The sequence below is a fragment of the Atractosteus spatula genome, chromosome 3, assembly GCF_055471065.1.
Source record: "Atractosteus spatula isolate fAtrSpa1 chromosome 3, fAtrSpa1.hap1, whole genome shotgun sequence".
NCBI classification, from domain to species: domain Eukaryota; kingdom Metazoa; phylum Chordata; class Actinopteri; order Semionotiformes; family Lepisosteidae; genus Atractosteus; species Atractosteus spatula.
In genome coordinates, this window is record NC_142708.1 from 74,490,769 (window position 1) to 74,562,857 (window position 72,089).

Consider the following 72,089-nt stretch of genomic DNA (forward strand, 5'->3'; position numbering starts at 1 on the left):
AATACGCCCTGGCCACCCTGGCCCACTTAACAGTGCTGTGGCACTTTGGAGTGTCCAGCATGCTCAGACGATGGTCTGATATTTCCCTGCTGAAATTCCACATTAAAAAACAATTGAGTTAAAGACATGGGGGGGGCAGCAAGGGTACATGGGTTAGTATTGCAGCTGGGGTGCTGCCTGTGTGGAGTCTGTGTGTTCTCCCCGTGTTTGCATGGGTAGGAAGCGGCGTGGGATGTATGTTTTCTGGTCGAGCACACAGCTAGCGAATGGTGCAGTGGTGCTGTCCCCAACTGGTATTCTGGTGTCTGGGCTTGGCAGGAAGCTGACGGTCCTGTGTGCAGGGATTCGGAGGCAGAGGCAGCATCCTGGTCTCCGAGCTCCTCAGAACCTGTTGGCATGGTAACCGCAGAGCAGAGCAGGTTCTGGGTCTTGAACACAGAAAACAGGAAATTTCACCACTGAAGCAGAATCGCACAGTAAATCTGTATCATTATGAATTTTATGCAGTGTTGTTTTTCCTTTTACATATATACAGTAATTACATTTTTCTCCCACACCTAAAGCTGTTTTTCTGTTGCAGTCTATCATATATTTTTATTACTAACTGTAGTAGTTCTTTCAATGCTAATACTAACTTCAGGATGTGGGGCGTTTGAGGAGAGCTCCTTTAATATTTCACCTCATTTTGTCATCTGCTTATTTCACCCGGCATTCCAGTTGATTCATTTAGTGTCATAAATGGATCTCACCGTGTGACTCAGGGGCATTGAAAATTAGATTTCTGTCACAAATAAGCACCAAGGTGCTGGCAAAGTTAGACGAAACTAAACCTTCTCCAACTATTTATTTCCTTGGTTCTTTTCTTGTTCGAAGGATGTGCTTGCATATTCTGTCTTATGCTGATTTAGACTAAGTGAACTAAGGAGCCCGAAATATCCAGAACCTACTCTACTGCTGGCTTATCTGCAAGACTCTTGCCACTAGAAAATGTGGAATGGATCAAAGCTCCGTGTAAGAGGATTCTGTTTTGTTTTCCTGCATATCCCATGACTGAATCCCGATTGAATCCTGTCACAATCTGAACCTGGTCCATTTGGGGTTCTGATTTAATCAATAACGATTATCATTGGGGTCTTTGCCAGATATCCGCAGAGGTATTGAGGAAGTGGGAACCCCAAACAGGAAAGGGGGTACCTAGCCCCAGGGGGTAACCTGGTGAGCCCAGAGCTAAAGGAAACACTGTTTCCCTGCATTCCAGCTTTTCCTTACTCTCCCGCTGTTGTGTTGTGTGTTTGTACAGTAGGTGCGCCATGACTGTGGCTTTTTCCCTAAATCCTAAATATATCCCTATCTCCTGGAGCGATCGGAGCTCTCTTTCATGTTACAATGGGATTGGCTCTTTACGCTTTCTCTGAATCGCACTCATCCCCTTATCAGTAATCTCCTTAAGCAAAGGTTTTGCCTCAAACACGAGATGAAAACCGAGCAGAGGGTTTGGAAATAGTAAATAAAACTCTCAGCGTGTCATATTCTGTGAGGCTGGATCTTGGATCGCTAAAAAACTATTTCTGCCCATGTTCCGTATAAAAAGAAAATCAAATGACCTTTTTTCCCCAAAGTTAGATGCCACAAAGCCACAGCTGTTGGTGCAGAATACCAAACCTCTTGAGAGGTTTGAGCAAAGGCTCTTTGATGCAGACTAAAAAATGCCATCTGATCTGAGTAGTAAAATGAAAATAAAAAGTGTTGATCTTTGAATATTGTTTTTTTTAATGAACCTAGAACAAAATACACTAAGATGCTAAGATAAATACACTAAGATGCTAAGGCTTCGATTTGTGAAATGAAAGACTTGCCCTTGTTGCGGTCACCTGGGGGCACTGTTGGACCCTGTGCAGGAATTCCTCTGAGCACAGCTAGGGGGTGGTAGGAGAGGTCCAGGTCGGGGTTCGACAGGGTGGTCCGTACCCAGCGGAGGTGCCGAGGGCACAGAGTAGACAGAGGACTGGGTTCACACCAGGATATCCACAGGTCCTCACGACAGTAAGCAGGAGGCAAGGTCGGAGCATACTGGGTCAGTAGCCGGGAGACACAACGGGAAGTTTAAGCGGCGTCAGGGAGAACGAAGGAGCTCTGACAGGGGGATTCATTTTGATTAGAGTGATTAGATCATTGAGGCCCCGCAGGAATGTGTGGAGCGGCGGTCTGTGAGGCGGGGCCGTAACCGCCCCTGCAGAGAGTCCAAACCGCCAGCTGCCTGGGGCGAGGGGCACTTTCAGGCTGCAGTGGAGTTTGCGTGGCATTCGCAACCTGGGAAAGTCTAAAAGAGCCTTGTCTGTTTCTCTCCTTTGCTCTTTTGCATCCAGGGACGGCAGCGAGACGATGCACTAGGAAAGGCTTTAGGAAAGAACTGGCCGTACAGCCTTGCTCAGTCTTGATCATTTGGTGGTCAGAATCTTATTTTTCATGTGTAGGTCTGCTTTGAGCTGGGCTTTAAGCTGCATTGGGCTGGGCAGTATTGTAACCCAGCGCACAGTGCAGCACACAGGATGCGCTTGCCTCATGTGTATAAAGACAGATGTATGCACAAGCCAGCTTTGTAAAAAAAACAATTTCTTAAAAGACAAAACGGGGGAAAAAAGAGTCTTTAATATATAAATATATCTAAATATACCCATTGCACTCGTCTGATATTCATTTCTCAACCAGCAGGGCTTCACAACATTCAGGATTGGAGACCCATGATTCTGCTATAGGCTTAAGGCGACAAACTACATTAGATCTATTTTAGTTAGGAAGCAGAAACAGTTCAGGATTGTCTTAAATGTGGAACCTTCTTGCTCCCTCTGTCTAACAAGCAGATCTAGCTTTGGAGGCTGACAGGAAAGTAGTCTGATGAATTTACTAAACCCCAAGTCAGGCTCCCCAGATAATAGGAAAGTGAAACCCCCAACATAGATAAAACTCAATCAAGCAATGGGCTGTGAGATGAACTGTAATTGGCTGTTTGTTCTGTAGATAATTTGATTACTGACAGTTCCACTGAGCTCAAGTATGTATGGACGTCTTAATGAATACATCTCAAAACTCAAAGCAATTACAATAATTGTTTTTTGTTTGTCAAGACAAAAAGAAAAAAAAAAGAGATGCAAGTTTTTCTCGGTGTTGATTAGCTAGGTCATAGAGCATGAAGAAAAACTAATGAATACATCTGTGGGATGATGTTTTCTTTGCCAAAATACTGTCAGAGTGCCTGCAACCTCACAAAGCTCTCCCTGCATGCTGCATTTCACTGTCGCTCTCCGTGTGTTCACGGAAGCGTTTGACGGACACAAGTGCTTGAAATTGGACTTTTTGGCTTTGGAAAAGGAGATTGGAGACCCGTGGACACTAGGGACCTTCTAGACTCATGTGTTTCAGGATGCAACACACAGCAATAAATATTTAGTGGTTTAGTCACAGCTGTCCTCATGGCGATTGACAGAGCAAGAGGTAAGGGCTTGGGTTGTGTGCTGATCCACAATGAGAGTTCCACTAAAGAGTGCAAAATGTGGAGTGTGCCATGAATTCTGTACTGTGAAACCAGCAAGCAATGTGACGTCAATACTGTATACTCACTGGCCAAAATATTAGGAACTCGATAGTATCTCTCAGCAGGATGTTGTGCGTGCATGTTTGTTTTGAGGAGCATGAAGAAGGTGGATGAGTAGAACATGCAGTTCAAGCCCACACACCATCACCCCCTATCTCCACCTCCACTGACGTCCTGCAGGAGGAGCTATGGAAACCGCATGTTTCCAGCTGCTGTTGTGGTTTATGGAGGCTCAACGTGACTTCCTGTGGTGGGGGTTCCTAATATTTTGGCCAGTGTGAATTGTAATACTGTAATCATGAAATGCAAGGTGCAATAATCTCTCTAGCTTGTTTCTGTATTTTGCCACTATGGGGAGGGAAGACTAGGGCTGGGAGGCTGACAAGTATCCGAATGTTGCTGAAAAAATAATTCATGGAAACATGTAAATTCATGTAAAAACGTGTCACTTTCTAGCATGGGGCTTAGCTTTTTGAGGGCTAGGGTCTGACACTTTTTCTGGAGGGATCATGCATTTGATTTTTCTTCACGGTGAATGCCTGAATATCCAAATGGATCCATTAAAAGGACATCTGGTAAGAGAGCTCCAAAACACAAAATGTAGCTCATAGGGTACAGTACTACGAGGATTTAATAGGGTGTAACGTGTAATTGATAGAGTGTCACTCTTGATGTATCGGCAGCTTGTTAATTCCATTTGAAATTGTGCGGCTGTGTAGCAGAGTCGCTCTGGATGAAATGTTTTGCATAGTTTTTTTTATTATAGATTTTCTTTCTGACGTTTTCTCATGCTGAAGTGCAGGACACTTCAAATTGCCCATAAACCACAAGCCGAGATTTCACCTTTTTGATCACAGGTCTGCGGTGTGTGGCGCAGTACGGACTAATTTGCAAGAAGCCCTTGTTCCTAAATGGCCCCGCCATCGGAGAGTGTGCATTGTATTTCAGACGATATTCAGGCAGTGCACACCCTTTGCAGGGCTATTCATAATAATTAAATGATCTTATCTATTTGTATATGTTGTTCAGGATGAGGAACATTAAGAAGCCAGATGCCTATCCTATTTCATTGCATATGTTTTTAGAATGTGTAATTTATCATTTCTCAGTTCTCAGTTATTGATAATTGAATTGATTATCAATAATTGGTTTAAAAACGTAAGAACAGAAGAAGGGTTAAAAGGGAGAAGCTGAGATGCATCCTGATTTGTTAGTGTGGCTCCTGATATGTGCTGTAATTGATTCCGAAATGTCACCCAGTCTTTTCTTGAAAGATTCCCAGCTCAAAGCTTCAGTAGCTCGGCTGAGCTGGCGGTTCCTCCACGTGTGTCTTGTACCTCCATGTTTTTCTAAATAACCTCCTCCTTCCATCAGTCCTAAACCCATCTGATGTTAAAGCGCAGTTGTGATCTTGTGTCCTATTTGTTGAGCTTGAAGTACCCTGCTGATATATCTTCAGAATCTTTGAATCAAATCCCTTTGTGTTAATCTCCAGTGTTTAAGACTAAAGAGGTTAAGTTCTTTTAAAATTCCCTTGTATAATTCTCCTTTGAGATCAGGAATTAGTGTGTGCAGTCTCCTTCAATCTCTTCATAGATCAGCAGTATCCTTTTTGCAAAGCTGCGACCAAAACTGAATGTGTTCCTAATAATGCTTTATATACTGTTTGCGTTACTTTTCTCGGTTTGAACCCTGTGCTACATGAGCAGATATACTTTGTCTATATACTGTTCGATCACATCATCCAGCTCAGTGCACTGATGTTACACTTGTTTATTCTGCGTCAATCAGACATAGATTTTGAAGAGCTTGTTTTTGCTATCTCAAATGACTCCCATTTGAGGTTCAGCATTGTCAGGGTTTTTAGGTTGTACAGAAATTCTCGCACCACCAACCAAAATACTGCATCGTGTGACCTTTCTCTCTGATAGCGCCGGTCGGGCCCGGTACTCTCGGAACAACACAGGAGGTTTTTCCCAGATGTCTCCATGCAACTTAACCTGCAGAGCAAATCTGTTGGAAAGTCGTCTTTTACCAAGTAGGGGGGAAATTGTGTTCTGCGCCTGGATTCCAAGCACTGGGGAGCACAGTGGTTTAAAAAAAGAAACTCATTTCCCAGAGTCGCTGGGGGGGCACACAGCCACTGTACACATCTCTGCTGTGTCAGAAACAGGTTCTGTGCAGAGCTGAGAGAGAACAGGCAGGAGGCAGGAGTGCTGGTGAGTGGGCCTGCCTCCCGTTGTTTGCATCTGCACAAGAACCAAGCATGCAGAACCCGGTACCAGGCTCAACAGAGCCACACTCATTACGGGCCAATCATTTGAACACAGAGCCGCAAACATACAGGAACATGCATTTAAAATTGTGCAGACGCTACACAGAGAGCACACCAGCAGGGTTTCTTCCAAAGTCCCAGGTCGCCGCCCCAGTCCTCAGGTTTTCAACCAGATGGATTCTGAGATTGACAGCTCGAGACTCAGAGGACAGGTGGAGTCTGTTGAATTCCTTAGACCCATGGAAAGAAAGTCTAAAATGTGCAAGAACAGGTATTGAAAATAAAGGTAAGAAATGTGTTGATTAAAAAATCAGCCTTATAGAGGTTTAAAACTTTATATATAGATAAATTGATGTCTTTTTTGACCTAATAAATTCAGTGTCTGAGCCCCTGAAAGGACTGCGTCCTGTGCTGAGCCTGCACTGTCGCCCTGGCCCCGCTGGAGCCGCCACTGGCCTGCCCTCTCGTCGGAGGCCCAGCGGAGCAGCTGCCTCGGCCCTCTCTCTTCCAGCCGGCCTGCTGGCTCCCGGCTGGGCTCCGCAGACACAGACATAACTAGCCTCTCCTTGAGCTCTTTTCATCTGCACGCCAGATTCCTGGGGTGAGCCGCGGGTCTTACACAGGCCCGGTCTTTCAAAGAGGGCAGCGTAGAAGCGTCCCCGTGAAGCAAACAACACTGACATGAAAGAGAAAGGCAATCTGGTGTCCTTTTAATCCTGTTTTCCTTATTCTGGCTTCAGGGCCTCCCTGTGAGCTCTCCTGTAAGAGGACATATGTAGATATTTAAGATGGCTTGAGTACAAGAGCAATGAGAATATTTGATAAAAGCCTACTTTCACCTACTATCCCAGTGTATGGTTTTTATTTTTTTTTAATCTCAAAATAATATGCTGTCTTCCCCAACGTGTGAAATCCTCCTCTTTATATGGATGTGGTTTTTAATCAAACTATTTGTTTTTTAATTTTAAGTATTAACATTACACAGCAAATACTGTAGGACCTCATTGTTTTCAGTTGTCTTTAATTGTTCAGCTACAGTACATAAGGTAAGGGCTTTTCACAGAAGATGATCTAGTATTTGGGATTTGTCCTTTGCATTTTTTTCATGCAAAATGCAAATGCAATGTTTAATCTCTCTCTCTCTTGTTTGGTGTCTGCAAACAGCAGAGCAGCGTTCAAATTTACCATCAGTTCTTTAATGCCTTTCTGTGTTTAAACTCATGTCAGAATCTGCCTTTTTTTATTGTCAAGCTTTAGCTCTAGCTTAGTCTTTGCTTTGACCTTTGTCCTGCCCAACCAGGCGCCTGTAAGTATGAGCAGAGAGGCCAATCCTACCCTCAGCACAGATAGAAATGCACAGATAAACATACTCGATATATCGTATTGATCACTGCTTGCTGCTTTCATACAGTCTGCAGCTGGAAAAACGTACAGTATACAGAATAAACTGCTGTGCCAGCCCCTATTCAAGCACCAGCAGAGCTCTCCTGGCTTTTGTGCAGCCCTGAGTCACCCCTGTGTCAAACTGGGACTTGTTTTATCACAGTCGGACGGATTGCTTTCTCTCCCATAACTGGTGCTTTCTTACACCTCTTAATTTTTGTTTCCTTTTCAGCACACTTGCTATAAAACAGTTGTGTTTATTTAGCTTCACGGCCACTTGTAATTGCCTGGTATTATTTTTTTTTCACCATGCACCATTCATTTCCTCCATTCTTTACATGAGGTGCTGCAGTCACCTGCTGTCTCTATACTCTGAGGCACATTTTGCAGACCGGGCCTTCTTTGGGTTTAGACAAAATTAAGTCAGTGGGCTTGACTTGAAGTCTGAACAAGCTGCCTTAGTTATGTGCATGAAAGTGATACTCTGGCTTCTTTCAAAAAAGAGCCGGATGAGAACCTCAGATCCATTAGCTACTAACTACAGACTAGATGGATAGAATGGCCTCATCTCGTTTGTAACCGCTCATATGTTTTTATCACTCACCATTAGCATACTCCAAGATAACTCTGAGTTTTGTGGGTAAAATGTTTCCATTGTTGTTGGGGTGGTGCATTTGATTAACTGTCTTTGTATTTTCTTCGGGTGCTACAAGTCCCTTATTACTTATATACAGTATTACATATATGTAATATATGTGCCGGTGATGAATTACTGTGTGTGTGGAATATGTGCACATCTCCAGAATGAGTCCCAATTAATTCAGCCTGTAAACCACTGGTAGAGGCTCTTCCAGAAGAAGGAACGAAAAAAAAAAGATAGCCGTTGTTTGGAGTTGTGCCAAAAAGAGAGATCTCTTACAGAGAGTTCTTTAAGTCTTCTCTGCACCGTATGACAAAAAAATTCAATCAGGAATGAAAAGGATAGTGTGAAAAGCAAAATTAAGGTTTATTAAATGTGCTGTGGAGCAGCAGGGTCCTGCCGCAGGCCTGACTCTGAATGACATTGGTAAATGATGCCTAATTTCTTACTCCTGGGGGTTTGCGAAGGTCTCTTTCATTGCCATCCAGCCTGTACTGCCGACCCTGACACAGGTGCTGAGAGATGGGGGTAAGAGTGAAGTCCCTTCTGTCTAATTTTTATTTATTTTTTAAGACTTAGGGTTAAGGTTTTTTTTAGGATTCGCTGTCGGCTAGCCAGCAATCTGTGGACTGCAGGGCCCTATCCACCGCAGGGTCCCTGCTCACTTCAGTCCCTTGGAGGCCCCTTCGACACCCCGATTGTATTTAGTCTGAAAGTTGCTCCGATTCCCAAGTCGCAACAGTTCAAAAGCTTCGACCAGACGCCAGGGATGGATAAACACCTTTTTTTTATGTGAAGCGAAGGCATTGTGAATTAACACACTTTTTATTATCAAAAAGATTAAACACCATAAAAAATTACATGTACAAAACTATAAGATTTGAAACACAAGTATGTACAGATACAAAAAAAAAAAGGTGAGGGGAAGAAGTGACATGGGGCGGCCAGTGTGTCGGGGAGGGGGTCCGTGATGGGGCTGCGCGCTTTGTCGTTCTTAGCGGGGCAAAACAGACCAACAGAATTGAGAGCAGGGGCGATGCTTGCTGCAGCAGAAGTGGGAGCTTTGTGATCGTGAAGGTTTGGCACTCGGGGAGTCTGTGAAGCAAGAGGCATTCCTGCAAAGAAAACAAAAAGGCAGTGAGTCCTGTACGCTGACGACCTGTTCTACTGACGCACCCTGCCTCATACGCTCCTCCAGCTGTGCTTCAGGAAGACTCTCTTCAAACCTCAGGGGAAAAGCTCTAATCTGAAATCGTTCTGTTGAACAACACGCGAAGTCTTGGCTATTTAAAGGTGTTTTTTTGTTTTGTTTCTGTATTGTAACACAACGAAAGTGAAGTAATAAAAGTATATAATGAACATAATTTTGGAAAACATGTTTTGCATGGTTCAGTTGAAGTATTGCGACAGAAATACAAAAGCTGCCTCAAATCTTAATTCCCGCTGATGCGCAGAACCGGATTGTGACAAATAAATGAGTGTTTAATTAGTTAAAAAGTTTTAAAATAGCTTTGGTTTAATCGATTCTGGCTCTATGATTTCCAACAAAGAAGATGAATACATTGGAATTAAGAATCAGGATGAGATCAAACACAGTGAGCTCAGTTCATTCCCTGAAGGCAGTCTTGAGAACCTATATTCTAATTAACTCCAATTTCATTAACATTTGTTGCTGTATGTATTATTTTCAAAAGAAGGGTCACATCTTTAATATCACAAATGCTCTTCGACGTACTGTAATTGGTACTCGGCTGGTAAGACAGGGATTGTTTTGTGTTCTTTATAGAATGGTTTCAACACTGGTGGCAGTGGTTCAGCAAAGAGGGATCCCTTTATTCCTTCTGCGACAGGTTGCATGAGAGCCGAGAGGACTTTTCATCTTCTGAAGGAGTACAAAAGCAACAACTCCAACAGAAAGCATGGGTCTAGGTCACACGAACCCTTCGAGCAACAGTACAGTACAAAAGCTGGAGATGGGTTTTAGACACCTCAGAAATTAAGAAAAAGCCTGACTTTCTAAGGTCCTTCAAGAAATAGATGGACGAGGGTCTTTCTTGGGTTTGGATGTTCTTCATCCAGCCATACTGTTAAGGAATTGTCATTCAGTGTGTAACGCAGCTAAAGAAGGATGAATGAGTATTTTTATAGGCAGGCTTTCTTATCAGGCAGTTATCCTGACAAATCAAATTACCTACTAAGAATTCAGTTAACTGACTCTACTCTAGAGACTCATCTTTATAGTGAAGGCAGCAGTGTGGTTTTCATGACAGAATGGAGTAGTAGCCTGGAAAACAGCTGTTTCACCATGGTTTGCTAGAACAGAGAGGGATGTAACGTCTGTTTTCTCTGTTTTATAAAATTGCACATCATTATGCAGCTGATAAAAAATTAATGGGCTGGCCTAAGTTTGTGCTTCTTTGCAAAATAAAAACATTGAACAGCTGTTGTGACATAAAAGGGACAAGTTTGGAGACCTCTGGCCGACCAGTCTTAGTGGTTTATAGAGCTTTTACTTAAAGTTTGTAAAACCCTGACATTTCAGGTTTCGCACAGAGACCAGGGGTGCTTAGAAGACAAAGAACATAACTAGACAGGTCAAGTAAGGAGTCAGTGGGAGGGAAGCAAGATGTGTAGAAAGTATCCGGAAAAAAACAGGGGTCATGGCACATTTTCAAGAGCTAATTGTCTGCCGGAAGGTACATCAGTAATCGGGCTTCTCAGAAACCTCATCTGCTTCAGAGACTTGAAGTGATTCATATTCAATCATATTTCCAAGGATATCCCAGGGCTTGTGTAAAATCTATACAGTAGGCTGCAATTCCTACACACTTTCTGACCAGCAAGAGAGAATTAATTGAATAATCAATACTGCAGATAAGGAACACGGGCACACAGATGAGATCTGGCTTAAGAGGCGCAATGTTAGGGGTCAAACGTGGTAATGAGTATGATTTTCATGGACACACCAGTGCAATCATGTAATTTCCTCCTCTTTGAGGCTTTGCTTAGCCTCTGTTGGAAAATTCCACTCCGCTCTAGAATTGTGCAACAAAGGCTTGCATGCAGGCTAGTGCTTGTGCACACAACCCATTCACTCACAGACACAGAGGCAGCAACATACAGTACGTAGGAAAACACTGGCATCCTTTTCTTTTTTAGTGCGGAATAAACATTACCTTCATTATTTTAATGAAAGGAGATTAGCAGCATAGAAAATCCTCTTCTGACATTTTGCCTGATGTTTCCAGTTAATTAAATTGGTAAGGCAGGACAATCGTTGGTTCTGCGGAGTGCTGGATGGCTTTTGTGAGGCACTTATGTTCTTAACGAGGCTCCACAGAGCAAGGTTAATTAGTATCTGGTCAATGATAAGCTTGGTAAGACTACGGAGCTTTTAACATAAACATACCAAGACCAGTCATGTGTATGTAAACTTCCCACACCCATTTTTTTGCAGTGTGATTACATTAAAAGTTCAGAAGAACAGAAGAAGGACTTACAGTCCTTCTACCTGTTTTTGTAAGATAATTCTGAAATATAATCTCTGTCCTTGTTACTACAAAGTCTGGAGTTTATAGTTCACCTTTGGAGAGGACGAGAATTTTTTTTTTTCTTGCCACACTGTGTCATCTTTGCTGTTATGTTTAAACTCACCTTATCCCTTAGACTCTGTAGAACCAAGCTTTCTCGGTAGCCTATAGAATTGAGGGGCTTTTGTGATCCGTTGAAGGAGGAACAGAATCTAGCAATGCCACCCTTCAGGCAATATTTTGGACAGCCCATTCCAAAGAGAAAAGTCATCCTTATCTACACCTTCACTTTCCTTTTCTGAGCATTTGAATTTGATTTTTAACATTAAACCAGGAGCACATAGCCTACATTTCCAAATTCTACAGACCCAAGACAAGAAGAGACGAACAGTCTTCACCCTAGATTGCTTGATATTGGTGGTGCTGGTGCTACTGGCATGATGTCCAATATGCATTCTTGCCTGCACTCATTCCAGTACACTTGTGTTCCTGTGAACTGACACCAAAACCCATGTACAGTATACCACACCAACCCAGGAGCAAGGGATGACTTGTGGATTAACGAGCAGAGGCAGCTTTACTGTCTCGAGTCAAGAGTCAAGATGCCGAAAGGCAACCGAGAGGAGCAGGTCCTATAAGACGGCAAGATTGAATCAGGAAGTGGTCAGGAGCACACTGGGTGAGGACAGCTGAAGACAGGAGTTTTTGGAAAAAATGATGATGATGATGATGATGCAGTCTGCGGTAAAGACGTAAAAAGAGGTTTCTATCTACCTCAATGTGTGTTCAAGGGGGTAGACAGTACAATCAGAGCTCGTGGGATTTTATTTCCAAGGCTAATGTTTAGAGAGTTTTTCATCTGTCTGTATCAGAAACACTTGGCCAACTTGCACCAGTCCTCTTAGCACTGCTGAGTCTTTATTTGTTTGAAGTGGGTAAAGCCAGTTAGTGGCATAAATTATGTTTGAGACAAGCAATAACCGTAATTATCCATTATTCATGGCTCTGTGGCTCTGTTTCAAAGCAGACGGCATGAGCAATGATATCTAATAGCCTTGCATATCAAGCAAAATGCCTCTCTTTTCTATAATCGCAGGCCCAATCACCTTGTAATCACCTTGTTGTACAAACCGTTTTGGCATTCTTGGATTACGGCCACCAGAGGCTCTCTCGAAAGTAGCACTGCTCTGCCTATAGCAACACACACATTTACCATGGTAATTTTTCGGTAGGGAAAAATGTGAAGAATTTCATAGAGACCTACTAGGCCCCCTGTGTTTCTCTGTGTGTGTGTCTCTTTCTCTGCCCCTGTCCCTTTCCTAAATGCAGTTCCAGGCTTTATGAGCACGAGCATTGCCACCAAAGCTTCATGTCATTGAGCGTAGCGTCCCTTGACATATCAAACAGCAAGGAAAAAAACAACAAATAAATAACTTCTTAAACAAGGGCGAGGAGGACTCCATATTTGAGGTACACTGTGACCCCTCACCCCTGTGTCTCTGCCCGCGCCCCTCTCTCTCTCTCTCTCTCTCTCTCTCTCCAGCATGGCTCGTGGAGGTCGTGAGCATGGGTGCTGGGTTTGTGGGAGATACCCTGTGCGCCACAGCCTTGCCCCTCCCCTCTTACCTGCTGCAGAATCCCCTTCCAGCGGCAGGGCAGCCAGCCAGGCGGTTCGGGGGTGAGGGGGGTGAGGGGGGGCTGGAGAGGGCACACAGACAGTCTGACCCAGAAGGAGCAGTAGAAAAGGCAGTAAGAGCTTAAAAGCCAGCGGTGAGCAGGGGGTTAGGAGCGTTCACTGCAACAGCAATTGTTCGTCATGTCCTCAGTTCAGTCCCGGGGGAGGCAGGAAACTCCCGGATGTAGTGTGGGGTAGAAAAATGTGAGAAAGAGAGTCCTGGTGGAGACAATAATCCCCGACTAATTGCCTCGCCGATTCCAGTGGTAGAGCACGGCTTGGAATGTTCTGGAAAGGAAAAGGACGACAGAGGACAGAGTGGAGTTCATAATTACGTTGCGCTGGTGAAAGCTTTAGAAAAAAGCCTCCTGCTTTCCTTTTAAAACCCCTGTTTAGACACGATCAAAGACATGCTGGTGTGGGGCTATGCATGGAAGAGCACAGGGGCTGTGCTGACCGCCCCTCTCCTCCTCAGGACCCACTCTGAGAGGGTCGCTGTGGGATGTGTACGCTCTGCTTCGGAAGCTGTATGTCGTGAGGATACCCCTCCCAAGTTTCTTCAACAGTCGGTTATCCCAGCAGGCGGTATGTTTCATACTAGTATTCACTCCCTTTGTCTTTTCCCAGCGTGCTGTTTTTTTCTCTCTCTGATAAACAGACTGGCATGTGTTTGTATGTTTAGCTCTCTGTATGTGGCTCAGCCTGGGGGAGTACTTTTTATTTATAAGGCGGTACTGTTTTCTTGTTCATTTGTCAGTAAGATGTGGAAGTGAGTCATAAGGCTTTTACCTCCAAAGGGCAAAAGGTGGACGGTTCGACATGCAGCTGAGCTTTCTATTATTTATTGCTGTCGGTACGGTGCAGTGCTGTGCTTTGAGAAGTGAACCTGTGTGCTGACGTACAGAGCCCAGGAGAGTTAGAATAGATTTTCACCCGTCTATTTTTACTGCAGTTTTATCTTGGGGTCTCTAGTCATCAGGACTAGACCTCTTTACAAAAGTGGGTGTCTAGAACTGAAACAGAGGAAAATGGGAGCAATTACTCTTCAGAGTGATGGCTGTTTCCCTTGGAGCTGGGGAGGGAGTCATCAAATTTTAAAATCACTCCAGTCCCGTGTAGTCTTCCTCTCGTCCGTGACCTGAGGCGTCTGTGTGTCTGCAAGACAGAGATGAACGCAGTGTGAGAAACCAGTTTATAACAGCTGGCGTCCCCGTGTCCTGGGCTACACACTGGAGAACACCAGCAGGCCGCATGTGTGTCCCTTGTCATGGTTTTGATGCTACTGTGACAAAACCATAGTGCATTGCAATTACATTCTGCTCGCAGCTCTGTAGCGCAAAGCAAGCATCTTCCCGCAAGCTGTAAGCTCCACTTTTCACTCTCTGCAGAACTGCAGTGATTGCTGCAGACATATCACCAGGGACCGCAGATTTGGAATTTGTTTCATGGAGGTTAAACTAAAATGATCTACATTCTCCATGTTTTCGCCATGGATGATGCAGTTAAGGGGATCTTTTACACTACGCAGGCCTGAGAAAATTGCACCCCCACACACTGTCTGGAAATGGAAGGGTATTATATACTGTAGCTGCTTCTTCCTGATGCGCTGGCACGGGCTCCTTCTTAATGGCCTTTCTGAAAACAGAAGGAGTTATGTGTGCTCGGCAGCTGAGGTGTAGGAGATGAGCGAGGTAAAGAAAAGAGAGAGACGTTCTTTTAAACTTGCAGGGCTGATATTGCAGCAGAATGGGAGAATTAAGACATAACTGAGTAATTTCACACCAAGGTAACTCAGGCTGAAAGGCCTGAAGGACCAACTGCACCTACAACATTGATCTTGATTTTCAATTTAAGAGTGGCTTCTATCTTTCTATATTTATTTGTCTAGACATTGTTTATGCTCTTTCTAGTGGATACTGTTCTCTCTTTGATACAGCTGCATCTATGGGTAGCGGTTTGGATTTCTTTATGATTATAATTGTATAAATTGTTCACAAATTCCAGTGACTGCACCAGAAGACCCTACCATTGAATTTGGCTCAGCAGATAAAACAATAGTGTTTAGTTGACAGGGAAAACAACTTAATATATATACTCAGGCAGTATATATGTATATACTTATACAAGGAATCTTTTCTGCTACATAATTAAGAAACCATTTTTTTATTCAGCCTTCAGAAAATGTTTGGTTAAAGAGACAGCAGTCATTTTTTTCAGTATACAGTAGGCAGCTTGGAAAATCTGTCTTAGTTGTCATAGATCAAGCTCTGCTTTGTTTGTGTTAGAGCGAGCATTTCATTTTGCAGGGAAGCATGACACCCTCTCTTTCAGGGAGTCCTAACTTACAGCTCTTTGTTTCACAGAGGAAGGCACTACTGCACTTGTAACTGATTTGATGCGCTCTTCCAAAATCACTCAGTTCAAACCTTTCAGTTCCAGGCATTGTTTTGTTTTGTCTTTCTGACAGTCTCCGAAGGAGAACCAGAAAGGAACCTTTAGAGGATAGTATTTTTACATCATCATTACATTCATCAATTTTTCAGAGATTTCCCCTTTGAGTCAAGATATTATCAAGAATGAACTTGTCTAAACTTTTACATTTTAAGTATATTTCCTTGAAAACCCTGGTTTGAGAGAACAGGACATCATGAAATCAGTCCTTTTCCTCAGTGTGCTATGCTATGATAAAGGAGGGCAGTATAAGTATAGCAAACACCATGAGAGACATACTGATGCACCTGGCTAGTGTGTGTCTTCAGAAAAACATTAGAAAGTGCACTGCAGGTCACAAGAAGCTAGTGTAACTAAGGAATAGGTGAACCGCTAGAGGACATCTGTGAAAGACGACTGAGGTTGATGCGAGGACATGTTGTGGCTGTAATTCTTGTTGAAGGTGAGCCAACATGGCACTTTTTTCCGGCAGTACACTGTATATTATCGGCAAGCCTTGTCGCATTCGACTAGCACAGCTGCTCACCTCCCAGTGCTTCTCCACTCCTTGCTTCCTTAGACGACAGTGAGGTCTGCCTCATGAGTTCTACACTAGTCCTGGATTTTCGTCTCTGCGCCGGCGACAAAATGTCCTCGGCGGTCATCTCGGAGATCTGCGTGACCTTCTCGCAGTCCACCACCAAGGCCGTGGTATTGGAGTCTCTGATGCCGGTGGCAGCTCCACCCACGCCAATGCTTCCACTGCTCACGCTCACAATCCCACCGCTGCCACCACCTGCTCCGGCCGCACAGGCAAGGGGCTGCTCCTCCTGGCTTTCCGTCCCTTTGGAAGCAGACCGGGTGACTTGAGCGGCCTGGCCACCGTTGGTCTGGGAGCAGACGTTGCTGACCTTGGCCTTGCTGGGCTCCCCGTGGTTGCTGTAGACCTTGTAGCGGATCATGAGGATGATGATGAAGACCAGCACCGAGGCCACGATGATGCCCCCTATGATGATGATCATGGTGCCGCCCAGGAACTGCGTGTGCATGGACTGGCACTGGCTGTACTCTGGCTCCGTGGTGAACTGCAGGCAGCCCACCACACGCGTGGCCGTCAGCGTTGTGATCCCATCATCATAAATCGCTAGGACACACAGGTCGTACTTCCGCCCCGACACCAGGTCCTTCACCAGGAAGTCCTCGCTGGTGGAGGGGATCATTCTGCCAAAAGATAAAAGGGGGGTTAGGGGTCAGAGGTCAGTTAGATAGTAACAGGAGCTGTGGATAATAACAGGGTCTCAGTATCAGTGAAGGGAGGAGCTTTGGCTCCATATATTAATGATTTTAGAAATGGACACTTGATAGGAAAGCTCTTAATAGTGCAGTTTTTGTGGTTTTGTATCCTCTTCCCTGCTCAAAGCAGCCCAGTGTGTTGCGTGATCAGTGCACTAGTGAAATCAAATGTGGACGAGTGGCTCAGGGAAGTTAAACTCTCAGCATATACAGTAGCACAGCAACAGATCTACACTTCTGATATCCCTCCAATATGGCACTGCAGATACTGGGGTTAGAAGGAGAGCAATAAGGAAATATCACAGAATAACAATGAACATGAATTTGTTGCCAGACAATGTGCATATCAGGAAATTAATTTCCTTGCTGTAGTCTTCCTGTCTCTCATCTTTGTTCTAAAATTAATCTCTAGATTTCTGAGTGAAACATGTTTGTCCACTTTACATTTGTAGCATACACACATCAGTAAAATCTGAGCCTGTATAAATTACAGTTTTGCACTTTAATCTGTAGATGTGAACTGTCACACAGAATACTACTAATCCCACAATGCACAGTTCAGTATGGCCCTTGGTGACATTTAGTGACTTATACTACACTCCTACTCCTTACACTCATACTACTGCAGTTTTGGTCCTAGAAAAGACTGTCTAGAGGCATCTAAAAATAACTATTCCTTAAAGTATTTATTAGACTGCCAGTACACTATACAGACTCCATTACTACCAAACTCCTCTTCATGGTATCCATCGGAACAAATTTAATTGAATAAGCTGTCGTGCAACTACCGAAACCCCAGAGCATCTAAAACATGTGACGTTTGGGTCCAGTATGGACTGTAACATGTTTGTGTCATGATCTGTGTCGGTGACAGTGTCTTTTGTTTAGAAAATACACAACCATTTCTCCAGGTTTCTGTGCTCCTCTTTGGGAGCACCAGTGTGCAGTTTAACACTGCAGTTTGTTAGACATATCTTGGGGGGAGGGGTAAATAAATGAATACAGTGATGTAAGGGTTCCTTTCAAAAAGACATTTTCTAGGTATTTGTCCACCTAAGGGCACTGTATTAAGTTCAGTGGCATGGGCATGGCAGAGTTTCTCATAAAAAGCTACAGGCAGGGCACTCTAATGTTGACTAACATATGGATTTCTGTGAATGTTAATTCTCTCGTAACCTTGTTCTCCACAACTACCTAAGGGACTAATCTAATAGCCTCTTCTTTAAAAAAAATAACAGTTGATTTTATATTAGCACTGCCTTGCTGTTCAATTCCTGCATTTAGCATTCAAGAGACAAGCCCTTGAGGTGTCTTGGGTTCCACATTATCATTCAAACCATCTCAAAAGAACATAAAATATGTGCAGAACAGGAAAAAAAAATCAAAAATCAGTCATTTCTGAAATTCCCAAAAGACTTCATGACCAGAGTAAGGTGTTTGAAAAGGCTTATAGCTCTTTTGTCATTTAAACACTTTGTTATTTTGAATGCAAATAACAACATTTCTAAGGAGGCTGGATTGATGATTTCACTAGGAATGGCCCAGTCACTCTTGAATATTTATGCTTTAATATGGATTAACAATATACAGTAACAGGGAAGTTAACCTGACCTAACCTAACCCAATCAAATTCTTAAGAATCCTTTTTTAATCATCTGTTATCTGTTTTAGCAAATCAGTATTTGCTAAATAAAGCAACAAAATGTCACATTGTTCCACACCTACAGAGGTAAGGCAATCAAGCTCATAGTGCATAGTTGCTAATCTCATCTGAAACTCAGCTGCCTTCATTTACCACTACAATATTAATAAGGAAAAAAACTGCTTCCTCGAAAATTGTGTCTCACAGTCAGCCAGGAGTTTGGAAGAGGGTCTTTTTACTGAACAGTAAGGACCATGTATAATTTGAGAAATAAGGACAAGGTATAACATTTTGGACTAATTTTTCAAATTACATAACGGGGATTGAGATGAAATTTTTCACTGATTACCTGCCCAGCTGCTTGAAGGATTGTCTTCCTAAAGGTTTTAAAACAGGCTTTGAACAATCCTTTTACTGTTCTCATGATTATTTGGTCCTGCTGAAGAAAATTGCAGGCGTTTTAATAGGCCTGCAGGGCCAAAAATGCTTCCAGAAAGTTAACTTTTTCAGTTTGATAAAAGCCTGTGGCTATACGAGTGCACTGAAAGGATGTAGCAAAATGAAAGTGCACTACCCTCATTTAGATATGCAAATGCCATTATTGCTTTTAACGCGAGGCAAAAGCAAAGAATATGGAATCAATTAGAGGTGGATAGAGTTTTCATTAATAAAGGGAAACCCGCCCTCTTCATCTCAAAAAGGAATGTGGTAAAATGAATTATGCTTAAGTGGGTTCAGAGGTAAACTTTGACCTCTCATTATGAGTAATGGGGTTTGAGAAGGAAGCTGCATTAGACAGTACAGACTTATGAACACCTGGTTCGGATTGCAGTGCTCAGCTGACTTACTCTACAGTGGAGTAGTAGTGCTGTCTTTTAACTTCACCTAGTGTGAAACAGAAAGGGTTTTAGGGACGTCCACCGGCTTGCTTGGAATTGCCTTTTTTTAATGCTGACAACAGAGTGGTCAAGGTGGTAACCTTGAAGCCTGGTCAGAACTGGGAAGGTGGCGACAGAGCAGTAGTTGGTGCTATACTATGTAAACCTTTAGCAGCAGCTCTATGTGAACATGATCCTGATATGTAATATCTTGTAATGTCTTGCCTGGGCCTCTTTATGTGCTTTGCTGGTATCAATGGGTATTACTGAATTGGGCTTATTTTCCCATTTATGTAGTCACTTTCTTGCAGTGCTTGGTCACTTAAACTATTTTTAGAACTCTAAATGACTGTAACAGAATCAGAGAGACCTTCCAAACAGGTGTTTTCTTTTTCACTTGAGCCCTGACTTTCAACCATCAGTATTCAGATCACTACTCTATGCAAAACACGCTGTGTGAAATATGCAGCTATCCTGAACTGTGCCAGCGTGCTGTGATTAAAGGGATGCCTTTCTCTCTTTATGATTATAATTGTGATTACCCCAGTCTGTTTTCAATATGGGTGTTTCATCTGCACCACCCTCTGCAAAATAAAAATTAGATTTATTTTTAGATCTGTGGTAAAGAATCACTTCTTATCGCTCAAATCCCACAAGACAGGCAGTGTTTAATTCAAGTTTGCATGAAGCCATATAAGAGAAAAGCCTTGGATTATCGACTACGTTAATAACAAAAGTGCTTCTCTTTGGTTTGGTCAAAGAATCGCTTTGTTACAATGTAACATAGGTAAAACACTGTGTCATTTAATTGCATTTTACAGATTTGCTGGATCGGTTGTGCTATGAAAAAGTAAAATAGATTTTTTTTTTTAAATTGCTATTGAGGATGTGTCACTGCAATGCGTCTGCTGGCACTTGGCTGCACAATGTGTCCTACATTCCATCGGCATCCAGACGGGAGAAGGAGATGGCCAGAAAAGCCACAGCCAGCGTGTTTGAAAGCTTTCTTGGAAGTAATTTAATTTGGCCCATCTTCACCTGTTTATTTAAGTAACATGGAGAATCTGTCTTAGTTTCCCGTTATCAGAATGACATAAAGAATCTTCTATTACACAGATTTATTACTGCAACACTGCTGACATAGGAGACCTGAGATACCACTGTCTCTGCTGGGCATGATGCCATTATCTGCTGTTTCTTCTTTCATGTTATTAAGAGCATCTTTGCAGGGAGAGATTACTGTGGGCCTGCATCTAATGACAGGGAATTCTGAAAGCACACACTTGAAGGACCTCATGAGTGAAGAAAAAAACAAACTGCTATCATTTCAAATGGATTTAAACCAACACAACCAGCACAGTTCATGCAAGCCTAAAGTGTGGATGCTGTTTCATTAAATTAATTTTAATGAAATGTCTCCATGATTGTAAAAAGGAAAAAAAAGAGGATTAAATAGCCAGGCGCAAAACAGCTCAGTAATTCTGGGAAGAAAAAGGCAGAAAAATAATTTTAAAAAGCCTCTTGATGTTAAAACAAAACATCTATATCTCTGTCTTTGAAATTTTCCAATTATTTGAAATGCTTGGTAAAACTGTAAGCCAGGGGTGTACTGTACCAGGTTCCAGAGGAAAATAAAATCTTATTAGGTATATTGAGGAAACTGCTTCAAGAACACCTTGTTATTAAAATCAATACTGTAGCTTTATCATCAATGTCTGCCACTAGTAGCATCACACAGCTGTTTGCAAAGACTGTTCAAGGGTTTGCTCACCGAGCTTTAAACAGTCACTGCAGAAATAACCAGATAGCTGCAAGTCTCTGCCCACTTACTTTAACAGTGTGAGTGAACTGCAAATAAACTAAATGGAAAGTAGAGTCATCCCTGTCACGTTTGCAGCCCTCCAGCCTATTAGCTCTCGAAAGGCAGCCAGTGGTACAGACTGCCTTTCGCCAAGCAGGCAATAACATGTGAGTATAAACAGCGTGGCAGCAACATGTGAGGCACAAGACTGAAACTGATAAATTTCAAGTCAGTCAGTGTTGCAGTTCCTAAGACAGAGACCGTGCTTTATAAATGAACTCCCATTTTGTACTTTATGAACTATATGGCCACTTAAATAAAAGTAACTGGCCAAACAGTCCTTGAACAAAAGCGGTTTGCATGAGAGGCCAAGCAGGTGATGACCCAGTGGGACAGAAATATGATCACAGCAGCTTTTGAGGTCTAAAGTAGAGGCTGCTTTGGTCATCCCTGAAATCTTTCAGGTCTCAGCGATGTGGTGGATTCCAAATCAGGTAGACATACGTGGTGGTCAGACAGGCATTCTTGTCTACATAGGAATACCACTGAATTAGATTTTAATTGTCTACAACGAAACTTACTACTGTAAGTTCAGAGTTGGCCGAAAGTTTGGAAAGGGGAGTTAGTCAAGTATAAGAAAAGCCATCTTGGTTTATGTTACTACCTTATTTTCACTTACTGTAAATTCATTTTATTGCTGCTTGCATTGTACCTAGAAAGTTAAGTCTGACCCAGGAGTTTTCTGAAGCATTTCTGAAAATAGTTAATGGTTAAGCATTTCAGTTGCAGACTCAAAGAAGCTTTGTTTTTTTTATGGAAACCTGCAATTTTATCAGAAGAGTGGTTATTAAGAGGATTTGGAAGATGTCTGACAATAGAATCTGAGTCTTGGATTTGCTCTGATGAGTCCGATTTACTCTTCCCTTAACAGCCATTGCTTGGGGAGATGACTGATGATCTCACCCCTGATTGTAGCATAGCTGAAAGATGTCTGGGCAGTAATCCTGCCATGCAACTAAAGTAACCACTTCTCACCTGCTATGGGTTGCACACACTGGGTTTGCATTGCAGGCTAATTTTCTTCTCCTTGAGCTGGGTGCACATGACACCTATCTGTGCTGATTAAATGCCCTATACAGATGTAAGCCAGCAGATTATCTGGAATAGTGCTGCCTTTGGTACCTGCTCCGGTCACTGGGTAATGAGGTCTACAGCAGTTTACCAATCATATCTCAGAAGAAATACTGGGGGAAATAGTCAAATATAAATACCTTGGAAAAGCCCTGGGAAGTTTGCATGTAAAGCTTTTATTTCAATATCCTTCAGAAAAGTCACAGAATGATCGCATTATCTTTTGGCATTATCTTTCTCCAAAATCTGCTTTCTATTGTACAATTCCACTCGAAAATAGTCACACATACAATACATACTGTAGAACTCACAGTGTTTTTTGCTGGAATCTACAGTCTGTGTATAGCAACTAATGGGCAATTTAATACTGGAACCAGCTGTGCTTAATCAGTTGAGATCGCTGTGAGACTCTTAAATGGAAATTCACCGATTATAGAGTTGCCTTAGGGTCTATCGAGTTGCCTCTTGAGGGTTTGTGGAGGAGGATGGGGCTTACTCTTCATCTTCAGGTGTATGAATACAATCAGCAGGCCTGTGGGGATGCCCTTAAGGCAGCCACATCTTGCTTATGTTCCATCTTTCTGAGAGGGGTTGTGGCAATCCTGTAGTCCTTCCTCCATCAACAGCAAAATGCAAGAGACAGCTATTATGTTTACTTTTCTCCTCTCCACTAAACAATGTAACACACCCATGCAATTCTTCCACAGCACAATACATAATACTGATAAGTACAGTATGTGGTGACTTCACCTGCAGTCATAAAACCACTCTCTCTCCTGTGTTCTAAGGTTCGAGTTGGTTTTCCTTGCCTGAACTCACACAAAACTCCAGAACATCTACAACAACACTGATGTAGACCTTATTGAGATAATGATTTAGCTGGTGCTAGGTGACAGGAGCTACTGTATAAGTAGAGCTTTTGGTATCATTGATCCTACTGGATCACATGGGAAAAAGAGATATGGATAACTGGTTTTTGCCTTTTTTGGCTCCTGTTTGGCTACCAGAACCCAATTTGTAGAGTGTGTTAAATATGATTTTTTCCACTCCTGCAGGACAGTCAAAATGGATTTAGAACAGGCACGAGCAGGAACAAACCAACAGAGCATATGATAGGGCAAGTTTAGGTTTTCAGAAGACTTAGGTTCTCATGTTGAAGGTAGACGGTATCCAAGGTATTGCATGCAATTGGATTGGGAGATGGTTAATAGAGAGAAAACTGACAACAAATAAGGGGAGAATACTCAAATTGGTTTGATGTAATTAGTGTAAACACACAGCCCTTCCTGATTTCTGTCAGTGATATAGATTCTTGTGTACCATTGTGAATTAGTCAAGTTCACAGATGATGCAAAAACAGGAGAATTAGCAACTGGGCAAACACCTGGCAGACACAAGTCAATGAAGACAAGTGCTGAGTATTGCACGTGCAATGCAGAAAGACTGAGGCCACAGCAGCTAACTAGGGGAAAAAATGCTTTTGTGCTAATATCAATACCTCATTTTCCTCTTCTAGGCAATTTAAGGAAGCACTAAAAATGTAAAAGAAAAGGTTGGGATATACAGTTGAACATGTAGATCTTAAGGGATCTCAAAGTGAACATCCCAGGAGCAGCAGTCGCTTGTCCACTAATAGGGTATATGTGGGATTGCGCTTATTACAGGCCTCCTCCTGTTGGCAACCTTATGTTTTTAAAGCATCATGCCTTCCCCATGCAAGCGCAGTGTTGCAGTGGGTTGGAGATTTGTTTTTATTACTGATGCCAGTCAGCTTCACGGCTCCAGCAGGCTGGAAGGATGTGTGCACTGAGCACACCTGAGGACTACACAGGCGCTGAGCACACCTGAGGACTACACAGGCGCTGAGCACACCTGGGGACTACACAGGCGCTGAGCACACCTGAGGACTACACAGGCGCTGAGCACACCTGGGGACTACACAGGCGCTGAGCACACCTGAGGACTACACAGGCCCTGAGCACACCTGGGGACTACACAGGCGCTGAGCACACCTGGGGACTACACAGGCGCTGAGCACACCTGGGGACTACACAGGCACTGAGCATACCTAAGGACTACACAGGTCCTCAGCACACCTGGGGACTACACAGGCGCTGAGCACACCGGAGGACTACACAGGTCCTCAGCACACTTGGGGACTACACAGGCGCTGAGCACACCTGGGGACTACACAGGCGCTGAGCACACCTGAGGACTACACAGGCTCTGAGCACACCGGAGGACTACACAGGCGCTGAGCACACCTGGGGACTACACAGGCGCTGAGCACACCTGGGGACTACACAGGCGCTGAGCACACCGGAGGACTACACAGGCGCTGAGCACACCTGGGGATTACACAGGCTCTGAGCACACCTGGGGACTACACAGGCTCTGAGCACACCTGGGGACTACACAGGCGCTGAGCATACCTGGGGACTACACAGGCGCTGAGCACACCTAAGGACTACACAGGCGCTGAGCACACCGGAGGACTACACAGGCGCTGAGCACACCTGGGGACTACACAGGCGCTGAGCACACCTGGGGACTACACAGGCACTGAGCACACCTCAGGACTACACAGGCGCTGAGCACACCTCAGGACTACACAGGCGAAAAATAGAAGTCTTAAAGACACGTTGGTTTTAAACTCACCCTGGTTTTAAACTCAAAAAGTACAAACTCATTTAGTACTTTTTGTACTTAAACAAATGCTTTGTGGTCTGTGTGCCTTTAATTGAGCTGAAGGTCACTTGTGTCTTGTTGACAACATGGGATTGTCAGACTTCCGGACAGTCAGTTGGTTAGGTATACCATCAATTAAAGTGCCTTTAAAGGGTGAAAAGTTATCTGCCTTCACAGACAGGCTTGCTACAAATAGGACCATAGGGAAACTACAGGAACAGCCTTGCAGGGAGAGCATGCAGATGGTTAACGACCAGGAGAAATTTGCAGGGTTCGTCTTTTCCGGTCGTAAATTCTTTCTGTACCTTTTTGATTGTAATTGCTTAAATTGCAGTTGGGACACTTTTGTGCCCAGAGCAGCCTTCGTTACTAGAAAATTGATTTTGTTAGCTGAAGGCTAATTTTCTAGCCCATTTAGTTGCTCCATATAAATGCACTGTTTCTATGCTCTGTGTAAATTTTTAAAGAGGAAACAAGAGGGAATTAAAATAGTTTGCAAACTTGAGGCATCAGGACATTTGACATTAGACAACATTTTAAGCTGGGTAAGCACTACAGATGTGTTTACTGGACATTAATCTACAATACATCGAGGTAAATCTTAATACGCCATTAATCAGTAATTACATTTGTTTAAAATAAAATCACTCTAATGGAAATACTCCCCAGCACTCATTGGCAACCTCATGCTTTCACAGATGAACTGTGTGATTGGCTCGAATTACTCCAACATCCAGTCAGTGTGCGAGCATTTGAGTACCTCCTGATGTGTGAGTGAGAGCGTGTCAGAGTATAAGTGTGCGTCAGTGTGTATATGTCGGTGTGTGCGAATACCGGTCACTATCTGAGTGTGTCAGCATGTGCTTCTGACTGTGACAGTCAAGCTTCAATACTTGTGCATGTGGAAGCTGGAATTTCATGAAAAGTAAAGGAATATGCACAATTTCCCAGCCAAGAGAAACACATTCTGCCAGAACCGAGACAATACCACCAGGATCTGGGTGCAGCAGAGCTCCAGGTCCTCAGTAAGTGAATCCGTGAGCTCAAACTGAGCTGTTGAGCAAGGGGACTGAACAGTCCATTCATGAATTAGTATGTATTTGTCCGAACAAGCCTTTCATGTTTCTTTTTCTTCATGTTCGCTTAGGTTTATTCATCGAGACGATTAACTTCTTAAAAGCAGGAGGTCTTAAAAGCACAGGAGGTCTCCCTGAAACTGGCGAATCCGTCGCTGTGCTTTCCTCAGGCGAATGTTGCACTGTTATTACTGTATGTTAAATGTTTTTACATTTGTAATAGGATTTGATACCTGAACCCCTCTTGTGTGTGAGCATGTGTGTCCCTTCCAGAGCAATGCAGAAGTAAAATAATAAATACTTTGCTGCTGTGAAGTCCAATAATGGGACAGACCATCGCAGGATGCCCTTTGACACCTCACTGCTGACTATTTAAGACAAGAGAAGTCATACATTCACAATCAAATGATTGCAAAATGGTGTTGTAGCGGCGAGGCTTAATAATAAGGCAGAATTAAGTGTTTCTGAGCTTCCCAAATGAGGCCCCATTTCTCTGTTCATCTCTGTGGTGCAGCCACAGAGAGACCATTAGGGTGATTTAAGGTTTCCTAGGACAGCTCCCAAAGGGGGGTGCACTTAGCTAAGCCTGGCTATCATGATCAATGGTCATCCACTGGCGCCTATCAGTCTAGGGAGTGCCGGATGGACATCTGGACTGCATTACTAAGTGTCAGGACTAAGTGACTCATATCTCACCTTGATCAACCAATCAGGGACTGGTAGGGCTGAGTAACCCACGTGGGACTCTGATGCCCATGGAACTTTCAGCCAATCAACGAGCTGAAGTTCCTCCAGGTAAAAACAGGCAACACAGAGAGCCTGTAAGATTCAGATTGAGATTCAGATTCAGTAAGATTCTGGAGAGGATTCTGTGGACTGTTCTAAAGGGAATTCAAAGGAGAATTCCAGGGCAGGACGGCCCAGGAGCAGAAGGCTCCCAAGGGCAGGACATTCTCGCAGCGCGCCTCCTGACCATCCTGAGACTCAGCCCGGACAACCACGGAACGGCCAGTGTGTCCGAGTGCCAGAACTTTCCTTTGTTCTAAGAGTCTAGAGTGGAGGTTGCCAGAGAGTAACCAGCAGCAGGCCTCGTGAACAGATCGGAACTGTGGACAGCTGAATCACTATTCAGAACTAGTCTTCATCAGGAACGAACCGGTCCTCTTCCTGACTTGCTGGGACCCACAGTCATCTTTTCTCCTGTGCACAAACTTTGCTAGTTAAAGCCAACACTAACTAGCCGGTCAGTGAGCATCAGCAGCGCACCGTCGCAAGCCGCACAGCACAGCCTGGCACGGAGCCAGAGAGCGCGGATTGGACAGCAACAGCCTGCAACTGTTTCTTTGTGCCCGCAGGAGATCTGAATCCCCAGAAATTGGATGAGTATTCAACTTCAATGCATTACAGCTCGAGAATTCAATTGTTATCCAAACCAGTTGATATCAGTTTAATTCCTAAGAGTTATGTACTTGTTTTGAGTATCTAATGTAGAAGTTGTAACCAAGTTCATTTATGAAACGGTCTAAATGAATGATATACTGAACGTATGTCCTCTTGATGTGTAACACTTCGTAACTGAATGAATATATATCTTTTGTATTCTGATAACCCTCTCGATAAGATCTGTTAGGTTTATATGCATATTCTATGTATTAATAAATGTATCCTCGTGTATTTGTACCTGTGTGTGCGCGTTGTTTGAGTTATATCGCATGGTTGGATTCTAAAGCCATCAAAAGAATCAACTTTGTGATTTACTGCTACAATTAATAATTGTCTCAGTAAATGCCCAAACCCTACAGAACTGGTGCCTTCAGAGAGCCACTATGATTACATATTTGGCGTCCCTGAACCGGCTATGAAACACTACATTTATGGCGTCCCTGGGTGGGCGTGGCAAGACTGAAATGAATCAACCAAGCGGAATAATTCATATAAAACGCCGCGGGTTTCATACACGATAATACAGTGTGTGCTGAAAGCCGAAAGAAAAAAAAAGTTCCCCTTGCTCTTTAAGCAGTGCTTGAGTGTTTTGTGATCTTTTGCAATCTACCGGGTTGATTGCATACTTGATCTTGTGGTTTTCTGTGGTTAAACTGTGATTTCGTACTTAAAAGTAATACTCTTTAAGTTTAACGATGGTTGCTAAAAGGTCTGAATTCGAGTCGCTATTAAGCACTCTCTCTAGCAGCGACAAGTCTGACCACGATCTCCGTCATATCTCCGTCAGCGGAGAAGCTAGGAGAATAAACCTCCATTCTCTGAGAGAGCTAGCGAAGGACATAGAGAGATTTGACCCCGCAGTGTCAGAGAATAATATCGAGAGTTATATTCAAGACCTCAGGTATAACCTGCAGTACCTGCCAAACGCCACAGAACAGGAGAAAGTGTTTCTGGTCAGGAAAACTACCAGCAGAGCTGTACATGAGTGGATGGCTAGGCAGATGAAAGAAGTCTGTAATGACTTTGAGCAGCTATGTCAAGCACTTATCGAAGAATACAGTGCGTTTATTGACCCGACTGCCGCGATAGCCGCCGCCCTTAACATTAAGCACGAGAGAGCAGAGTCCCCTCGCGAATATTACGAGAGACTTAGACGAACTTATTTTGCAGGGCGAAATGATGAGGGTTGCGAAGAGAACACACATTTCAAGGGTTTATTCATTGCGAATCTCCACCCGTCAGTCAGAAAGATGATCTTAATGCATACAGATGCACAGACCATGAAAATGACTGATATTAAGAGATTCGCGCAGAAAGCCTGGGAGTATGATGTCCAAAGTCGCTCTGAGCAAAAAGCTGCTAAAGCGACTGTGTTCGCCGTCAGAGCCAGCAGGGTTAATTCCCCCCTGCTCGAAGGAGCACAGGCTCCTGAGCTGGCTAAGCCCCGTTCCAAAGCACTCACACAGGACCGCACCCAGCGTCCTAAGTGCCATGAGAACACCGGGGAAGGGAAAGGGCTAGAAAAGGCTGAACAAAAGGATTCAGTAGCCGCCCGCCTGGCCAGGCTTGAACAAGCTTTATTAGGACAGGGACAACCGCTCCCCAAGGCTGCCGGAAGCGTGAATGAGCTGATACTCTCCACTGGAGGAGGCGGAGACCCGCCCCCTCTCCCTCCCTCAGTCTATCTGATTGAGCGGAAGGGTTCCTGCCTGGATGAGGTCGGCCACTCCCAAGCGAGTGCTGACTCCACCCCTGAAGTCACAGAGCAGGCAGTAAAACAGAGAGGAAAAGCAGGAAGCTTTTACCTCAAGGCTGCCATGGGAGATGTCTTACCCAGTGAGACACTGATTGACACTGAGGTTGAAAGGTGTTTGATGTCACACGGCAAGCTCAAACGGGTAGAAAAAGAAAAGGGTATGCGACTCAGAGTGGAACCTTTGGTGGATCACCAGAAAGGCAAAGTGTGGAAACAGGTCAAGGCTCCTAAGCCTTCTGTACAGAAGGAAAGGGGGGCCAAGAGGCAGACTGTGCTTACACAGTGCCCACCGAACACAGAAGCCTATGCGGAGATTCCTTCTGTTCCCTCTGGACAAGAAATAAAAATATTTTCTTGTTCCCCGGATATACAGGGAAGTCGTGCCCTGGCCAAGGTCCCAACAGCCTCCATGCCACAGGAGCGGTGCTCCGAGCAGCCGCCTGATCCACCAGGTAAAGCACACACCTTTTACATCCCTAAAGAGGAGCAGATCTCCCCACCTGGCGATGAAAAGGAGCTTTCCCTGTGCACCCTGGCACCCAAGAGGGGTCAGGACCACCACCCTGCAGTGGTGGAAGGGATCCAGATGGCAGGAGAGCAGGTTGGTGATGTAGCCCTCGCCCTTAGCCCTGAGAGGTCCTCTATTAGTGAGGATCTGCTTGAGCAGCTGTCACGGGGCCACCGCCAGGTGCCCCTGGTGCAACATTCACAGGTTAGACAGGAGGTCCAGCTGGACGCTGAGACTACTGCGCTGTGGACACACCTGATCCCAGATGCCGATTCCCTCTGCTGTGACCCAGGGAACCTGCAGTCAGGTAACATTATTTCTCACAACTACCAGGTAGTGAGTGAGACTGACCTGATTGTTCCTGCCTCAACGGCAGGGTTGCCAACACACCCAGTCCCCCAGAAGGGACAGGGAATGAAAGCCGAGCCGGTTTTCTTACAGCCACCAGCTCAGTCTGTCAGTCTGAGTCTGACCAACAGTGGTTCAGCCAGACTGGAGCTGGATGGTCAAGTCACCCGCCTGCCAGTGCAGGACATCGCAAAGAGGGGTGTCAGAATCCCCGCCTGCACTGACATGGGCCTGGTGGGTGATAGCGAGTTCGAAGACAATGAACTAGCTATCCCAGTGCTGGGGCAGCTCCCTGAACCCCTAGCGAGGGAAGGGGGGAGCGAGCAGGTGTCCTACACCCACGCCCAGCTAACGATTGTAAACATGCCGATAGAGGGATTCCTCAATCAGGAAGTGTGCAGGGTGGACCTGAACAGTGAGAATGGGATAACAATCCCAGATCACTCAGGTGCTCCAGATGACCACTCAGCCGAGGGTCAGGCATGCTCCACCGCTGCACCGCCCCCTGCAGGTTTCCTAGAGCACAGGCATGAACAAATCGAAAAAGTAGATGCCCTGGAAAAGGAGGAGCAGCATCAGCAGCTGCGTCAGATCTCCCCAGATTTCCAGGATGTTGGTGCCCAAGATGCCACATGGCATACTGAGAAAGACACCATGTACACGCTGCGCCAGCTTAGAAAGGCGACAGTCACTCAGAAGGAGATGACTGGGATCAGCCACCCGAAAAGACTTTTGGGAGGACTGATTGCTGCCGCCACTGTTGCACGTTTGCTTTTTCTGGTAGGTTTGTGTGCTACTGGCACTCTCATCCTGACTGCCCCAAGAAGGCAGGTGTCAGAGATGCCAGAGGGTAGTGACAGACTGTATCGACAGCAGCAAAAGTTGGAAAGCTTAGGGAAAACCCTACAGGCAACTTCCTATGCAACAGGGTTAAACCTTATTCCCCAACCAGTGGACATGATTGTTGGTGTTATACAGTGGGTTTATGCTTGTGTGCAACAGGCCAGAATGTTGACACAAGACCTGTTAAGGGAGCTTAGTGCCACTGTAGCCAGTCTAACCACGGCACAATTCCCAACCCACTTGATTCCACTCTTCTCAGTAGAGGAGTGTGTGACATTAACCCCATCGTTCATAGCTCACCCAGAAGGCAAACCAAGATTGAATTCGGTTCCAAATCTTGAGATGGGTATGGCTACCAAAGCTATCCATTGGCTGTGTCTAAACGATTCACCAATGAAGGGTGTAAAGCTACTAACGAGCAGAGGAAGGTTAATGAACCCCATGAAGAGCAGGTGGGAAGTAAATGGCTGGTCAGCACACCACGTTTAACTGACACTGTGACTTGTGACAGGCATGATGCAGCTACCTAATAAAACAGTTCCTTTAAGTTCCTGAGGAGGCCATAGTACAGCATGGTAACTTAACACTGTACGGTCTAGAACCAGACAACATAAGACCAAACTTGAGGTCATGGATGCCTTCAGATGCCACACTAAGGAATTGGATAGAAATCCAAGAAACAGTAAGCCCTGAAGAGGTACAGGTAGTTTAGTTTGCTTTAATGGAACAAACCTCCAAACCACCCTAGCAGATACCCAACACAGGTGTTGTGGTTTATCGGGGGGCTGGGAACAGGAACTGTTGTTATTGTAACACTACTGCCAGGTAGCTGGATCATGACTGACAGTGTACTCTGAATGATGTACTCTCACATCAAGATGTACTCCGGGTAGCATGAATGAGTCAAAGGTAGCATGACAAAAGAAAGGAAGTGACTTCTCCCCAAATATCTACCACAGAGGTATCAGATATTGACAGTGAACTTCCTGATGTGTAATTCCTAGACTTAGATAATGTCTCCTACCGTGTTTATACATACTCCAGATGTTATTCATCCTGTTTGTATCCAATGCTGGTTCTGGTATGAATTCTCGAGGAGTAATGTGGACATTTAAGATTAATGTTCTAATGGCAAGGGACATCACTTAACTCTGTTTTTGTTTTGAAGGCAACAACGCCTCAGGACCTCGTGACCTTCAAAAAGGGGGATATGTAGCGGCGAGGCTTAATAATAAGGCAGAATTAAGTGTTTCTGAGCTTCCCAAATGAGGCCCCATTTCTCTGTTCATCTCTGTGGTGCAGCCACAGAGAGACCATTAGGGTGATTTAAGGTTTCCTAGGACAGCTCCCAAAGGGGGGTGCACTTAGCTAAGCCTGGCTATCATGATCAATGGTCATCCACTGGCGCCTATCAGTCTAGGGAGTGCCGGATGGACATCTGGACTGCATTACTAAGTGTCAGGACTAAGTGACTCATATCTCACCTTGATCAACCAATCAGGGACTGGTAGGGCTGAGTAACCCACGTGGGACTCTGATGCCCATGGAACTTTCAGCCAATCAACGAGCTGAAGTTCCTCCAGGTAAAAACAGGCAACACAGAGAGCCTGTAAGATTCAGATTGAGATTCAGATTCAGTAAGATTCTGGAGAGGATTCTGTGGACTGTTCTAAAGGGAATTCAAAGGAGAATTCCAGGGCAGGACGGCCCAGGAGCAGAAGGCTCCCAAGGGCAGGACATTCTCGCAGCGCGCCTCCTGACCATCCTGAGACTCAGCCCGGACAACCACGGAACGGCCAGTGTGTCCGAGTGCCAGAACTTTCCTTTGTTCTAAGAGTCTAGAGTGGAGGTTGCCAGAGAGTAACCAGCAGCAGGCCTCGTGAACAGATCGGAACTGTGGACAGCTGAATCACTATTCAGAACTAGTCTTCATCAGGAACGAACCGGTCCTCTTCCTGACTTGCTGGGACCCACAGTCATCTTTTCTCCTGTGCACAAACTTTGCTAGTTAAAGCCAACACTAACTAGCCGGTCAGTGAGCATCAGCAGCGCACCGTCGCAAGCCGCACAGCACAGCCTGGCACGGAGCCAGAGAGCGCGGATTGGACAGCAACAGCCTGCAACTGTTTCTTTGTGCCCGCAGGAGATCTGAATCCCCAGAAATTGGATGAGTATTCAACTTCAATGCATTACAGCTCGAGAATTCAATTGTTATCCAAACCAGTTGATATCAGTTTAATTCCTAAGAGTTATGTACTTGTTTTGAGTATCTAATGTAGAAGTTGTAACCAAGTTCATTTATGAAACGGTCTAAATGAATGATATACTGAACGTATGTCCTCTTGATGTGTAACACTTCGTAACTGAATGAATATATATCTTTTGTATTCTGATAACCCTCTCGATAAGATCTGTTAGGTTTATATGCATATTCTATGTATTAATAAATGTATCCTCGTGTATTTGTACCTGTGTGTGCGCGTTGTTTGAGTTATATCGCATGGTTGGATTCTAAAGCCATCAAAAGAATCAACTTTGTGATTTACTGCTACAATTAATAATTGTCTCAGTAAATGCCCAAACCCTACAGAACTGGTGCCTTCAGAGAGCCACTATGATTACATATTTGGCGTCCCTGAACCGGCTATGAAACACTACAGTGTCATAAATCTTGCGCAGCAATAATACTGTGTCCCACGTGGGGTTGTGTTCGGATGACAGCGTAAAACAGAATTGTAGGATAAAGCAAGGAATTTGGACGTCTTTTGGGACAAACACAATTAAATCAAGTAACAAAATTAAGATTTGCTTTTTAAGACCTTCTGTTGCTTTTAATGAGGAACCTTGGCTGATGCATACTGAAAGCTCCATGGTTAATGATTGCAGTCTTTATCAGTAGGGCATAATAGGTTATAATCCTGTCCTAATTTATAAAACGATAGCTAAGAAAGCCAAAATAGGATAAAAATGGTAAAGCTTGTATACCTAATACAAAGGGAACAGGTGTCTTTTTGGAATAAAGACTGCATTCAGCTTGCCAGCAGAAATCCTCTTAACCGTGAGGAAGGAGTGTTTTTTGTGAAGAGGTGTGTATATGAAGCGATCACACATTGGGCTCAAAAGCCCGAGTGTGCCTGTGAGAGAAAGTTCCCTTCGTTAACTATCATGATTCCTGCACATCTCACTGGGGGGTCTGCTTCCGCTGCCTGCACAGCCGAGAGAGGGACTCTCCTTTAATGAGCCCCTGTCCTGCCAGCCTCTTCCCAGCAAGCGATCTCTCTCTCACTCCCAGCGCCACAGCCGATGAGTCCGCCTGCCTTCAGATTGTCAGCGGCGCAGTCGGGTAATGAGAGAGTGGATTCGGGGGCTGGGGCTGCAGTAATGACATTGATCAGGGCTGAAATAATGTCACCTCTCAGCTTCCTTGCTGCGTGTGTTTTTTTGTGAAACATTGCCATTGAGAGTCCAACTAAGCAATCACTGTGTCCCTAAGCACCTAGGTGGGGATCTGAGTGGTGCTGAAGGGCTGAAGAAAAATCCTCTTTTCAACCACTGGTAAAAAAAAAAAATGTGAACAGAGCAAATGTGATCACACCAGCCTTTAGCTGCTGTGCATTTGTACTTCGGAGCTTTCACTTCATTTAGGGCTGCGAAGGCCCGAGTCATCTAGTCTGAAGGATCTTTTAGGAGAGCATGAGCAGCCCTTATACTGGCACTCTGCTTTTGGTTGGATTAGTAGGAGGTAAGGGAAGTTTACCATAATATACTGTATGGTATTTGCATCCCATTTTTCCAGCTTCCCTATTCCTGGATAATGCCTGGTTTTGCCTGGACTTTCCCATTTGTGCCAGGCTTTGACATGCCTCTGTCTGCCTGTTCTGTGTGACTGCATTTTGCATTTTGCTGCCCTGCTTTTATGGTTTATCCAGTAGTAAACAATAGAAAGGGGCATTCTGAATTAGTTGGTAGCAAACTCTCTCAAAGATAGAAGTGCATGCCTTCATAAGGGTAGGCATACAATAAAAAACTGCTGTTGTCGCTTTGGACACCCTTGTGCTATAGCACATAAACATTTGATGCAAAGCTCTCAAACAGAGGATCTTAACTGAGATTTCTAGACTCATCCTGCACCGTTGGGAGAGCATTGCACAGCATATTTAATGACTTGTGTTTTTATTACTGTATGAATTGCTTATAATAACACAAGCCAAAGAGCTTCACACACACAAGGGGGCTGAAGGGCACCTCTGTGCCAACAGCCCCTCTACACAGCATGTCAGGGGGGAGAAGTGAGAAACTGTTTCAGTTGAATTCAGGGGGAGCTGTGGTCAGGCCAGATTGCATTAGCCCATAGCGGCATTTCGCCAGGACAACAGGGTTAACACCTGCTCCGACAAACAGTGCCATGGAGTCTTTAATGACCGTGTTGTCAGGACCATAGGTTAATGTCTCATTCAAAGGATGCTTGGGCACTTGATTGTCATATTTCTGGATCTCAGAAGGGAAAGGACCTTCCAGGAACTCCGCCTGAACTGGTGTGATAATGCCAAGTGTGCACCTGATCTGCAGTAGTGCAATGGACGTGTCTGAGAGATGCACAGGAATGGTGATAACAGATCTGCACAACTTGGAATATTTCTCTTTTCTCGCTGCCATTACAAAAACTGTGGTTCCTGCTGTTAGAGAAGATGCATAAATACAAAGTGATGCCACCATATTCTAGATAACATCAGGCATCAGGATAATACTTTCATGACAGCCCTTCTGAACCTCAGCCGTTCATCCCAGGTTTTTCGCTTGACTTGAGAAGCAGCACAGACTATTTAACTGCGGCCCTGCGGACAAGGCCTCGCATGTGAAGCCCTGCTGGGCTGGCGTCTCCAGCGCTCGCCTGCAGAGCTGCCCTCTGGCCCGGAGGCCATCGCGCAAGTCTCAAGGTGCAAATCCACTTACCTGTGACCAAGCAGGAAAAGTAAAACAGCTTTTTTTTAACTGGATGGAATCGTTGCAAAGCTTTGTCTGCGGCTCGGCAGACATAATCGCCCAAGGCTTCATTGGTCCCTTTAAATGATCTGGGAATAGCGTTCAAGTGGTGTAGTTGGGCAAATGATTAATTCAATGAAGTAATTTGGAGCTGGAGCGGATGAAGGCCCACAGGAGCTGGCTGCACACCTCTGCAGCGCAGGGCTTGAGTGCGAGAGTGAGGGAGATCGAGGGGTCCAGCACCTGGAGGAGAACGCGAGGCCTGGAAGGGCTGGGAGCCCCTCCCCCCTAGGATTTTCTGCGTAGGGTCTTCAAGACCCCGCCAGCCGCGTCGAAACAAATAAGATAATTAAGCTGGCTCACTCACTGCGATCTTCAGAGGGCTTGAGTCATTAGAAAGCCGATTCTGCTTGGCAGGGGGGACGCCAACACCCGCGACCGTGTTCCACATCCAAGAGCAATCCTCCGCAAACATCTGTCACACAAGCGCTCCCATCCCACAGGAGCGAAAGCGACAATCCAGGCGGTTTAAAAATAGCACGGGCAGGGAGAGATGGAGGGCTGGTGAAGCTCAGGCTCTGCTGCGGAAGCGGGTGTTTCTGATTTCAGCTCAGGGCCAGTGGAAGGGCGTTTCTGGACATGAGGGGCCAGCGTGCGTGGGGCTCCAGGGGGCTCTCCTGCGCTTGGACTGGAGTCAGTGGTCAACACCACACTGTTCAGCACAGAAGAATGAAATCATGAAATATGGCCTCTGATCAACCCCCTAAAACTCAATTGTAACCTGAAAACTATTCCTCCTCTCACAGTTATTTAATTCGTATTTCTGGGTACAGAGTTCTGGTTCTTATTCCAATGCTGCCACTGTGCTCTGCCAAGTCAGGATGCGTAAATACTAAGATGAACACACAAGCCGAATGACCTTTTCTCCTCCAGCACCCTGCAAGAGCTCCAGCCTGCCGCTGCAGAGAAGCAGCCCATTGTCCCATACCTGCTGTGGCAAAGCAATGATATTAGTAACTAGGTCTGCAAATCCCTTCTGATGTCTCTGTTTACTGTGTGCCCGTTTAATTAATCCTCTCATTTGTTAAAGGTGAAAAAAAATGCAAACTGAAAAATTGATATCAAGCACTCAAGAAAAAACGCGAAGACAGTGCAGTAAGCGACTAGAAGTAAATTGCATCCGACATCACACTGACTGAAAGCACAGCCCTGCAGAAACAGATGTCAGCTACAGGATGGGCACAGGCAAGTCACACAGCCGTCAAAGGGGACTGTCTCTGCGGCACATCGCGCTTCACACGCAAACAGGAACATGCGAAAACAACTGCACTGCTTGATCTGTTGTGATCTTCACGAACACAAAAGTATTGTACAGTACGCGTTCTCTCAATCAATTACATTTCTGATCTCTTATCTGACTTGACCCATGTACGTTATTAAGCAGCCGTGCTTAATATTAATAGACTGGGGAACTGCAGTTTGCTCTTTTATATCCTAGTTTGAAATGTATCATGTGCCGTGGAAGGAAAAGTAAATAACACCGTAATCAGGGGGCGGCAGTACTGCAGAAAGTTCTGTTTAACACAGAAAACAGACTTTTATCTTCTAGCAGTATGTCATGAAATGCGACAGAAAATAACTACAGCAATAACAGAACCTTATTTTTTAATTATTTGTAATGAGGAGCCTGCTTCCGTTGTATTTGCATATTTTACATGTCTGTTGTAAGTGAAGCAATATCCAAATTTAGATAGTATTTATTACATTTATTCTTGATTTCATGTCCAGATCATTTGCCGTTCTTTAATGTCCCACTCTGGCTGTATTTGTGCTCTAACGGTACGGATCAGGCAGTGGAATCAGTCTCTAGCCCATGGAGCATCGAACGTGTAACCCTGCAGAGCCCGTTGCCTCTGCTGTCTGTCTGATGGCTCTGCACCAGACCCTGGCTGTCACTCAGAGAGTGAGGCAGCACACAGCACAGGCCCTGCAGCTGCTGGCGGGTCTCAGATTTAAGATGGAGAGCCGGGAACATCATTCAGTCTACTTCTTAATTGTCCTCTTTTCATTTTTATTGTTTCCTTTCAGGCCTGTTCCCTGTCTGCGCTGGATGTCTCTGTACATTTTAATTTTCAGGCAAGTTATTGTACTGTCGCCTTCCATTTTCCTTCTATCTCGAGGGATCCTTTTTCAATCCATGGGATTTGATAGACACCCTCAAATTCATTTCCTTTTGCTTTATATGTCGTTTTAAGAGCCTTAAACTTAGAGCAGAGACAACTCCAGTCCTGGAGAGCCAGAAGATTTCTGTGTTTCTTTCCATCTGAGTCCTTAATTACTTCATTGAACTTATTCTTTACGGCATAGGACAAGTTGAAACCTTTTCTTTTTCGTAAGAAGCTGTGGTTTTAGACCAATAAACTTGCTGAACAGGGGTCCTTACGGACCAGGGTTCGTCACTCCTGACTGAGAGTAACTCATCCTCCCTAAGTATTAGACAAGTCAGAATGTTGATTTAATGTTCTGCTCCACTTTCATTGCATTTTCTCCTGTGAATTACCTGAATGTTTCACACTGAGCAGTTTTCCCACTATGTAATTCCTAAAATTCACATGGCTAATAGCCTCATTCAAACATGGAGACAGTATTTTCTCTTAATAGTGAAAAACATTCATTGATACTAAACAAGAAAACTCAAATCAAATCAACTTAAGGGCTCTTAAGTGCAGTCAGTTTATTTACAGATGACAAAGGCATAAACGGGTGCTTTTATTTTTTTCGTACCTTTTTCTGGAGATAAAAAATGACACTTGAGTAAAGTGCTTTTTACGAATTGACTGCTTCAGAAATGTGTTGGTCTTTTAAATATGTGTCAGTCTTTTAAATATGGATGTTTGTCTCTAGTCAAAAGCGCTACTACTGTACTGTACGTACTGTACGTCTTCTGTAAATGGCAGTGGTCTTTTTCTGCTCCACAGAAACTCAAAGAGAAAACAATAAAAGCGTTAATATTCCTAAAGCAGAAGGAGTGTTTAGGGCCCAAACCTCCGGGCTGCAGGGTCATGGGTTCGAATCCTGGTGGAATCCTGCTGCTGTGCCCTTCAGCCAGGGTACACAGACTGCTCCAGTAAATGCCCTGTTACATGTGTCTGCAGCTCTCTACTGTAAATAGGCATTTCTTCTCAATCCCTTTACCTGATTAAATAGTTTTATTTCAGCAGACACAGCAGTTGAGGACAAATGTTGATTAAACTGAAAAGCTTGGTGTTGCTGCACTCCTTCTAGATCCTTCTACCTTGTGGCCACAGGGCTCACTGTTGTGTGGCTGAGAGCACTGAATCAGCTCTGCTGGCTACACAACACTGGGGGAACGCTGGCCACAGCTGGCTTTTGGCACAGCCTGGCTGTGTTGAGACGAGCACTAGATTGTGTGCTTTCTGAGCAAATTGCACTCCGTTCTGCACTCCACCCCCATTCATTTAATTGTGATTTCCAGCTGTCTTCCTTGCTGAATATCACCTTGTTTCTCCAGCCCATACACTCACAGAAGCCACCTTATTGCAAATGTTCATTGACTTAAAAGGCACTGACCGCCGCGCTGGTCCAGGTTCCAGTTGCCCATCACAAACCCATATTGACACGCCGCCTGCCCACAGCTCAGCTGGCATGTGTGCATATTGCATAAGAACTGTTTGATGTGAGCTCTTCATCCTGCAGATGACATCTAACATGATGTGACATGGCAGTCATTTTAGGTTTCGAAAAGGGATGCCTCTTCACACATTTAAAAATGATTGATTAACCATGTGCTGAAAGCGTGATTATACTGACTGTTGAATTTAATGTGGGAGTAGTCATTACTTTACTATCACTGACATGCTATTATTGAGCATTCCTGTTATTAAAGGAACAAGTAATAGGTTTATTCCATGCTGAAAAGAGAAGAGAGAAAACACAAGGTTTCAGCTGTGAAGCCTGAAATGCTGTGGTTTCTCTCTGTTTTTTTCAGAATGGAATAAACCTATTACTTGTTCCTTTGCAGACTACACATGCTGACGCAGCTACCCACCTGAACCCACCTATTCCTGTTATTATCTCTGTGTCCTAAAAATCTTGGAATAATTAAAAAATGAAAAAGCATGCTTCCAAACTTTAAAAACAGAACATAGCAAAATAGCAGGTGTACTTACAGTATGTTAGATGTTAGTAGCATCTTAATTGTATCCTACTCTCTCTTGCCTTAGCGAGTATTTAAAAAAGCAGAAAGGAAATCACTCTTTCAAAGTCTGTAAGGTCTGTAAAGCTAACTCGGTTTTCTGCTATCTCAGATAAAATCCTACTGCCCAGGAAACTGGAGGCTGCAGAGAGAGCTTGTTTAACACCCCAGAGGTAATGTCACACCAGTAAGCGTGGCCATGAAATAAAATCCTGTAAGATTTCTGAGGCTCAGATGCTCATACATTCCTGCAAGTATTCTGCAAGATTCCTTCAGAATTGCCACAGAGACATTTCTGAAGAGCTGAAACAACTTTCAGACCAAAAAATTGTTTGGCTCATAAGTTTAAATGCTTTTTTAGTTCTTATATTATCTAACATAGATGTTGCCTGGGGAGCTGCAGTAAAGCTCTTATTGTCCCAGAGTCTCTTCATCCCATCAGTGATGTGCAGTAATGGATGAGGACCAAAGCAATGCTTTAATTTGGAGGCTTTGTCTCTGACTCTCGTCTTTGTCGCTTCAGGAGTGCGAATAGCTAGCACCCATCAGAAATCGACTCGGGTGAAGGTCTTTTCAGATTATTAGCAGAAGAGGCTGCTAAAACAAGTGCTGGGATGGGCTGTGCTGGAGTGATTTAGTGCTTCAGGCAGAGAGAGTGCCTCAGCTGTATTGCATATCGATTGACCACCACTGGCTGCGCTCAGTGGAACAGGGGCAGCAGTGACAAGCTGGGTTCCTCTGCAAGCCTAGATCATCTTATGATTTAGAAGAAAAACACCCAAATTGTCTGACTTGTAAACCTAGACAACACTGATAATCATTATAATGTATAGTGAGTTCTAGTTGCAGCTGTCTTAATAGATTAGAAACCTCCATGTCAGAATTTGTTATTTGTCTTTATTACAAACACATGCTTATCCCTAGGTCATTTTAAATCAAGTTTAGTTTAAACCTGTCTGAATTATTTAGAATGGGTTCTAAAGTCTCTTTCTGTTTACAAGGCATACAGTATAATCTAAATTCCCTTTCCATTCCAGTAGAATAGTGGTAAAAGTTCCATAATACTATGCTGAATAGACAGTGTTGAGAGCCAATCCCAAATCTGATTTATTAAAGGTGAAGGGAATGCTTTAAGGAATTTCTTCTTATTCTTTACTTCCATTTTTTGTTCCAGCTCTTTATAGAACCCTTTTCCCTCCAAGGAAAAGAGATAAAGGGTTTATTTTTAGCCACTAACAAAAAAGCACTAAACAAGCAGGTCATTAATTTAATTTGGAAAATATTATTCAGCATAGTTGAATATCATGTTTACTAATAAATATATTCATGTTCAAGCAACTAATAAAGATTATTCATGATTGTATCCTGAAACAGTAAGTGAATTCTCCCTCCCTGACAGACAGCAGCAGTCGGTGATCGGGGCTGTAAAGCTGAGGCTGTTTCTTTCCACAGTGAAAGGAAGATTAATTCACCCGAGATTTGCACGCCTTGCTTAGCACTTTACTGAGCTAATGTGCAAAAGCAGAGGTGCGAGCTATCCGTTTACTCAGCAGAACAGCCTTTCTCTGCACAGCTTTCAGAGTGCACAGGGGCCCCGGCTATTTGCCAGATCCAATCCGGCAAGCTGTTTGGTGAAATTTTCTTTTCAGAATGTAAAGAATCCCAAGGTGACACCAGATTTGCAGTGAGTGATTTTCTTCACTTAAGGCATGTGCCCTGAAGCACACAATACAGCATAACTATAGGGAAGGACATTAATATTATTGTTCACAAAACCAAGAACAATATGAATAAGACATTTAATGCAGCCTGTAAATGAGGTATACCTACTTTTTATGTTCCTTTGTTAGGACAAAGATTAATACTCAGGGCAACAGGTGGGCTATGCGTTAGATATTAAGAAATTGCAAATGCACTTTTGTACGAACTTGCATTTCGATCAAACCTCCAGAAGGCATGAGAACATGCCCTACCTGTAGACGAGGGGGTCTTCATTCGAGCTGTTGTACTGGACCTGGTACATTCTGATCCCGGGCACGTGGCGCTGCGAGGTCCACTTGATGAGAGCAGAGTTCATGGTGAGCTCCACCAGGGCCACCTTCTCCTGCGCCTTGGCAGTGTCGTTGCCGGAGGGAGAGGTGGACTTGGCGGAGGTGAGGATGTCGGAGGGCCCCGGCTCCGGCTCACGTAAGCGGCTGGTGCTGTTGGCCAGGTGAGGGAGCGGGTTGACGACCAGCTCCACCTGCGCCGTCGACTCCCCGGCAGCATTGGAGGCGATGCAGGTGAAGTTGCCCGTGTCCTTCACCGAGGTGATGTTGATCTCCAGGCTGCCATTGCTGTATGGAGTCATCCGGGACGTGTTGGAGATCAGCCTCCCCGCAGGGGAGATCCAGTGGATGTCCGGCTCGGGGTCCCCATTGGCTTTGCACTTCAGGCTGACGGGCTGTCCTTCCATGACGGAGGTCTGGGGCGATTTCCTTGTCATGACCGGAGGGTCACAGATGAACTCCTCCTCGGGGATGGTCCAGAAGTACTTGGCCGTGAGGTCGGGTGGGGAGGCGCAGGTCTCCAGATCATCCTCTCTGGTGAGGCGCCGGAGCCAAAGTAGCTCACAGTTGCAGTGCAGAGGGTTCCCCCCAAAGCTGAGGACCAAGGAGGACAGGGGTGACCCTTTAGATTTGGCATAGACCGGGATCCTCAAAAAGAGAGGGTCAGGGGGGATGTTTTTGAGTTTGTTGGAGGTCATGTCCAGTCGGGCAAGCTTGTGCAGGTTAGCAAAAATCCCCAAAGGAACATGCTCGATCAGGTTGTGGTCCATATTTAAGGTGTTGACGTTAGTCAGCCTTGCTATTGTCTCCCAAGGGATGTGAACCAGGTTATTATAGGACAGGTCCAGGTCTTCCAGGGTGCCAAGGAAGTCATCAAAGGATCTGGGGGAGATTTCGTGCAGCTGGTTGTTGCTCAGGATCAAGTGCCTCAGGTTGGTCAGCCCTCGGAAGTGCTCATCCCCGATCACGGTCAGGCGGTTGCTGTCCAGGTGGAGAGCACGGAGACGGCTGAGGTCAGCAAAGGTGTAAGGCATAATCTGGCTGATGGTGTTCCTGGACAGGGTCAAGTGCAAGAGGCTGGTCATGTTGGCAAAGTCTTTCCTCCTTACCACCGTGATGAAGTTCTCCGTGAGCCTCAGCTCCACCGTCCTCCGGTCGATGACGGTGGGCACAAAGAGCAGACCGGTCTTGGCACAGAGAATGGCGAGGGATGGGGAGATGGTCTGGCACATGCACCGCTTCGGGCACAGCTGTGCCTTCACTGACATAGCCAGCACCAACAAGGAGAAGAGCAGCCTGTCCATGATGCAGCTGTCTGCAGAACTGAAGGAGAAAAAAAAAACAGCTTAAAACCATCATCTCCCAGGTTTCTCTTGAGTAACGACTCACGATATACAGACCAAAACATTCTTCAAGCCTGAGTCTCTGTATTAAGTCAATGGCCCTGGGAAAATTCTGTAAAGGAAAACTTTCCAGGGGTTAGCGTTAATGTTTCATGTCTGTATATTCTGTCAGTAAACTACAATAGCCTTAGTCAGGATATTCATAAAAAGGAAGGAAGTCCGGATCAAGAACAGAATGCTGAGAATTATCCTGGCTTCAGGAGAGCAGGCGAGCAGCAACACCTGTGTTCTGCTGCAGAAGGAATAATGGCTAATCTCTTTGTCATTTAAGACGGTATGTGGTCCTGCTTTCTTCTCAATCACGCTAATGACTCATCGGAGGAATGGTATTTGGTGTCAATGCATAGAGAAGATAGGGTTTATGTAATAATTAATCTGAAAATAACACCATTAGTAATCAAGGCATTTTTTTTGTTGCACTGCAAACATAGAAATAAAGGACCTTTTTTGTCGTCGTGATTCAGGTGTTTTGTTGGGGTTTTTTTCTATCTCATAAAACCTCTTTCCATGTCTGGATTGTGTCAGGCTGCCCGAGAGTCAGAGCTTGTGAATGCAGCCTTCAGAAGGTCCCTAATGTAAGAAGGAAAGAGAGGGGGCTTGGTTGAAAAGCTGATGGCACATGTTAGAGCCACAAGTGCACAATATACAGTATATCCATATATTGATAAAAAGACTTGTTAAGATTTGAAACACCTATCAGCTTTGTGGCAGAGCTGATGCTCGAGTGTTTAAAACAGAAGGGTCTCAAGTCTGGCCCTCCGCAGAGCCTAAACCCAGCTATGCATCTACTGCAGGCAGCAAAACCGCTTTCCCAGTAGGACTGACTAGGCCAGCATTTCTCTCCCTCTTCATTCTTGTTCTGCCTTTTCTTTTCTTTGCAGGCCAGCCAACCTTATTTACCGTAGCAAACAAAGTCAATTTCCCCCATGCAGTCGGCCAGCACACAGTGCCCCATTGTCCAGCTAAATATCCTCCAAACAGCAAGCTCCAGGTTTCTGATATTTTTGTACTTTTTTTCAGTATTCTTCTCTCGTGGTAATAAGAATTATCAATTAAATTGATTAACCAGCTTGTTTGCGCACAACGGTAGTCGGCAGCCATGAAAGTAAGTATCTCTGTAAGTGTGTTTTAGCACATAAAGAGAGAAGGGGGTGGAGGCAGACGCGATTTCCTACATACAGTACAATATACTGTAGCCCTGCAGTCTGAATCAGAGCTGGTGGCACCGATTTTGTTTTAGTTTATTATTATAGCTGACGGGTTTAATCCCATCCTAGGGCCCCTCTGGGTATGGGAGCCCTGAAAATAAAACCATATTTACGGCGCAGTATAGGCTAATTACCCCACAACGCTCTTGTCTATATAATTTGTGGCATTCAAAAACAGCCCCATGTGGGCTTTTTTGGGCAAAATTGCTGCAGCATATGGTTGGGAGTTATGAAATTAGTTTGATATGCATTCTGTCTTTCAGGAAGTGGTAGATGAATGTTGAGTAGGATGGCGCTGTTAGCGGGCCCAGAATTTAAACTGTTTGTTTTTTTTAACGAGGATTATTATTAGATAATAACTCATGTACTGCCAGCTGGAAATACAAAAATCCAGTTAAATTAAGTTACCTCTATTTTTCCAAAAAGGTGGGAAACAAGTGCTGTTAAACTTGGAAAAAATGTATCTTTTCAGAGCTATAAGTGTGTAATCAATTTCCAGGAAAATATGACAAATGACCACCTTTGTCCTCCAGCACCTAGAATGCTTAGGATTGAAAACTTTGGTTTCACTTTGGCCCTGAAGGTGAAGAGGCTGGCTGAGTCTGAAAGTGATGGCAAGGGGATCTTATTTCAGCACTTGGCTGTGCCCACAGAGCTAGTGGGTACTGACACCCCCTCATGTCTCCTGTTGGCTTCTGCAAGAAAAGCAGAGCTGTAGTATTTCACCGACTGACCTGTCTCTCGCACTTCCTGTTCTTCAACAGTGCATTGCTTAAAACACATTTTGTGGGGAGTAAATAATGCATCAGGGATAAGCAGTGCATTTGTTTTAAAACTTTGCAGCACACTGACATCGTCTTCTATTAAAATCATACAGGATTACATGGGAGAGGAGGTCTTTTAGCATCCCTTTCTCATCAGTTTAGCCAATGTTCCTGGTCTCTTGTTCTTTCTGTAGCTCTGTGTAAATAGGAAATAAGATCACAAGCAAGTTGACAATAAAGAGCAGCCCACTCTGCTCCTTTTACCCTCTTACTTTCTGCTTGTAGCCTCATGAGGTGCCTAGTCTGGGGAACTGTCTTTCTTTATAGCTGATTCAAGTCACAGCCTTGGCCATTTTAATTCTTTATTCATTTATTCCAATTGTGCAACCAAGTGTAAACTGCTGTTACAGTCAAACTCGGCTCTTGCTCGAGACCACAATTATGTGAAGAGCTCCCCCCTCCCCCTCTCTCTCTTTCTCTCTCTCTCTCTGTCTCGCCAGGTGAGTCAGTTTCTCTCATTTCCTGCTACAGAGCTCTGTTTAATCAGCCCAGAGGCCTGCAGCCATTCAGCACTTTTAATTGTGAACCACCCGCTCTCAGGTCCACCCTGAATCCCTCAAAAGAAAGCACCCCCTTCAGAATGCTCAAATAGTAATGTGATTGAGCTCTGCTGCTTAGGTGCGTAGGAGTTATTATAATGATAAAGGTAGTGAAGAAAAAGTCTGTTCCACCAGAGCTTATATACTGTACACCCCCCCGATTGTTCTTCTGCTGTGTGACCCAAGATCCCCCTGCCTCAGTAGCCTGTAATATTCCTCTGTTCTTTAAAGCTCCTATAAATAGCTCGTCTGTACTGACGTAGAGTCTTTCTCTTTTCTCCACCATGTGCAAGGGCGTCTTCCAGACCCTCCATTAACCACTGGCTCAGAGCGAATCCCCTGGCACCCCATTACCCGCTGTGTTCAGAGGGAAGGTGAGAAAACACATAAAAACTGCGGCGCTCCCAGACCAGGGCATTTATCAAGACATCTAATGTGCTACCTCGGCTCACCAAACACCCGCTAGCCAATAACAGAGGGGCCGGTCTCATAGCAACGGGTGCTGAAGACACACACCACGTTAGGAGACTGATATTTGCCTCCTAATCTTGTAAATTGTAAATATGTGGGGATGTTGCTATTTGTCTCCTGTCTGAAATGATTGCAGGAGGTTTGTCGTACAAATGTGTCACAGTGCATCCTTTCTGATCTGCACTACTGTGTGGAAACACTGCCCGGTCAAAAGCAATCAGAGCGAAGCACAGAAATGTTGTGATTCCAGAAAACAATCTAGCAATTAATGCATTACGCGCTAGTCTGAGTGTCTTTTGGTGTCTTCTGAAGGAGCCGACTCAGAAATATGCTGAAACAAAGAGTCACAGGACAATTACAGTAACGGAACTACGAATAATAATTTCAGTGCTGATATGCTGATGGCAAGCTTTTTTGGTAAATTGTTTATCATCCCTCATGGGTCATTAATTAGTGCATGTGGACGTTAAAATAGTTATTCAGATGTGCCTTATCTCCACATATCCACCTGACCTAAAAGCAGATTTATCTGCATAGGCTTTGTGTGTGACAGCGTGATATCATACCGTCAAATGCTGTCACTTTTCAATAGGGTAAGTGCTTCAGTAACCGGTCCACCTCAGTCCCACCCGTACTCTCTGTTTAGTTAAAACCTGTCTTATTCTTGATTCCATATCCCAGGTCCGAATTCAGCCATCAGCAGCTTAACCAGACAGAACCACATGTGAATGTGGCTATTACTCGCTCTCGACCCTCCCCGTCTGAGGATCATTCACCCACTCCCTCGGCAGCACCGCTTTGGAAAGGCAAATGATCCGTGAACATGGAAAGATTTGCTTTTCTGATGAATAGTGATCCGCGGTTCCTAATGAGCAAAGAGCACAAGGGCGGACACGTTCCGCACGACTGGAAACAACCTTGGAAGCTGGATTCATGCACGTCAGTGATGACATGGGGCTGAATTCAGATGCAGACCGTGAATGTGGGATTTGAATCCATTTTGTGAGGAACTCAGAAGGTTGGAACCACAAGGGCTGCTTCTGGTGCTGTAGACGGAGGTCTGCGAGACTTGGGGGGTTTTATATCTGCACAGTTGCAAGCGCGTGTTGTTGTGTACTCTGAGAACAGGATCAGGCAGTGGCCAGATGCATGAGCTGGGCGGGTTAGTCCTCCAGATCTCCCCATGAGATTGCTGTGGTATACAGTGTGCTTGTCTAGAGTGGTGGCCTGTACAAGCACAGAGCAATTCAGCTCCTCAACTGTGCAGGCCCGTTTCGTGTTCAATTCGGCAGCCTCTTTTTTATAAGAAAATGCAATCTGTTTACTCACAGCAAGATCAAAGCTGCATAGATCCACATTCCTGGCCCTTACAGCAGAGAGACTAGCCTTTGCTAATAATAATAATAATAATAATAATAATAATAATAATAATAATAATAATAATAATTTGATCACTGTAGTCTGTGGATACAATTATCTTCCTTGTTAACAGCTCTATGTTCTTTGTTGCTGTGATTAGTACCCAGGAGGGACTTTTCCATGGAGCAAACAGTAAGAAGCAGCTTAGGGCTATATTGCCCTGCAAGTCCAATACGTTGCTCTCTCTGATCATTCACATTGACAGTGATCTCTCAGGGAGTGATGGATGTCAGATTTTCTGGTGGCATGGAGCAGGCTGGATGGCTCGTGCATCTGCAGAATTAGTCAGGTGTTCCTGGTGTTATCTAATATGTCTGGCTGCCTTTCTGGACTTGGCTCGTTCTTGGTGTGGCCTTACGATTCCTTTCTGTGTTGTGTTATTGGCAGGCGTTTTTAGAGGTGGAGTGCCGACTTTCCAGGACTGCTGAAAGCCTCTTGGTGGCGTGCCATGTTGCTGCTGTCACCGAGGCCACTGCCTGGCACAGCCTGGTGGGTGTCGCATCACTCATATGGTGCAAAACCAGCTAAAAAGCAAACTGTGTTCCAGAAATAGAGATTGACAAAGAGTTTCTCACCATGACGCACGCTGTCTCTGCAATCTGGGTGCAGTTTTATATCAGGCATGCTATCATCAGTCCAAAACCTGAGCATGTGTTTTGTAGTACTTGGGTATCAGAGGAGGGCACAATGTGTCAGAGTGTTTGAATAAATCCACCTGTTCATGCACTCATCCACAGTGATCAATAGGGATTCGGGCTCTATGTTCTAAACTGCAGACATTCCACATACAATGTAGTGGAATGTTAATTTCCTCAAAACTATAGCACAAAACTTAGAATTTGTCATGCGTTCCCTTCTTAAACTCCAGGTGTCCCTGAGTGTCTCGCTGCCCGCGCTGAAGATGTCAGAGTGTGTTGGAGTGCACAGGCCGGGTATTATGTAAATCAGTTTACTGCCATTCCAGTCAGCCACAAAGAAATTGTGAAAACAAGCAGTTTGTTGATAAGAATAAAGCTAACGGTGCGCCTCAGAGCCCGGCCTTCCGTCTCGGTGATGAAGGGCGCTGGAGTGAGGTGTGATCATGCCTCTGCTGCAGAGCACAGAGGAGCACGCAGGAGCACGGGGGAGCACTCCTCCTGTCCCAAGAGGAGACAGAAAAACCACTGCCGATTGGCCTCTTTGGATCCGGCATTGCCTGGGACCGTAGGAACATGCAATATTTATGTTATTTTTCACAGAAACACTCCATCTTGGTCTCCCATGGAACTTAAGTCACGCACTTGTGCCAAATTCAATTGAACATGTCATTGTTACGAAACAGCAGGGTGGAAATAAAAGCTTTTAGTGCACCCTGGCAGGGGAATCTTTCTGGTTTCATCAGCCAGCTGCTGAAGAAAGCTCATGTCAGTAAAACTGGCATCACACGTCTCTGAATGCTGCCATAGATCACTTCCATGCAGCTCCCATGCACTGTAGCCATGGGTGAGCAGAATGCTAGCAGGTGCTCCCAGGCGCTTGTGCACATTCTGTTCCAGGACAGACGCCTTCACAACTGTACATGGTTTCATCTCGGCCAGTGCCAGATTAATTTTGTGGTTTTTCATATCGTACCAGTGCAAGGAATGAGTGGGTGGTTTTTACACTTGTATTGGGAGAAAGTAAATTTGTACAATTTTCTTAAAGTCAAGGCTTAGCGATTTCTAATTCGTTTTAAATTAATTAATTCTGCTGCCCTTGGTGACAATTTGCGTGTCCTCAGTTGCTTTTTCAAATCAAGATATGTTTTGCAGTTGCTGTTTTGAGCCCTGAGCGATATCCTCTTCATTTGTTTTCAGACTTGAAGTCAGCCATGAGGGCCTACAGATTCCTAGAAAGCAGCATCTTAAGGAGCCCAGGAAACAGTCATGAGATCTGAAGACTGTCAGATGCTGTTATTAAGCTGGGTTTGGCCTGGGCTGTACTGACTATAGAATGGCTCTGAGTGGCTACAATTGTTGCTCCCCTGGTAGCCTCTGTCACTGCAGTGAAAATCTTCCTTAGGCTGATTCTAGCGACATTAAGATGTGAGGTTTAAGAAAAACATATAGAAAATAACTTAATAAAACTTCAAACAGAAAGAAAGTGATCTTAGGAAACGCACTGAAAAGACGTTACATAAAAGCCTTGTCAAAAATGGTTAGCCTAACCTAAACTGAGCTGATGTGACTCTCTCCAAAAAGAAAAAAACATGCGATACAGACTTGAGGAAATATACTTTTTTTTTCATTTTTTTGCAAATACTCCTGAGAGAACAGCGTGAGTAAGAATTCCATTGTACCCGTACAAAGGTCAAATAAACTGCTCTATCTTGTGTTATTTTACAAACTTAAATTGAAAACACTCAGGCTCCAGGACTGGTGAATGTTTGTTTGTTTGTTTCAAATTGAATCCAGTTAGTCATCAGGTGGTGATGGAGGCTGCTCTCAGCAGTGAATGGCATCCAAGTTGGACCATGCCATTCCACGTTCCAGCTCAATGTTTTTTTTTGTATCACCATGAGTTTAAATTCTTAAATCTAATAAGTTTCTGTGATCCTTTCCTTCCCAGGTCTTAGGCAGGTATTGAAATGAGTGAAACACCTCCATGTGTTGACCAAGTGGTCAGTATTACTACTCAGTCCAGGTGACCTTTGCAGGTAACTGAAGGTTCACTGTTCCATTAGGAGAAACAGGAGGAACCATTAGGAGGCGCTCACCCTGGGGTCTGTGAGGGTCCTAATGCCCCAGTACATTTGCGCTTCATACTGTGTGTTTTGTGAAAAAGAGTTAACCCTGATGTCCCGGTCAGATTTTTCCCTTAAGGCCTCTAGACAATCCCTATCTGATGAACTGGCTTCATCACTCTGCTCTCCTCCCCACAGATAGCTGGTGAGTGGGAAGCGGACTGCTGCACTATGGCTGCCTTTGCATCATCCAGGTGGGGGCTGGACAGGAGGCCGGTGGTGGTGGAGGGGATCCCCATTACCTGTAAAGCACTTTGAATGGAGTGTCCAGAAAAGAGCTGTACAAGTGTAAGCATTTATTATTAATATCTGGAATTTTAGACCACCAATTCTAAGCTTCTCCATATGAGAAAATCTAAAAGCAGGCGTTTCCACTGCTTAGTTCTAAAAATCATATCTCTATGACTTTACACATGTTGTGCAGAATTTCAGATCACTGCTGTTTTACGTCTGCTGTTGCGGAAAGTACAGTAATTAATCTCCTTATACCTTGTTATGTCTTTAAAATTCAATATATTTTTCCCACAATGTCTAAATACCTCAGTGTTTAAAAGCATGATTATCATTGTTATTAATTATTATTATTAAAACTACGCACAACATGTTGAATGAGATTTACCATATATATATTATAATATATTCTAATCGTGTTTCCATACTACTTATATTTTCCTTTTTGCTGGATCGGAAACATCTGTTATATCACTCCTTGCTGCAGCTGAGCTTCCCGTCACTCAGACTGATCCCTGTTCATGCCTTTTTATTGTTGGTAACAGCAGCGATGTCATGCTCAGGCCTGATTCCCCTGGATGAAAGCTGACCTGCCTAAATCCCTGTTTCCAGTTTCCAGCTCTGAGAAAATTCCCTTTTGTGCACTGCTCTCATTGCGAGCCAGGCCCTCGGAGACCAAGGCCATGGGATTGTCCACCACAATGATTTCAAATGCTCTGGTCTCCTAGCGCTCTTTCAGTGTGTTACTGGCAGCCTACAACAGTGACTTGTATTGTAATAACTCCTGTTACCATCACCACCCTCATAACTGCCCCTTGTTCCCATTGTAGGTCTCTTTTATACAGGACAGCCAGGAGTCAGTTCGAACCTGGACAGCAATCCCCCTCTCAATCATAACATGGTTGTAAAAACTAATTGAAATAAGCAGCTAAATGGTTAGATTTTGCAGGAAACAGACGAGACTGAAATTAGTCAGTGGCTCGGAAAGGCTCTTGATACGACACAACTCAATTTACTGGAGCGCAATTAACTGCTAAAAAACGACACTCGTTCACACTCCAAACAAGCCCTGGGTTTTTGTAATGAGAGGCAATTTAAATAATCAAGGAAGATAAAATATCTTTGGGACGGAGTCATGCAGGAGCCAAAAGCAGCACGCAACCGCGCATTAAGTGTCTGATGTAATGAGGATAGGTTCGAGAACTGGGTAGGAAAGGAGAACATTCAAAGTTTCATCTTTTAGGAGAGGTTAATTATAAAGATCGGTGGCTAACAGTCTGTTAGCTGGTGCTGTACGCAGGCTGGTATCAACTGAGAAATAGAAGCCCCTTTCCTGAGCTTTGAAGCAGGATCACCAGGAAGACCAAGAAGCAGACATTCTCTGGTATGTATGCACAAGCTCTATACAAAACAATGAACTGCACTGCTCTTGTCCATAATTCCTGCTGCTGCCCGTGCAGCATCCCAGCAACCTACTACCTGCACTGCTAATCTCTGCTGCTCCACACCAAGTCTATGATCAAACCGCTGCAAACTGGCACCCCGGATTCTCCTCTACCAGATGTAATAATAACTCCTTACACTTATATAGCGGTTTCTGGACACTCCACTCAAAGCTCTTTACAGGTAATGGGGATCCTCTCCACCACCTCCATTGTGCAGCCCCACCTGGATGATGCAACGGCAGCCATAGTGCGCCAGAACGCTCTTCCCACACATCAGCCCTCAGTGGGGAGGAGAACAGAGTGATGGAGCCAGTACAGAGATGGGGATTATTAGGAGGCCATGATGGGTAAAGGCCAGGGGAAAATTTGGTGTGGACACCAGGGTAACAGCTCTACTCTTTTCAAGATACGCCCTGGGATTTTTAATAACCACAGAGAGTCAGGACCTCGGTTTTACATCTCATCCGAAGGATGGAACCTTTTTACAGTATAGTGTACAGTACAGTATACTGGGGCATTAAGACCCACACAGACCGCAGGGTGAGCCCCCCCTGCTGGTCCCACTAACACCTCTTCCAGCAGCAGCCTTAGCTTTCCCAGGATGAGCTTGGGTTGCCGGTTGTGAGCTGCAGGGTGATATAGCTGCTTGGTAAAGGATGTGGATGTGAAAACTGTCCAGTTGACATCACTGGACTCTCTATCCACAGCCTGAGCAAAGTGTCTGGGGCTCACAACATGGGGCTCCCATCAGAGACAGACAATGAGAGAAACATAAAAAGAAAACAATGGAGCAAATGGAATTTAATTTCTATAGAAAGTACAGGGTAAAATCTAAAGGCAAAAAGGAAAAATTCAAAAACCTTTTAAAAAAGGAATAATTTACAATATGGTGGCAAACTGTGAAATGCCTGTGGGCGAATTAAATATTTAATGACTGATTGAAGGAGTGGCTAATGCCTCTTGTTGCTTCTAAATGGTTTGCCAATCTGGTTTTCAATCACAAATGGTTTTTTTTTACCATTTTCTAATGTTTATGTTGAAAAGGTTTGTATTTGTATTGTACAAATTCTCGCTTAACCAGTACAGATTTTCATTTGAACAAACTCCACTGTCTCTAGATGTATAAATCACTGGTCGCCCCATGCATGTGGAACCTGCATTAGTTTTAATAGCTGCTATCACAGGAACCGTTAAGGAGCATTTTGTCAGTTTTAACACGTTTCTTTTGTGTTTGCAGGTGATCTTTCTTGCACTATAAAGGTGAAATAACAAAAGGGAATTCTTACAGTGTATGGATGGTAGCATATTTTAAAATAAGAAATAAGTCGAGACTCTACATAGTTTTTTCCCTGCAAGTACAGGGTTTGGCTGCTGCCTTTTTGCACAAGAGCATCATAATGTAGACATCAAAGAACGAGCATCTGAAACCCAGCATCTATTTATTCTGGTGAGATTGTTTTTTCTCTGCTCTGTACCAGCTGCTTAGGATTCATCGCTGCTGCCAACCTTAACCTAGGCAGGCAATGGGGAATAAAGAGGGCTTTCTGAGGATCTGCGATCGGCCCCGTGGTTGATAACATAAAGCACTGTCTGTGACTTGGCAACATAATAATTCTAGTTGTAATAATGAGTGCTGCATTAGAATAGCACTTTTCATCCCAAAGGGTTTCAAAGCACTTCACACATGGGAGGGGACTACTGTCGGACCACCACTGAATTGCAACCCTCACCTGTGCTAGACCAGAGGAGAATTTAACCAGGACATTGGGGTTAACAGCTGACCTTGAGGTCAGGCTACACGGTGTCCACTTATTTCAATAGTCAGTCTGATCCCTGGGGATATGAGAGTCCGCTGGGCTGTATCATGGTAAAAGAGGAGTGATGTGCAGTAAAGCCTGGTGATGTAAGGGATAGGGGTGTGCAGCAGAATGATGCAAACGGCGGCCAATGGTGACACAAGCATGGTAAAACTGCAAAGACGCTGCTCTGCTTCACGGTGGCAAACTTTCAAAAACCCCGACAACACTTCAGCGACCGGCGCTTTAATTCTGCTATGTCCTGCAGCTCCCAGGTTTGTACTGAGCCTCTGCGGCTGTTTGCTGTGCCACAGTGAGCTCTGAACTGACAGACAGGCAGAAGTGGCACACCAGACGGAGGTTCACTTTTCTGACCTTGAAGGGCAGTACAGCGGGGCCGCTCGTCTGCCATGCCTTGCGGGTGCTTTTTGCAGCGTGCCCTTGTTTGTCAGTGGAACCGGGAATCTGGCTGTTTCTTTTTATGTATTTTTTTGCGGTTTCTTTTTATTTATTTATTTGCTCCCTGTGTGCTGATGCGAGAAACAAAAGATCAGCACAGGTGTGCAATGTTTGGAAAGTAGAACAACGTGGCCAGGTCCAGAAAAGGCACAGGAGGAGCAGGGAACCTGCCGCTGATTTCAGCTGGAGAGGGCCTAAAAATAAAACTTGCACACGGAAGGTAAAAAAAAAGCAAACGGCAGGAACCGCATTCCACCTGGATCCCCGGGAGACTGGGAAAGACAGCAGAGTGGGAAGGACAAGACTGAGCCTTATCCTGCGGGCTGGCTTTCTTTAGCTTCATGTAAAACAAGGTCATTTCAGCCTGATTTCCATGAAAGTTAGCGCAGTACATTGGTGATGTTCCCAGTCGCTACAGAAGGCATACTGTTAGAGCTGCGAGGATTCTGGGAAATTCTGGCACAGGCAGGATGTGACTGAGACTAAACAATATTAGTCAAATAACCAGTGAACAAACAGCCCTCAGCTAAAGTATTTCTTATTTTATTATGTCATCTTATTACCCGGAGGCTGGCCAGGTAGGCTGTCTGAAGTAGTACAAATACCACAGTAAATACAAATACCACAGGAGAGTGTCATTGTTCCAAAAGGTTTTTGTTCTATTTTATAAGGCAAGTTGTCAATGTTTTACTTAGCTGTGAGTGAACAGGCGCTTCTTATTCTAGTTAGTTTTTAAAGAGTACGTGTTGCCTATCTCTCACTACCATCTGGAGTATGTAATAAATACCACTGCAAATATATTTTCTGGAGCTTTGAGAGTAATAAATGGTCAGAAATGAAACGGCAGAATGAGGTTATGGCAAGTGTGTGATCGGCAGGGCGGCTGGCTTTCTGGATGGGGACATCCTATAAGACTTCATCTGTGAATGCTGACTGCACCTTGAGTCTGGGATCTGGGAATTTTGTGGAATCAGGAGAGGTAGTTAGCCCGCTCCTTACGGAGACTGTGTGCACACAGGATGGGGGACATTTCAGATCAGAGAGGCAGAGATACTGTAGCCAGGGGAAAAGCGCATACTCTGCACGTCCAGACACTGCTGTCCAGTCTCTTCCAGGCCTTATCTGGGTACATAGGCCTGCAGGACGATAGGTGGACTGACAAGTCTCAGGACATTCTCCCCAGGGAAAGAGAGTTAGACGGCCTTGCAGTACCAGGGATTCCAAGGAAAAATAGAAGACAGACCAAATGCCAACAAGAGTTGTTTAGGTTGATGGGGCACTTGAGGACCTGTCAAAGTATTCAATTCAATTCAATTTATTTTTATATAGCACCTTTCACAACAAGGTTGCCCCAAGGCGCTTAACAATGCAAGTAATCATACATCTTGTGAATATAGAACAGAAGACCAGGAGACAACGGAGGAGAGGAACCAAAAACTCCTTAGTAAGGAGAAAAAAACCTCTAGGGGTCCAAGGTCAACTGGCTGCCCAACCCCTTTGGGCATGCTAACATTACAGAATTTTAAAAAAGGAAATAAATGAATGAGGGAAATTAGATAAGATAAGATCACTTATTTGGCCATATACAATTTCTTGCATTAGGAATTTGTCCTTTCGCATACCCCAGCTTGCTCTCCATGAGACACACAGGAATACAGATGGGGAGAGAGAAGCTTGGGGTCAGAGCGCAGGGTCAGCCATTTATACGGCACCCCTGGAGCAGTTGGGGTTAAGGGCCTTGCTCAGGGGCCCAACAGAGCAGGATTCCTGTACCGGCCGCGGGATTTGAACCGGCAACCTTCCAGCCACAGGTGCAGATCCTGAGCCACAGAGCCACCGCACTGCCCAGTAAGACATGTTGTGTCTGAGCCAGGGGTGCACCAACAGGTAGGGGAAGCGAGTATGTAGCATAATCTAAGAGTAGGGAACTGGGCCTGGGAGCTCACTGAACACATCTAGGGTGATCAGGAATGCCTAGGTCAGCACTGAGATCCTGAAACAGTATGCCCATTCGTAAAAGCCTTGTATTTTAATCCTAGAAGCACAGGGAATTCAATGCAAGATTAGAATGGATAAATATGAATTTGTTTTCATGGAAAGAATTTGTTTCTTTTGGAAAGACAGGCTGGATAGGGGTGCTGGGGTAGAACTGGAAATGATCAATTTTCTGTATAAATATAGAATTATATATAATTTCCATCTAATACCAGAAGGTACAGTACATGTAATAGACCTGGTTTAATGGTTTACGTGATCCCTTTCATTTCTCACATTTAATGGATTGTGTAGTTACATTTTTAAACAGTATCCAGCAAATCATTTTACAAAATAATTTGCATGTTCAAGATGTACTGTGCATTATTCTGCCATTTGGCATTTAGCGAGTGTGTCTGGGATAAGAGATGCTCCCTCTTGTGTTGTAGTAATAATAATAAGGGAAATGGCAGAGCTATTTTTGAAAGCAAGTTGTTTGAACATTCTGCCAGCAGTTTTTCCTTTTTGACAGTGCTAATTAAAATAAAACGTAGCTGTGTTTTGAGGACGAATTTGAGATCCCAAATGGAACTGTGCAAGACCGTGTCAGCAGGCTCACGAGGAGCAGAGACTAATCAGGCCACATTAGACACCAGTGTTCAACATCACTGTGACAAGACTGCAGTGCAGTTTCCACCCTCACCTTCACTGACTTCAGCCAACTGCAAGGACAGAGCAGTCTTAAGGCATGAGGGCACAGTCTTTTCTACATCAAAGGACCCACACGGCCCTGTACAGTAAAACGTGAGAACTGGAGATCACCTATTTCTTATCTGAGCAGGAATCTGAGGTGTGTCAAGACAGCACAGTGCCAGCTGTTACAGGACAGTCCGTTTGTCAAAGAGATCTCCGCTGTCTGCTCTGCGCCACAGGAACTGCTCCACAGGAGATCTGCTCGTCTGTCCTTGCACGGTTCTTACATAATTCATCCGTCTGCTTTCTCTCTCTTTGCACATTATCGGTCTTAATCAAGTGCTTATGTTTCTGCCTATATCCATCTGTCTCCACTGTCTGTGTCAGAATATGTATTGATGCATGTTCTGTCTTGTCTTTGGAGAACAATACTCTTGTCTTTCTGTCTGTTTATATAACTCTCTCCATTTTCTTTGTATCTATCTGTACTCTTTCATAATTTGTTGCCTAGTGGTTATACTCCAGTCCTGAACCCTTGATTTTCGATGAAAAAGCCTGCATTTTTTCTTCTTATCTCTAACACAAGTCATAAACAAAGAAAAAAAAATATTTTCTTTTACTGATGACTTTTTCATTTTAAAACATTTGTAAATAATTCAAAAACGTGCCCACACAAATGGTCACAGCTCGATAAGCAACGCCCAGCCTCTTCATCATACCAACAAGAATGCCAATTGGTCTCCAGGCTGCCATTGAAAATGCTTTCTTCAGACAGACAAAAACCAAGCAGGAATCATTACATTAGATTTTCAGTCACAGTCGAATGACAAATGGATGCACCGTATTCCTGTCTCCCCTTCAGATGTATTTGTGAATTAATACCACACTGTGGAAAGCAGTGGGGAGGCTGAGGGAAAGCCTTTTTTTGCAATACAACCGGTGGTTTGCCACGTACACAAGTATCTGTTTCAAATCTGTGCTTTCGTTTTACCCTGTGGCATTGGTGGGTGGAGGCTGGCAGTTTTGGGGTGAACATGTTTTAATTCATTTTAAGCACTTTTCCCTGAGCACAGCCAGGCAGGCCAGCTGTCTCTGGATGCGCACTGCTTTGCCCAGGTGTTTGGGAATGTGGCAGTCCTGTGCAGGTGTGACCCCTTGTGGCTGTCTGCAGCGCTGCGTGTCACTGGGGACCCTTGAGGCGGGCAGCTCCTCTCGGGAAGGGAAGAGAAGAGAAGAGAGAGCTCCTGCTCTTACCTCTATCGGGTGAGCGCGGGCGGGACGGGGCACTTCATCAACACCGCGCTGGGTCTCAGAGGTGGGCACAGCAGGCAGAGGGAGGCCACCTGCATAGGGGCGGCGCGCGGAAGAGGGGCAGGTGGCGATGGCTTCTGGGCATCAGCACTGGCGCTGGGTGCGAAGTGTGACAGGGCCGAGACTGTGAAGGACTTCCCAGTGGCCTGCAGAGGAGGAAGAAAAGCACGCAGGAGTCAGGGGCTGGCATGGCAGAGGAAGTGACAGCAGCACCCATGGCAGCTGCATGGGTCAACCTGAAGCAGAACGACCTTCCAAGGCCTTTCACTACAGTCTGCTTTTCCTAAAGTAGAAATGTTGAACAGGAGTTGAGAAGCATTGTGCAAATCGTTAGGCCGATTAGAGAGTCACTAAAGGCTGTTTAAATAGTTCTGTCTTGATGCTCTAACTTCAGGTGTTCATTTGACTTTTTTTCCCCAAAAGTATGACCCTTAGCTAAGCACAGTGGGGAGTGATTTTTTAATCACACTTTAAATATTGAGGTAATTAGACAGTGAGGGAAAAATACCTTCAATTTTAAAGGGACATTAATGTATAAGGAGATTAATTACTGTACTTTTTTCCAAAACAGCAGTCATAAAACAGCAATGATCTGAAATTCTGCACAACACGTTCAAAGACATAGAGATATGATTTTTAGAACTATACAGTGGAAACACCTGCTTTTAGATTTTCTCATATGTGGAAGCTTAGCATTTCTGGTCTAAAATTCCAGATATTAATAATAATTGCTTACACTTATATAGCATTTTTCTGGACACTCCACTCGAAGTGCTTTACAGGTCATGGGGATCCCCTCCACCACCACCAGGGTGCAGCCCCACCTGGATGGTGCTCCAGTACGCTCCCCACACCCCAGCTCTCAGTGGGGAGGAGAGCAGAGTGATGAAGCCAGTTCAGAGATGGGGGATTATTAGGAGGCCATGATTAATAAAGGCTAATGGGAAATTTAGCCAGGACTCTGGGATAACAGCCATTCTCTTTTCAAGAAACATCCTGGAATTTTTAATGACCACAGAGAGTCAGGACCTAAGTTTTACATCTCATCTGAGGGATGGTGCCTTTGTTACAGTATGGTTTCCCCATCACTATTCTGGGGCACTAGGACCCACACAGGCTCCAGGTGAGCCCCACAAACACCTCTTGCAGCAGCAGCCTTAGCTTTCCCAGGAGTCTCCCATCCAGGTACTGGCCGGGCTCACACCTTCTGAGCTTCTGTGGGCTGCCAGCTGTGAGTTGCAGGGTTATATGGCTGCTGGTATCTTGTCCTCACTTATTTGTGATTTGTAGGTGTGGATGTAGGTGTCCTGGCTTTTTTTTTTCAAGCAAATTGCTGAGAGATGTTTCTGTGTGCTTGAAGAATGTTAGCATGCAGTCTCCCTTGCCTTGCCCGTCCGAGCTACTATATGTGACACCGCGGAGTTTGGATCTCCTAAAGACACAAAGACTTTCACGCTGTTCTTTAATTTGTGTCCAGTCCCTTCCTGCAGCAGTGCACCACGAGCGCAGTGTCGACAAAACTTGAATTTAATGTAATATCTCTCCATAGGAGGCTGATTAATCCCACCATGTTCAAGCCCGGGGGACCATTTATCAATCAGAGAAATGGGTAAAACAGATGAATCACACATACTTGGAATGTGTCACATGAAATCCTAATCAGTCAGACTTGTGAGGCTGGAGTGGGATCATTTGTCAGTACTGATTTATGACTGCTGTGTATACAGCATACATTTATTTATTATTATTATTTTGAGTCATGAAAAAGAACAGAATCACCCAGGCAAATGCGACACAGGGTGTTGAGCTGTCTTGTCCAATTTTATTTTCCTAAAGGCCAAAGCTGTCTGAACACAAATAATACAAATCCTCACCTCTGAAACAGATAAAACCCTTAGTGTTGTTTTCAGGAGGCTAAAAAGGCATTGTAGAACAGCACAATGCACTGGATTCATGTTTTAATCTGGTTAAATAGATGGTGTTAAGACGGATTTGAAGACAAACCAGCTGGTTAAGTAGAGTCCTGTCCTTTACTGTGCACTGGGAGAATAACTGTTCTCTTGAGAATGCAAGTGATTAGCTAGTCTCGTGAGATGACTATTCAAATGCTTCAAGAATGCATTTCAGAAACAATGAGGTTTATGAATTCTTTCCAACCTGGAACACATTAAGAGCATACTAAGAGAGTGTCATTCACTGGCTAGCAACTAACCTCTGCTGGTAATTAAGGCATGTTATTCACCAGCAATGCAAATGCACCATTGTCATCATTCATAAGTTCTTTGTAAATATGAAATTCAGCATTAGACATTTGCTTATTACACATTTCTAAAGCCCCTGCACTAATGCAACGCCTAACATTAAAATATGACAGGCGGCTATTTCAGGATCAGGGCATGATGGATAGTGAATGACTTCTCCCTGCCTGCGTTGGAGTGTTTGGCTTTCTCTGCCAGCTGCAGGATTACAGTCTGATATTTTGGCATTGAGGCGCTCAGATTCGTTCTGCAACAGAGACCGTGCTGTTTTTTAACAGCTAGCATTGTGTGGTGCTCTTCAGTCATCGAGAGCACAAAACACCATTTGCAGAATCCCCAGCTCAGTCATTTCTCTAGAGTGTTCTTTGAATTTAAATGTTACACAAAGCATATTAACTGATTTATACCTTGGTGAAGGGAAAAATGTGGCCAGCAGTGCCACATTTCTTGATCTTATTTAGCAGAATCTGTTTTTAGTGTATTGCTTTTTACTACAGGGATTTTAACTGGCCTCAGAGCTTGCATAACTTGCATAACCTAAAGTGACTTGAATTCACTAATTACGGTATAAACTGCCAATACAGTAAGTCTGTTTGATAGTAAGAAAGGATTCATAAGGATTCACAACTTCATAGAGCTAGATATAAGACTTCACGTCTGACAAATAAAAGAGGCTAAATTCTTAATCCAGCAATGCTCACAATTAGATCTTGGGTCACTGTGGATAAACCCAGAGGCCTGGGTGAGAGAAGCCCAGCTGGGTTCAGTAAGACACCCAGTAATTAGATTACAGCGTGGCTGGATCTGCAGAGCTGACCAGTGCAAACAGCAGGAGGGTTATAAGTGTTGTAAGTGCAGAGCTCGGCTGAATGGGTAGTAACAGGCAGGGAGGGCTGTTCTGTCAAAACATTCTGTCAGCCATTTTGCTTTTTAACACTTTTCTGAAATAAAGGCTCTGTTCCTGATCAGTGACCAGCAGTGCTCATTCTTCATAATGTTTTCATTAGCCATAATGTTTTTAATTGTTATTATCTGTGTTTGTGTGCATTCTGCCTTCTACTGTTAGTGCTCTGGCTATTGTCTTAGAGGACTTAACCATATGGACCTCCTTTGAACAAACTAAAGATCTATTTTTTGGAGTGGTTCCATGTAATTAGAATCATCAGCTGCTATTGCTGCTGCAGTTACAAAAACACATTTCTCCAGGCTGTGGAGCTGCGTTGTTTTTTTATATTTCATTGCTTGGGAATATTGGAAGCAAAACATGCATAAGAATTTAATAATCGTGGGGTTCTTTCTCCCTACATTTCACACCATTACCACAACCTGAGTCTACATTCCAGTTGTCCCACCATAACACTATATGCTGCTCTCAGCAGTGTAAACGGCTTAGAAACAGCAGTATGTCAATGACATGCATGGCTGGCTTTGTTCAGGGCAGAAATTGGCACAGAACGTCACCCATGTAATCTGAATGTCAGGACATTTGGACTGTGGTGCTCACTTGGTTTAGTTTCTCTTTTATCCCATTGCAAGTATCGGTAGTACTAAGACTGATTTAATGACCCTCTCAGTATGAAATAACATACATGTCTTTAGGAATAGAGAGAACAAGCAAAGTCCACACAGACAGGTGCCCAAACCTGGAGTTACATCCAGGACACCCTGGGTCTGTGAGGCAGAGAACGAGCCAAACAACATGAAAATAAGCAATGGTTTGTTCTTGTTAATCTTGCCACTGTCTGACAAGTATTTTCTTACCAAGACACTAGTTTTATCAGTGAGTCACCATCACTGTCGGAGATGGAACATGTCCAATGCCAAATGTATACGTTAGATCAGGGCTGAGCACTTTCATTCATCCAGGCCTGGGGGGTTCTCTGATTATAATTACTAACTGTATTCAGACTAATTATTTGGATAAGAAGTCAAATCACCTTTTTCTTAACAAGTTGGGTCTTAATGAGTTGCTAAGTGAAAAGTTCTTGTACTGGCTGTAGGACTCTGGCCCTCAGTGAAAGCAGTTTAAAGTACATGGCCGTTGCCCTACCAGGTTCGCCAGCTCTTCTGGAGCAGGTGGAGTGTATCACACCTGAAGACCTAGGTTTGGGTCACACCTAGGACTCAAAGAAGCTGAGTAGTTTTTACTAATAAACACCTCTCCAAAGCACCTTCAGTAACTTAAATTATGTTCAGATGTGGGTTCATTGCTGTGAGTGTCTGTGCAATAGGTATGACTGTTAAATAGTAGCCTGTTCCTGTGACATCACATTCCTAGAACTTGAGGACCTGAGGGCTGGCCTTTCAGCATAGGGGTTTGATGCCCAGTTTGGCTGTGCAGCATGGGAGTGTGGGCCCCTGGGGGGTTGAAGTGTTAATCTGGGATCCAACTGCACGTGCGGTATAGTTCTGCTTTTCCGGGTCAGGTTGAGTGTACAGCACAGCACACAGGAGGACCATGCCAAGTCCCCAGCTAGTGTACATCATGCCAGCTCATTAAGTATGCACCATTAGCAGTTTAAAGATCCATAAAAGTGCAGCTGTCTTCAGCAAACAGGCTCGGAGTTGACTTGGGCCTGTAATAACTGCAGTCAGCCTGATCACCGTAACTATGCTGAAGGTTCTCTGTGGCACTAAAACTGATCCAAAAAGAGGACAAAAAAATCAGAAATTCCGTTTTGTGTAGCACAGAACCCAAGGACAGGAACTAAAACAGTCTCTCTCTAGTGCCAATTTAAATGCAATTGACAGAAATTTAAAACTGCACAGATAAGATGTAGATTAGTTTTTAATGGCTTATGTAAAACCATTGAGCATATTAGAAGGTTAAAGACTTTCTTCAGTGGCTGAATGTTTCTGTATGTGAAAAAATATCTGATAGTGTTTTTATGGCTTTATCCACAATTAAGCAAGAACCTGCCCTGAGCAATGCAACTCAATTGGAGAGACCATACAGGTTTGATTGGAGAGCTGCTTCAGCATGCACTGGCTGCATCGAAACAAGTAAAGGTTCATTCCATGCCGAAAAACAGAAAGAAAAAACAACCCTTCTGCTGTTGAGTCTTCTTCACCTGTCAGCACTGCGCTTCAGTTACTGTACATCAAACTTGGTGGATCAGAGCTAAACTTAGTGACCAAAATATGAAGATCCTGTCTGAAGTTTGATCAGTGGGTTTAGTGATTCACACAGATTTTGTTGTTTCCCTCACTTTTTTGTCTCCGGCTTGATTGGCACTTTCCCAATCATGTCTCTACTTTTAGCAAATTACAAGCAAATTCTGCTCAGTGGCAAAGTGCTTCCAGGATGCCACGGTAAACATAGTGAAGGTGTAGGTACAGGTGGAGCGATAACAGGGAGTTCAGATATTAGAACCAGGTGAGGGAAGGATTTTTGTGCCACTTTCTAAATATTTATGTCAGAGCTCATTGTACAGTAAAGTAATTTTTCATCTGAACTTGGTTGGGTTAATGACTGCAGCTTGACTTTGATCATAAACATTCAATCTGTGTGTAATTCATAACTGCCCACACATGTGACTGCGAGAGCTGAGCTCTCCAGTGGTGTGCTGCTGTCTGCATCTCTGGCTCAGCAGCCTGGAGAGGCCTTTTCCTCTCTGCAGCACTCTTATTACAGCCGAGGTCATTTCTACTGCACAGGCGGGGGGGGGCAGAGGTTTATCCAGAAATCGATACGTGAATCTGGCTGCTGGAGAAAAAGGCTGTCACGTTTGAAAGGGTACAGGAGCATCTGTGAGGGTTTTCTTTCTGCAAACATCTTGAAAAAACACAGAAAAGATAACATACCAGGGGCTGGCTACACAGCTAGCCTTCCCCTTGTAATTATTTTAAATGCTGTGCATCTCAGCTATACAATGAAATTCACCTACCAAAATACTGAATATAGTGTAAAATCCTGGGTTCACTTTAGGGTTTTAGGCATTCATATGAAGGAAAACAGAGCTTTCACTGGCCACACCACACTTTTCCCTAGGTCAGAGATAAAATAAAACTTCACTCACACTAAACAAATTATCACATACAAAATCCTGAATATGTTAACCCAAATATGTCTCACAATAGCATCAGCTACTAAATACCCTACATGTAGTCACTGGAGTTCAGGCTTGAAAGCCAGTTAGGTGACATGCTACAGTCACATTCATTGCTACTTTGAAATGCATCAAGATTAAGCATTTTTACACACATCCGAAGGCAGGTAAATAGTCTGTCCTTTTTGTCAGATATTTACAGTTGTGCAACAGCTGCTTTGGCAGGTGAAATTAGACAGATGTTTAATACAGACATTGCAAATGAAAGAAGAGTATCGGAGTCTGCACTGTTCATGATCTGATTTAAACAAAATAAGCATCACTTAAGAGGCTGTAATTAAATCAAAACTAAAAAAGTTTGTGTATTAGATATGCAGAAGCTCCTTGGAGCACACTGCTGTATTCTTCCCCCGTACAATGTTCATACTTTTGTTTGGTATTCATGTAATGAAATTTTTCCTTTCATTTTTTTTCCTTCCAAATCAAATTCACTTTCTCATATTCACAGTTACACATTCATTGCTATAGGAACCATGCTAGAAAAGGCAACTAATGAAAATTGATCTTCCACAAAGAGAGTAAGCTCAGCTCAGTCAATTTCAACCTCGTACAGGGCACTTGACTCAGTTTGAACTTTCTTTCCTCATTTTCCCTCTTCCTCAAGTTTCCTTTTAAAGGGCTGATAAAAGTATGCATTTCTATGTTGAAAATATTGCCAGCAGAAAAGGCTCGATGGCAGCCTTTACACAAACAGTGCTGGTCAAATACTGTGCCAGAGAGCCAAAGAGCACCCAAGTCATGTGCTGTAGGAGCCTCTGATGGTCCTCCGTTGGTCCCCTGAACACACACTGTAATAGCTCACTTTACCGACCTATGTGGTGCGTATACAGACGGAGTCTGCTGCCTGGTCAACACAAGCAAGGAAAAGCAATAAACAAACAGAAAACAACAGCGTGACAATGAGCTGAAAATGGCCTCAGCTGGATTCATGCTGGCAGTGCCCAGGAGTGTGATGTTTACTGATGGCAAGCCGCCAGCAGAATCTCGCCCACTGTTTCATGTGGTCGCTTACGTGGCCTGGGAGCAAGAGACCGAGAAACTAGATTCATGAGTGTTTCTGCCACTAGTGATAAAATGTGCACAGGTTTTACATCTGACTGCTTTGTTGGGTTCGTCTGAAACCAGCACTCGGGTTTAATTTCTAATTATCTGCTGCACTTCTCCACCTTATAGCAAGCACTTGTGCTTTGCTGTAAACCCAGAGAGCAAATGGTCTGCCTAAATTCAGGACGTCTACTTCATGTCTGCCTAGTGAAGGAGAAAACGATCCCTGAGATAAATCCACAAACAGATTGCGACTAGTGTTGCTGCATGTGGATATCACCGAAGGAAGAAAAGATATTTTAGTAGCTTAATATAGTATTTTATGTCATTTAGAATCAAGGTATTTTGGAAAAATACACCCTAAAGTATGTGAATCCAACAGAGGCAGCTGTAGATGCTCTGTCTTAAATGATGTTCTGAGTATTTACTGTTCTACCACATTTGGCTGCAGAGCAGATCCTTAGTTAAGACATTTGCAGCTACTGGTGAGGAATTAAGAGCTCTGCTGAGCTGTTTTTGTTTTTTTGTCCATCACAAGCTGATCTGCAATTAGAGGTAACCGTCATGGTAGTTAATGAATGCAATGTGCTAGTATCCCCATTGGTCCTCTGAGTGCATCTACGTGACTCTTTGAAGTGTTGCACAGTGTATTATAGTCTATGTGCTCTAACCAAACAGATCTATACAGTGGTCTGTGTTTTACAATAAAAGGTTCACCTTTAATAACTTCAGATACTGATGAATGCACAGAGCTTTTTTTCTTGCTAAATAACTTCACTATGAATCACCTGGGGAGCTGTATTCACAAACCATGTAGCACAGTCTGTGTTTTTAGCTGTGCATTCTTGTCAGAAAGACGGAAAGACTTGCTGGCTTTCCTTCTGAAGATGAGTTTTAATCTAGCCCGATCCCGATGGTGCCGGAGCTACTCACTTCAAGCAGAGCATCCCATCGTATCATGGCTTAGAAAGAAAGAAGCTTGCAGCTCTAGTGTCCCTGTAGCAAGAGTTAGGAACGTGAGCACTCATTGGATGGAAGAAATATTACCATTTCAGTACATGGAGACCTAAGGGGGTTCACTCAGAAAGTTCTTACACCCACATCAGCTAGTTTCTGTTACATTTTTTTTCTTTTGCAAGCTTTTAAAAATCACCAGCTCCTTTGAACAAACAGAGAGATCTCCAGACAACAACGGTGAATCGCAGCTTAATTATGAAACAGCACTGGCGCTCCACGATGTTTGGCTTTTCTAACCTGCTTTTTTAGTGATTACAGCACTAAAATATAAAACTGTTTTTTTGGCTTTGTTTTTTTTCCCAGCACTGTTAATGATTTGTTCTAAATATAGAACTTGCTCTCCTTCTGTTTGATGCTTTGCTCTGAGTGCTTGGTGCTCAGTAATTGCTATCTTCGATGCGTGAAAAAGTAAAAGGAAATAAAAACACAGTGAATGGGGGTTTTGTCAAAGTGCAGCAGGCCAGGAGGTGGTTGGTTGCTCCAGTTATAGGGAAGAATACGACAGGATCGTTCTTTTGAAGATACTCATTTAAACTGTTTGAAGAGGGTTTCTACTCCCTACCCCAGGAACGTCGGAGTGGTGGAAAGTTCATTATGGAATACACACAAGGCCTGGAGAAGAGCTCCTGTCTTTCACTGCTTGCTAGTTTATGCATTTAAAGTCTTCCACTGTAGCCTAAGCAGTCATGAGCCCTGGCAAATCCCCACACACAAACCAATCTCGTTTTTACTGACTTCACATCTGCTCCTAATTGGCAACTGAGTCTGCTCGCTGTAGTTACACAGGACATAAGTTGTAGACACACAGCACTGCACTCAGCACTGTGAATTTCAATATTTCTCTATTCGTTTCTTTCTTCCTTTCAGCATTATTTTTATGATACGATAAGATCACTTATTTGGCCATATACAATTTCTTGCATTAGGAATTTGTCCTTTCGCATACCCCAGCTTGCTCTCCATGAGACACACAGACACACAGATGGGGAGAGAGAAGCTGGGGGTCAGAGCGCAGGGTCAGCCATTTATACGGCGCCCCTGGAGTAGTTGGGGTTAAGGGCCTTGCTAAGGGGCCCAATGGAGTAGGATTTCTCTGCCGGCCAAGGGATTTGAACCTGCAACCTTCCAGCCACAGGCGCAGATCCTTAGCCACAGAGCCACCACACCGCCCATGATCAGTATGGCAGGATATGTTGTGTCATAGGAGTCTGCCATCTCCGGTGCTTGGTGTTTGTACTCTTAGGAAAAGCACAGCTGCTATGATGTAGAGGAACAAAAAGCCCCCTGCAAATTTTAGACATACAGGGTTGTAAGGTACAAAGCCTACTTGTACTGAGGCCCTATGGAGCCAGTCAGCACTCCAGTTTGTCATGTCCAGCGGTACACATGTGAATTAAGAACTGGTCCTCTCCTGCTCTCTGCTTGCTGGCAGCCTGTTGGTGTGGTTTAAGTCAGGTGCTGTGCAAAAGTGCTGGGAGGTGTTTCCGATAAAATGCCTTGCTCTTCGCTGATGAACAGGGTCCTGTGGAGGCTGAGCTCCAGTTCAAACCGAAGAATATCAAAGGAAAGCACAGCAAATTTTTGCAATTCCTTCTTCCTACATATCTTACCTTGCATTCCTGCGTGTCATCATTTAAAAATATTTTTTTCCTTAAACAACAGAGGCACCAACCCCCTGTGTAATTCAGTTAATCAGTTTAATGAAGTCTGATAAGTATGCCACCATCCTCCTAGCCTGCTGCCCCTGCCACTGTGTGAACTGTGCAATTATCTTGTTAATAAGGCCTGTGACAGACTGACGACAGCAGCGTGCTTGTTGTGCATGGTGGAATTCAGCAGTCGGTTCCTGGTGTTAAATGCAGCGCTTTGCCTTTGAACCCAGTCCTGCAGCAGTTGTACGTGTCTCCTCTGCATGGCACTCTGAGGTGGAATTAGAGGAGCTCATTTACAAATTATGCTGCTCAGAAAAAAAAACTCTGCCCTTCATGGATTTTTAACTAAGGGATCCAACATTCTAAGGAAATGTCACCAGAGGACTGCATTTAGACATCTTTCATGACCATCACCGTGGTTTTAATACTTTTTTTCCACAAAAATCATTAGCAAAATCATGCTCTGAAAGATCAGAGGTAGTCTGAAGTACATCAGTGCAGACGGAAGAAGGCACAAAAATCCTTCTCCTTGTAGAAAAAAGATTTGGTTTAAAGGCAGAGGGCTTTGAGTGAAAATGGTGAGATGATGTTTTTTTTTCCAGATAGTCAGAGCTTGGCATACCTGTTTTTAATGTGGTATTACAAACGTTAACATTAACATCACTTTATTAGCCCTATACAATTTCTTGCATTAGGAATTGTCTTTTCACATACCCCAGCTTGCTCTCCATGAGAAACACAGACACACAGACAGGGAGAGAAGCTTGGGGTCAGAGCGCAGGGTCAGCCATTGTACAGCACCCCTGGAGCATTTGGGTTAAGGGCCTTGCTCAGGGGCCCAGTGGAGTAAGATTCCTCTGCCAGCTGCGGGATTTGAACCGGCAACCTTCCAGCCACAGGCGCAGAGCCTTAGCCACAGAGCCACCCCTTATTGGATGGTAGTCTAAGATGTACACATACTCTGTACCTCAGTATGTTACAGTGAGCAGCCAGACAGTCACAGGCTGATTCAGAAATTTAAACGCAAAGAGAGTGACTGGTATGGCTTCGTTTAGAAAACTTAAATTCACTTTAATGTGCAAAAGGTGCATTCTTCAGTCGAGGTTGTAGTCAGTTAGGTTCCCATAAGGTTAAGACTACCTACTATAGGCCAGTGCCTACTTTCAGTTACCCCGATGAAATGCTGATACACATTACTACATGGTCCAGAGTACTAAGTGGTACCACAGCCTTGTTCACAGTGGACACTTGAACCCACAATTCTCCAGTTAGGAGGCCAGAGCCCTGAGCACAACTCTACACTGCTCAAGAACAGAAACAATTATGTATTAAAGAAATAGTGGTAACAATTTACTTGGATGAGGCTAAAAAACACCATTACAGCTCCATCATAAACAGTTCAGTCAAGCTTTTAACAGCATGCAAACCATCATTTGTGCAAATGACATAAACGGCTCATAATGAGACATGCTGTCAGTCAAAAGCTAAGAGCAGGATTCCCGTTAGAGAGAAGTCAGGGACGAATGATGCAAGATACTACCCAGGAGACGACAAGGACTTTCTGCAGATGCCGCTCAGTGACAGTGGTCCTGGGATGTTTATGTTAAATTTCATTTAGCTATGTTTTTTGTGCTTATTGTTTTTGAGGTTGTGTTATACTTATGAATCTCTTAAAAAGCACTGACATTACTGACTGTAATTGATGCTCATAGCTGAGATCCCTTCTGTGGACTGCTTCTACTCTGCTTGCTTCATACACATGCACATGCACCAATAAATGGAGAATGTCAGTTTAGTTTCTGAAGTCCTTCATTTGTTGGGAAATAATTAAAACTCCATCTGCATGAGCAATTGAATCGACTTCATGTTTTACACCTCAGCCTCCTGCCTAATATTTGGGTGCTTTGATTACTGTCTTGGGAACAGAAGGGTATATGATGCAAATTGCAAGCTATAGATTAATAGGTTCTGTGTAAAAATAAAAAGTTACCTAATATAGTATTTACTGTAATACTGCAATATCATTGGTTGCCAGGCAGCCGATCACATCACCTCTCAATGGGTGAGTAGTTGCTCTGAAACATGTGTTTCCTCCTTTTGATTTTGTTTCCTCTCAAGAAGCTACAGTATCTATCTGTGCTTGCATAAAGGTCATTTGCAAACTTGCTACTGGCTTGTCACCCATTATGCAGACAGTTTACCCTGAGGACTTTGACATCTGTCTGGTAGTCTAGATTGTCTTCATCGATCTGTCCAGTTGTCACCCAACCACTAGCAGATGCTCAAACCCCTTCAGAGCCTTACAGCACTGAGTGAAACATAAAGTCAGACTGCAGTCTGCCTATAGGCGATAGGAATCACCTTCATTAGCTAGAACTGAGCTTTATGTTCTATAGCCATCTGACATTTCCTTCCTGGGAGTTATAGTGTTCACACATATTATTCCACAAGGGTATCACTGCGTGTAGTAATCCTACAATAGACTCCACAAGGGTATCGCTGCCTATAGGTATCCTACAATAGACCCCACAAGGGTATCACTGCCTATAGTAATCCTACAGTAGACTCCACAAGGGTATCACTGCCTATAGGTATCCTACAATAGACTCCACAAGGGTATCACTGCCTATAGGTATCCTACAATAGACTCCACAAGGGTATCACTGCCTATAGGTATCCTACAATAGACTCCACAAGGGTATCACTGCCTATAGTAATCCTACAGTAGACTCCACAAGGGTATCACTGCCTATACAGTAGGTATCCTACAATAGACTCCACAAGGGTATCACTGCCTATAGTAATCCTACAGTAGAGTCCACAAGGGTATCACTGCCTATAGGTATCCTACAATAGACTCCACAAGGGTATCACTGCCTATAGTAATCCTACAGTAGAGTCCACAAGGGTATCACTGCCTATAGGTATCCTACAATAGACTCCACAAGGGTATCACTGCCTATAGTAATCCTACAGTAGACTCCACAAGGGTATCGCTGCCTTTAGTAATCCCACAGTAAAGTAGTCCTTGAGGTGATGAGGTATTTTCTGACATGTTGCCTGATAGCTAATGACATTGTAGCATGTCAGAGTAATACTGAATGAGTTAACATTTCATTGATATACAGAATTTATTCTGTACTAATTTATTATATACCCCATGCATTATAGCCCCCATTTCCTTTTGCTTTTCAAAATTATTACCTGTACTGAGCATGGACACTAAATACACGATGGTCAGAGCCTTCGCCATTTCCCTACGACTAGAATAGCTGGTTTGACAAATAAATACAACA

The 72,089-nt window shown here is 44.2% G+C and overlaps 1 protein-coding gene across 1 annotated transcript; it reads right to left on the reverse strand.

Moving 5' to 3' along the window:
• Positions 1 to 8,699: 8,699 nt before the first annotated feature.
• LOC148838727 (leucine-rich repeat and fibronectin type III domain-containing protein 1-like protein) lies at positions 8,700 to 43,496 on the reverse strand. The gene is made up of 5 exons (XM_088910914.1): positions 42,105 to 43,496; positions 16,073 to 16,746; positions 14,138 to 14,250; positions 13,047 to 13,383; positions 8,700 to 9,005 (listed from the first exon to the last, which is right to left on the reverse strand). The coding sequence occupies exons 1-3, from the start codon at positions 43,481 to 43,483 to the stop codon at positions 14,183 to 14,185; spliced, it is 2,121 nt and encodes a 706-aa protein (XP_088767040.1). The 5' UTR covers positions 43,484 to 43,496; the 3' UTR covers positions 8,700 to 9,005; positions 13,047 to 13,383; positions 14,138 to 14,182.
• Positions 43,497 to 72,089: the final 28,593 nt, after the last annotated feature.

Excerpts from the sequence above, each read along its gene's own strand:
- LOC148838727 (XM_088910914.1), bottom strand. The coding sequence starts at position 43,483 with ATGGACAGGCTGCTCTTCTCCTTGTTGGTGCTGGCTATGTCAGTGAAG. Across the intron at positions 16,747-42,104 it reads GAAGACCCCCTCGTCTACAG|AATGATCCCCTCCACCAGCG; the intron begins GTAGGGCATGTT and ends ATCTTTTGGCAG. Across the intron at positions 14,251-16,072 it reads GAGTGGAGAAGCACTGGGAG|ACACACAGACGCCTCAGGTC; the intron begins GTGAGCAGCTGT and ends TCTGTCTTGCAG.